We start from the raw sequence: 72,089 nt of genomic DNA, 5'->3' as shown, positions 1-72,089 counted from the left end.
TTGTTTCAATCATGCATTCTGATATCGTAATTGTTTTGATAGATGGCAACCCTGGGCTTTCAACCAAATGGTGACACTCCAACATATGTACAGAAAGATAGCATCAATAACTCATTAGAACTTGTGGAACATCCCTTACAAAAGGTAAATTATTTTTTCCTTCAATTGTTTTGACATTTTTATTATGTGTTTCTCTCATTTAGTTCTTGGTTATTTATTTTGTTTTTTGAATGACTCGTTTTGTATATTGGAATTGAATGCTTGCAATTCATTCAAACCCCGTGTGTTATATTGATTTATTTTTTTTAAATGAGACTACGAGGACTGTCCCAAATGAGTAATGTTATAACTCATACTGAAGTTTAATAGTGAACTTACATGTTCAGCTTTAGTAACATTTGTCTATTTCTCTATTTTATCAGCATTTGGATCAAGGCATTTTTTTCCCATTGCAACAGGAAGATTGTTCTTTTCCTTTTTTACTGGCAAGTGTCATTTAAGTGGTCCGAACAGATGAAAATGAAAGGGTGTAGATTGAGGCAATGATGAATTTAAAGCCAGTCTTCTGTGAGTGTTGTCATATAGGGTTTGGCATTGGCATATTGAAAATTGATGCCCCTACCTATATGCCCAGATCACTTACTCATGATGCAGTTTATGATCTTCAGTCAATTCTTTTGGGACCCATTGAGCTGACGCTTCTCTATAATTTGACTTCTGGGTGGGGTTCCTGACCTCCCAGAGTGGGCAGGGAGGCACTTACTGTGTCTTCTATCCCCCTATTTCTGTTTTCCAACATGCTTTCTGTCTTTGTCTTGGGATGAGATTACTTGGTTTTGTCCTGGCCTTGGTCGGATGCCCTGGGTGGGAGGGAAACAGTCAAATGTATAATTAGAGTTCTGGGAGATAATATTTTTTTCTTGTAAATCATCTCTCTGTTATACATTGTATTATTTATGTTAAAAATATATATGATTTGTAAACATTTGAGTGAGTTCCTCTTAGTGGGGACCTGTGCTTGTGTCAAGATGAGACATTTGGTGATTTCAAACTAAGTACACTGATGAAGGTATGCTCTTGGAATATACATCTGTTCCCTTTTTGAGCTAATTCCCCTTTGTCTTCCTTTTTCTTGGGCTTTAATTATAATTTTAGAACTTTTTTACTATCCCATTTTCTTCCTTTTTACTGGCGCTGATATGACCTAAATGTGTTGCAAGCACGTAAAACCCTCAAAAACAATGAAATCTGACTTGAAAGATTTTATCAACGGCTGATATGGAGACTCCTACTCTAATGCAAAGTTCACAAATTTCATATGCGACAAGAGAGACTTTTTCTTGTGAATGTGAAGAAGTTGACATCCTGCATGTTGCTTGTTAAGCACATTTGATCTCCATTGCTGAATCCAATACACCAGAAGATGATTTTCTTTGGGCTTAAAGCATCACCATATATGTTTACCAATTCTGCATATATTTCTGCTGAAAGCTTTCCTATGATATTGAAAAATTGTATTACCACCTTCTTTTTTTATTTGATCACCCAGAGATGAGGGTTAGCCATTTTTTGGTTTCCATGTGCTGAATGGCAGCGGTGATTAATGAATTCTTCGATAAATTTATTTTGCTCTAGGACTTTCTGAGAAGTTGTTTAGAGCGTGATCCAGGAGCTCGTCCAACTGCAAGAGAACTCTTATTTCACCAAGTCTTATTTGAGGTTCATCCACTTAAGTTGGTTGCTGCCCATCGTGTGGTGAAATCCAATGGTATGTTTTAAAAAAATCTTTTTAGAAAAACTCAAGAGGTATTGATTTAAATCTCAGATTAATTTGACTCTGCAAATAAATGCTTCTCTGACATATGTTTTATCTCATATTAATGATTATTGAGTCTATTAATGTTTTAATGATTATTCAAATTAAAGAACGATTCTTGATTTGGGTTAAAGTTGGCCAGAAATTTCATATTTTATAGCAAATTTGGTGTTCTGCTGGAATAAAAAATATTTTGTCAGAAAATGTGTCAACAAAATTTGGCCTCTTCTATGATATTATTGTTTAATTTTTGTATGCGCCTTACCTATTTCTCTGAGATGCCTTGTTTGAATGTGCTTATATGTTAATGTATCCATGAATATAAGAATATATTTTTAAAATCTCTAGCTTTGATTGGTGATGTTGAAACCCACACAACCAAAACACCTGATCCCAATCGAGTGATCGCAGTCATTCCCAGTATAAACGGTCAGATGGTAGAATGGAGGTAAGACAACATTTTATTTTATCTGGTGTATGATATATTTCCTCTAAATCAGTATCCTCCATCATTGTAGTGTACTAAATTTTGTAGTCGGTATGAAATTAATGCTTGGTTTAGATGGCTGAAATGAAGACATTGTTTAGGGTTAAATTTTTTTCTCTCTGTTTTCCATACATTTCATCCAAAATTAATTTGAAAGTCTTAATTATTTTATGTTTTGTTTAATATTGGTTATGTTTAATGATTAGCCGACCTCCCATTAAATTTTGTTTAAAAATAACATTTTATTATTTTGCTAAGGTTCATGAATTTTAGTTTCAACCATGAACTATACATCTTTATTTTTGCATTTTGTTTTAATGTTTAATGGAAACAATAAGATATGTGAATCTGAATAAATGTGCTATGAATAGATATCATTTGCCCCCTAGTCTCATCTCAGGGTCATTGGCCCTTATGGAAACTATTTTTCACCTCTTATGCCTATAATAGAGCTGAAGAAGGCAATCTGTTCTTGTTCCGTCCTAAGGTATTTGTGTCGCACATGCCATGCAATCCTTAAAAACACATGCTAAAACAATATTTTTGTTTTTGTATATTAATATCGTTGTCTGTATAAATACTGTTGTTAGTTAAAATTAGTGACCTCTTTATTAAAATAGTTTTTGGTAAAGGTTACTCATTTGATCCTCTTCATGATACTGACATGCTCATTGTATATTTTATTTGCCTTTTTCTCTTCCCAGAGTTTCCCAAACCCCGGTGCTAGAACTAGACAAACTTCTAGATGATGTAAAGTAAGTATAGGGATGATTCACTTTTGGTCATCGTTTTTAGGCAGTGACCATTGTATGAACAACATCATTTTGAGTAGGAATTGCATAGTTGTAGGACTGTCAAAGACAAACATTTTCATCAAATTGTAAATCAGTTTATGTACAAGACAACATGCATAGGGGTGAGTCACTGTGAATAACTTTGTGAAAAGTTTAAAAATATGTTTCTGTAAACTTTGAGAGAAAAAGGTTCTATATATACTGTCCATCAAGATTTGTCAAAGTTTAGGCCATTTTTTAATTACAACCATATATACATTATAATTTCCTATTTGGGGAAGGTGACATACAAACAATTAAATATTTCGTATAAACCTTCATTTCTGAAAAATACATAGCCCTATTACTTGAAAGGGTAGATGCTTTTTTTCTTTTTAAATTTTTTTTTATTGGTCAGCAATGTTGTGTCAGTATTCATTATTCTCTATATCCTTTTTATTCCCAGAAATGGCATTTATCCCCTTACAGCATTTGCAATGAGTACCCCTCAGTCCTCGAGACCAAGAGCTATAAGTCCAGAGGTTGCGGAATCAGTGAAATCTGAAACACCGGAACCTTACGATGTTGAAAGTAGAATGATTATCTCTATGACTTGTAGTGTAAGTGTTTCTAATGACTTTTTACATCATATTGTTTAGTTTCACAGACTTTTTAAAAATAGTAATGTTTAATGATTTGTTTGAATTTTACAAGTCAAGAGAGATCTTTCAACTTGGCAAGAACACAAGAACAAGTATACTACAATCATATGACACAGTTTTTTGGTCCATTTTATGAAACACACCCATCTTGTCGGGGCTGCAATTCTTTCACAATTGAAGCTTTTCGTCTTTCATGGATGGCTGAATCAATGTCAACAGAAGCAATCTTGCTGTGGAAATTGTACAGTTTGAGACCTTTTTAAAATTTATTTTTAAAAAATGTTTAAGTTTTTAAATTTATTTTTGCTTTACCTTGGTCAACCATCCTGTGAAATAAAAATTTCTAAAACAAAAAGTAAGGAGAATGATAATGGTTAGCATGTGAATAATGACGCCATATGAGGATGATGAAGATGATACCAAAATAGAGAATAGAACAAATGAGGTGCAGAACAGAGGATATATATAGAGAGAGAGAGGGAGGGAGGATTAGTAGGAGAGAGAAAAGAGAGAGAGAGAGAGAAGGGGGGGGGGGGGGGGTGAGAGACAATAGTCTTTGTATGCCCAAAGACATCATCTATATCAAGTTGATTGATAATGCAAGGCTGTCTGCCAATGACTGGACTGGATTTAGAAATAAGTTAACTACCTGACCTTAACTGGATGTGACAAAGTGTTTTAAATTGGATTAAACTTCAGTCATTTGTTGTTTACATTGAACTAGAATAGGCAGACAGATGGTGTCGGTCAGTGTGATGTTTGGATTAAAGAGTCAAAAATCCTTTATATTGTAATGGCTTGTTTCCAAAATAAGTGTTTGAATCCAGAAACACGAATTTCCATATTTCGGTGTGCAACTAAATAAGAGAAAATCCGCCCCTAGGCGACTTGTTGGGATAATGAAGACATCCAGATTGTGGAATTCTGGGTTAGAGAAACCCAACCATACCATGAAATACTAAGCATCTGAGATGGGAAATACTAAGCTCTAAAGTGAGTTAACCATGCTGATTATTGAAAGCATCTCAACTTATGTTTGAATTTTTATTTTTTTTATTTTTAAATTTGACCTTGATTCCTTTTGAAAAAACTTTTGACATAATGTATACTTATTAACTTACTGTCATGGAAAGTGACCCTTTTTCCATTCTTGCCACATGACCCAGACAATGCCATATTCTTTTTATTTGGCTTTCAATGCTAGTGCAGTCAGCTTTCTTTAATAGATCCATTTAAAAAAAATAAAATTTGTAGGCCAAATATGTTAAAATTCTTTTTAGACACTTATTCTGAAAGGTTTCTAGTTTCTGTGTTATGGAGGATGTCATTTTCCAGTTTTCACTTCCATAAAGCAGTACACTTAAAACATTCCTTTTGTTTATTTTCAGCTTAGTCTTTCTCATAATTTGCTTTGATTTCCAAAAGTTTTTCAGCATGACATGATGTATAATGAAAATATTAAGAAATTAAATGAAAGTGTTGACAAAGTTGCAATAACTAACATTGAGGTAGTAGGTAGGCAGCACCACATGATAGTTTATACGGCTTCTTTCATTGACTTTTCTGCAGCTGTTTGGCAATGGATAATGATCTGTTCTTTCTGTCCAGACCTCAACATCTGGTTGACCATGTCACATTATCTAAGGACCCATTATAATACAGAATGTACTATTTTATTCATACAGATAACACGCATTGAAGACAGTCCCAATCCTCAGTTAAGTCTTGTGGTCCGGTTTGATGATCAAATCAATCGCCAGCTCCAGTGTGAGATATCACAGGATTCTGGAGAGTCTTTAGCTGATGATCTGGTCTACCATGGATTTATCAATGAGGTTTGTTTTGATTTTTATGAAGAGCACATTTTTATCCATCTCAAAGTGAAACATTGAAACTGTGATAATAAAAAAAACAAACAATTGGCAAATAAATTTCTTGTTTGGGAGGTAGTATTAAAAGAGTTGCTGATTTTTATAGACTTGACATAGATATGGGATGCCCAGTTTGAGAGGGTTGATATAATATCCATCATTCAGCCATGAGTAGTCTCATTCCATTTTGTTTGAATATTAATAGGCATCAGGAATTGGGGTATACATTGGTAACAATGATCACATGCTTGTCAACCAGTATCAAATTGAATATTTGGACAGCACTTTGTCGAAAATACAAAAAATATATTTGAAAATGTAGAATATCGTAAAAATTCAAATTTTACAACCAAAAAAAAAATGGTATTAGCTGTTGGTTTGTTTGGTAATGTTATAGTTTTAATTGTTGAAGGGATTAGCAATGATGTCTTTTGGGTAGCAGGTCATCTTTGAAATGAAATTCATGCTATCCCTCCTTCTTCTAACCTGTCACGTGCCCTAATTCGTGTCATATATTGGTAAAATAGCAATTTCTGCTTGTAATTAATTATGATTTGTATTTTCAAACGCAGTAAATAATGTGCTCCTTCCTTGGGTAAATTATGGGTCTGTTGATGATTTTTAGTTGGTAGGTGTGTGTGCACAACGACTGTCATTTTGTTGGTTAAATTGTTGATCTATAATCTTTTTTGCCACCCTGTATGATGGCTGAAATGGTCTTTTTAAGAGTTTTGCATAGGTCCCAAAACTCCTAAAAGTAAAGAAACAATTAGGTACTCAGGCTTGACTTAGCAACATTCCAGTCCAATTGGAATTTGTTGTAATAATATCTTATTTTTTGGAAATTATGTTTATTTTAAATTACCTGAATACTTGAAAATTAGTAATAGAAACATTAAAACACACACATTCAAGTCTTTATGTTTGTTATTCTCTATTTACCATTCCAGAAAGACAGAGATAAAGTGGCTACCTTGATAGGAAGCACCCTTCCCTCCTCCTCCAACATGACCTTGACCCCTGACAGATTGCAACATTCGCCCTTTGCCATTGATGTTTCATAGTGATGGCTTTTCCCTTCTTGCATATATCTGAACCTCTCTATCTTATGTACAAAGCCTGTCTTGTTAAAGCAATTAGCAAATCATTTTGCAGCCTCTCACATACAGTGTCAGTCACTACATATATTTTGATATTACAGCAAAGTTTACGAAGCTCACAATTGATATATCATAAAGTAATAAAACTTGCTGTGACCGATGATGGATTAAGCCACAAGTAATGATGTTCTTGCTATAAGTGCAAAGATATTTAAGGGGGGAGGGAGGTTGTTGGTGTGTTGGGTTTTTTATAACAGTTTCTAATGTTTTCAACCAAATTTATAATTATTGATAAAAGGCTAATTTAGAATGACCAGGACCTTTAAATTTTGAGCTCTTCAGATTGGCTTGGTCATTTTGAAAGAATAAAAGATAAGACAAAAAAGTGTTTGAACCAAAACAATTGTCAAATGCACAGATGGTTTATCTTCAGATGTGGAGTTAATAGTTTTAATAAGTTATCAAGGGAAAAATGACATAATACAAAGAAAACAGGTGCTTGAGTTATTTGAAGAAGATCTTGATTTGTATTATAAATGTGCAACAAGGACTGACTCAACTTGACTCCATTTCATTGCACCGTATTTGAATCAATGTGCTTTGCTATTGTTGATGCTGCAGTTCTGATATAGCTTTTTCTTATGACTATGACTCAGTGATTTTAATCATCGGGCACATCATCTTTCCACATTGTTGTGAGCTAAAAAGTATCTCATTATGTAAAAGGATAGATAATATAATGTGATGGAAACCGGTACATTAATTTATTCTAGTGGTTAATGTATAAAAATGACTTTGTCCCGGAATCAATCAAGCGGCTTGGTGCTGGAATGGAATGTTTTCTTCACCTTCAACTGATTGCTTTGTGATCAATTTGATTCTCATCACTGATCAATGGGATCTGTCTATCGTTTAGCATTGTCAATTTTCAATGATCATAAGCTTTAAAATTCATGAGGCTATTGTATAAAACACAATATATATATATATATATATATATATATATATATATATATATATATATATATATATATATTGCAAATGTTTGTTACATTAACTATAATCCACACTGGAATAACATGCTCATTATTTTGCATTCGATTGTGACATTTATCATTATTTCCCTGACCTTTGACTTCTGACCTGATTCTAACCATTCACCTTGCCATAGTTACTTATTGGTCAAATTCAATTAAAAATAAATATACTGACTTTTTAATTAATATTACAGACATTAATCTCATTTTTGTTTTTTCATCACTTAAATTTTTATAAATGATGCGTTTTAAACATTATGATATTCTATCTATAAATCCATGCTCAGTATTGTTAAGGCAGAGTAGTTATTTGAATTTCTCATACTCACCTTTTCTTAGTGCTTATTATAATTTAATATGTTCAAGAATACAGGTATTGCGTAGCATGTGAGTGAGATGTAATATTTATAACTATTTTTACATTTTGATCCACTTGAACTTGAATAGATTGTCAAAATATACCTCAAGACTTGCTTCTTTGGTTTTCATTCTGATTAATTGTTTTGTTTTATTCTTATCTCCTGCCTTATTTTAAAAAAAGTATAAGTATTTATCATCATCCCCCCCCCACCCCCCCCCCCCCCCCCCCCCCCCCCCCCCAATATTTTTGGAGGCAAAACAGTTCCATTTTAAATTGTTTTTAAAAAGATTTGTTTCACCAGTAGGAAAGTATAGACGGAAAGTGATGCTTATGGCATCACAAAGGTAAAACTTTACTTCAGTGTCCAGGGGTTTCTATGTTCATTTTGTTCATTCCCTGAGCTCCTGTCTGAATTTCTGCCTTTTTATTTTATAAAGTGGATGTAAAAAACTTTACTTTTCATTTAATTTTGTTTGAAGGCGGTTGAATTTTCAAATTGTCAAATTTTTATTTTGTCATGTCTGTTTTTGATTGGTAGGCCTTTTTATATTTGTATGCTTAGGTGACCGTCATCCACTAGAGATTTTTTCATATTTTTCTTCAACAGTTTACCCACTTATTGAATAGCATGGTTCATAATCTATAGCTTTTGATTCTCTGAATAAACTCTTATTTCTTGTCCACACAAGGGATGGTAGATAAATACTATTTAATAATGGCTGGTGCCGTTGCTGTAAAACGTCAAACCAACAAACTTAGAAGAGATTTGTCATTCAAACTTATTTAGTTTCATATTATAAAAATAGACCCTCAAATATCTTTTTAAATTTATTGTGCTCTCATAAAAGGCATTTCTGTTGTTTTCTAGTCTCTCAATCAGTACCCCATACATTGCGTCATCAAGGTTATCTCAAGTGACTAGATATAGTATATAGTATTTGAATTTCGTTTCATCGTGATAACAGCTTGATTTTCATCACATGTACTTATGAATTATTTTCATAACGGATTACTTAATAAAGCATTTCATTTGTCATATTTCACATTCCTTGAAAAGACAAAACAAAAGACCAAACCAATTCATCATAATTAATGAATGTGCTCATTTTGAAGATGTTATTTTCACCAGGAATTCTGAAAGTACATATTTTGTTTTATTAAGGCAAAGAGGGATCCTTAGTCCTTTTCCTCCCTTCTTCTTTTATGCAAATATGACTCAATGGTGACATTTTGAGCATGTATATTTTCTGTAAATGCCTTGCCATTTAATTAAAATATCTGAGAGGAGTCTTTTGGCCTCCCATGGTGTGCAGGTCACTTGCTGTGTCTTCTATCTCCCTATATCTGTTTCCTGAGTTCTGGGATTACTTGGCTTATCTTGGCCTTTCGTGAGTCCTTCCATGGCTGAGAGAGAAACAAATGCATAGTGTTAGTTTTGGGAGGTGATATTTTTTTCCCTTGTAAATCATCTCTCTGTCATGTGCTGATCGTTATGTTTTTGTTTTGAATATATCTTTTAAACATTTGAATATTTCCTCTTAGTGGGATCTAATGCTAGTGCTAGTGCCTGGATGAGACTTTTCAGGTGATCTCTAAGTACATTGATAGTATGCTCTTGGATTCTATATCTGTTCTCTATTTAAACCAATTCCCCTTTGTACTTGGGTGCTTTAATTTTATTTCTAGAATTTTTGACTATCTCATTTTCTTCCTATTTACTGGCGCTGATATGTCCTTAATGTGTTGCAAGCGCTGTAAAAATCTTATAAAGAAAAATTTTTAAATGGCAATTGAAAATGAGAGCAATATTTTTTTTTTTCATAACTGTATCTGATATTACTATTTTTGCAATTTTCATATATAACTCATCTTCTACGCCCATATAAAACTTTTTTGTAATCCAGTTTGAATGTATTGATAACTGTCAATCTACAAACCCATCATCTGTACCTCTTTATCGAATACAGAAGATAAGTTTCAAGTAATTACTTATAACTACTTCTTCTTGTCCATTACCCCTTAATACAAATTTTACCTCACATTGAGGTCACCTTTGTCCTTACATCGATGCTTCAAGTCTGTTTGATTTAAATTGGGCATTCATTATTCATTGTCATTTATTTGGTAGCCTGATATTGGCCCTTGCGATGAATGGAGATCCACAGGGAACGGGAAAAACTTTAATCCATGGGCTGCGAGTTCAAAATCTGTCCAAACTTGCTGTTTCTTCAAAGATCTGTATTTATTGTCCTGCCCTTTTTGCCAGTTATCAGAATGGGACAACTCGGCCTTGTCTGGGTCCTGTCATACGTTGTTATAAATTGGCTAAGATGGATATTTCTAATCTTTTTGGGCATGTCTGTTACTCCATTGGAAGTCATCTCCCTGTATTGTTACTATTTGATATGCATATTTAAACATCTGAGTATATCCCATTGCGGGCAGGGAGGTACATACTGTGTCTTCTATCTCCTTATATCTGTTTTCCAACATGCTTTCTGTCTTTGTCTTGGAATGAGGTTACTTGGTTTTGTCCTGGCCCTTTCCGGAGTCCTGGCTGGGAGGGAAACAGTCAAATGCATAGTTATTGTTTTGGGAGATGATATTTTTTTCCTTGTAAATCATCTCTCTGTTATGCATTGTATTATGTTTAGTTTGCATATTATATTATATGATTGGTAAACATTTGAGTGTATTCCTCTTAGTTGGGACCTGTGCTTGTGTCTGGATGAGACTTTTAGGTGATCTCAAATTAAGTACATTGATGGTATGCTCTTGGAATCTACATCTGATCCCTATTTGTTCTCAGTTCCCCTTTGTCTTACTTTCTCTTGGGTGCTTTAATTGTAATTCTAGAACTTTTTACTATCCCATTTTCTTCCTTTTTACTGGCGCTGATATAACCTTAACGTGTTGCAAGCGCCGTAAAACCCTTAAAAACAAAAACAAACATATCCCATTTGACAGGATTCTTGAAGGTTTGAGTTGATTTTAAGTGGTCTCAGAGTAGTCTGCTTCTTCATGATTAGAAACTGTTTTCCCTCTCTAACTCTTTGTTCATTAATTGTGTCTTTATCCAACGATCTTCTATTGCTTTTATTTTGAGGCACTAATTTGATCTATGGTCTTCAAAACTGCTGTTTTAAACTTGACAGGAACTAATGGTACGGTCTTCTTTCCCCCTTCATTTGTTTCCCTCTATTTTTGACATTCTGCCTTTTTCCTGAAATAAGATAGCATGTGACTCGATTTTGCCCTTTCACCGACTGGGGATCTTTTTGTAATGAGGCACAGATATTTGGGCATTTGAAATTTTCTTTCTTTTTTTTTTTTTTTTTTGTTAGTTCTTTATGTTTTGATGTTTTAAAAAATGAGAGATATTTGTGTAATTCCTGCAAGTCCCCTGTTTGTATGTTAAAGTTGTTAGCATTAGAAACCATCAGTGTTTCCATTTTGGAAGGGCCCTTTCTCGGTGTCAGCGGGTGGTTGGATGGGAGCATCACCCTTGAATCATATACCTATGATGTTCGCATGGGTGTACGATCCGATAGTGATGTCGTTTCTTCTTCTCTTTACTAGCCTATCCTGCTTCTTTGGTTTGTGATTGTATTTTTGACAGGGGATATTTTTTTCCTGTAAATCTTCTGCCTGTTTGTTCTTGGTTATTTATAATTTAGCTTATGATATCTTTAGGTTATGATTTTGATTTACATTTGTACTATTTTTGTTAGATTGCTTGTTTTTTTGTTTCAGCGGTCTCTCATATAACCTCAATTGTGTTGGAAGAGACCTAAAGCAACAAACAACAACATCCTCGGTGTCAATGTGAGACTTGGAATGGGCTTGGGCCGTGCAATGGGTATTTTGCAGGGTTTTTAAAATTATTTTTTTTACATTTCAGGACTATTGCTTTGGTGTCTATGATCCATGAGTTTTGCAGGCATTGAACTAAATGGCCTTTTATGTTGTGCATTATCTTTTTTTACTTAGGTGCAGAAATAACCTATAATTGTCACAAGCAGTTGTAAATTTTAAAGTAAATAAATAAAAGCATACAAATCGGGGGCTCCTGGATCAATCTCTAACAATTTTATTACCTTTATAATAGGGTATAGGTTACTTTACATATTTTTTTAGCGTTACTCTTTTGACCGCATGTAAGGTGAAGTTATTTACTTTGAACACAGGGCTGTACACCAATAAATTGTTTGAACAAACTTTTATGGGTTTGTTTGTTGATCTACACAGATTTACAGCGGTAATACATATTTGAATGGAGTGATGAGTGTATTCCATATGGTTTGAATTTTTGTGTGGTCTCTGTGATTAGATACACAGATAGATCCTGGGTGGGGTTCCTTACCTCCCATAGTGGGCAGGGAGGTACTGGCTGTGTCTTCTACCTACCTATATCTGTTTTTCAACATGCTTTCTATCTTTGTCTTGGAATGAGATTACTTGGTTTTGTCCAGGCCCTGGCTGGGAGGGTAACGGTCAAATGTTTAGTTAGAGTTTTGGGAGATGATACTTTTTTCCTTGTAAATCATCTCTCTGTTATGCACTGCATTATATTTCTTTATATTATGTATGGTTTGTAAAATATTTGAGTGTATTCCTCTTAGCGGAGATCTGTGCTTGTGTCTGGACGAGACTTTTAGTGATCTCAAACTAAGTACTTTTTTAGTGTGCTCTTGGAATCTACACCCGTTTCTTATTTGAGAACCAATTCCCTTTTGTCTTCCCTTTTCTTGGATGCTTTATTGTAATTCTAGAACTTTTTACTATCCCATTTTCTTCCATTTTACTGACGCTGATATGACCTTAATGTGTTGCAAGCGCCGTAAAACCCTTAAAAACATAAAACAGATAGATCACCCCTGGATCTAATCTGTTTTTCCCTTTTGGATTGCTCTTAAGTGCAGCCAAGTTTTAATCTAGACTGTATTACAACAGAGAGCGGATTTATGTACAACAATTGTATCGGCAACACGCTTATAGAGACATGACATCAAAGTGTTATATACCATTAGCATTAGTGAAATAAAGATCTCTCACATTGACATAGATTTACCTGAGGACAGTCATATCGACATAGTGATCTGTTGATGTTGACAATAATCAGTCTAAAGAAAAACGAGTACAATTTATAATTGGCTATCATTATCCTGCTGTTCGGTAAAATACAACACCCAAATGACATTGTAGTTATCTCACTGAGAGATAAAATATCAGCCAATGAAAAAGAGAGATTATTGTCCAGTGTCAATGACATCCTGTGAATAAGACCAGTTTATGCGAACTGCTTTCATCACGCTGGTTTCCACAAGACTGAAGAAACAACCCTGTCTCTTTTACTTTGCAGTGCAAACCACAATGTCAAGAGCTAGGAAAACTTTTTGAACAGCTCAATACAATGTAGAAAGTCAGATTCAACGAGGTCTTTAGGACTGGGCCACTTCTTGCCTTACACTAGTGATAAATTTATACATTGTAGAGTAGCATCCTGCGTTGTTTTTTGTGCACATAAGGCAAAATTAATCACTTTGAGTAAGGAGAGCAAGCAAAACAAATGGAATGAGAGAAAGAGCTTTTGTATCACTGCGGGCCAACTTGGTGGGGTTTCCTGACCTTCAATAGTGGACAGGGAGGCACTTACTGTGTCTTCTATCCCCTTATAGTATAGCTGTTTTCCAAAATGCTTTCTTTGTCTTGGAATGAGACTACTTGGTTTTGTCCTGGCCCTGGCTGGGAGGGTCCAAAGTATAGGTAGAGTTTGGGAGATATCTTTAGTCTTGTAAATCATCTCTCTGCTGTATTGTCAGTTGTTTTACATATATAATATATATGATTTGTAAACAGTTGAATGTATTCTTGGCAGTCTTAATCTTAATGGGGACCTGTACTTGTGTCACGATGAGACATTTAGGGTGATCTCAAACTAAGTTACTGGGTGGGGATCCTGACCTCCTATAGTGGGCAGGGAGGTACATGCTGTGTCTTCTACTTCTATCCCCCCATACCCATTTCCCAATTGTTTCCTGTCATTGTCTTGGAATGAGATTACTTAGTTTTGTCCTGATCCTTGCCGGAGCTCCTTGGCTGGGAGGGAAACAGTCGAATAGTTTTGGGAGATGATATTTTTTTCCTTGTAAATCATCTCTCTGTTATGCATCGTATTATGTTGAGTTTACATATTATATTAAATGATTGGTAAACATTTGAGTGTATTCCTCTTAGATGGGACCTGTGCTTGTGTCTGGATGAGACTTTTAGGTGATCTCAAACTAAGTGCATTGGTGGTCTGCTCTTGGAATCTACATCTGATCCCTATTTGTTCCCAGTTCCCCTATGTCTTACTTTTTCTTGGGTGCTTTTATTGTAATTCTATAACTTTTTACTATCCCATTTTCTTCCTTTTTACTGGCGCTGATATAACCTAAATGTGTTGCAAGCGCCGTAAAACCCTTAAAAACTAAAAACAAACAAAGTTAACAGTGTGCTCTTGGAATCTACATCTGTTCCCTATTTGAACCAATTAATTCCCCTTTGTTTTACTTTTTCTTAGGTGCTTTAATTGTAATTTTTGAACTTTTTACTTATCCATTTTCTTCTTTTTTTTTTTATGGCGCTGATATGACCTAAATGTGTTGCAATGCAAGCACCATAAAACTAAAACCCTTAAAAACAAAAAAACATTCTCTGGCCAAAATGATATTGAATACGACTTTACAAGCTAAGATGTTAGTTGAATACGTTTTCATTAAGAATCCCTTGTTGAATGTGACCTCGTTAGTCCGATGCCAACTGGACCATCATGCAACTTGACACAGTCCCAGTGCCTGAGGACCACATTCTCATTGATCTACATGTGACAAGAAATTATATCTTTGATGCCATTATGATGAGAACGTCTGATGCAATCAGGAGGAACGTCTTCAGCCAATCCACTCGAGCATCCAAGACCCTATATGCTTTGCAAAACAAGAGGTCGCCTCCTATTTGACATCATTATCAGTCTGTCTATTCCAATTACTACTGGCCTTCAGAAACAGACCACAATTATGGATTTTTAAAAGTCAAAATAAGTATAGGGTCCTACATTTTAAGATTGGTAAGACATATTTCAACTAAGCATCTAAGCACAAGTATTAAATGGGAGAAAACATTTTTTTCACAGATATGCATTAAATTGATTAATATATAGGGTGTCTTGAGCTCGAAAATGCTTTTATTTTACGACTGGTGTAATATTAATAATTTTATTGGGCTTTGAATTTTTCTTAGTGAATCAGTGATTAAAAAAAGATCAAAGGCATGCTGCCGACCCTTCGAGCTCAGCAAGCGTATTTCACGAGTCTAGACCAACCTCGAGCGGTCATGACTGGATTCCCATCCACACATACAATTCAACCAACATGGGTGCTGGTTCAGACCTATTGGCCTGGAAACCTCACTTTTGTGCAGGGGCTTTTACAGATCAGTTACTATCTCTGGTCTGCACAATCATTCTATTCATCATCCATCGAACACATCTAATACTTTATATTGGTAGCCTTATTAAAGCCAGCCATTTAGAAGGATTGGAAAAAATGAAGGTTGAGGATTCGAACAATATTCCTGAGGTGACTGTTGTCCACGTCCAGGATGCACAGGTTGGACATAAGATTTTAGCTGTCTCAATAATTTGTGGCTCTATTCATCAGTGGCATTTAAAAATTGTAATAAATGATACAAAAATTTTAACAAACACGCCATTTTATTATTTGATTCAAAAATATTTTTTTTCTTTCAAATCATTATAGTTATAGCAGTACTTTATGGGATGCCTTTCACTCCTCCAAAATTAAGGAAAAGGAATCCATCCAACAGAGCTATACCTGTCCCTCCAGGAAATCGGGGCGCTTGTGGCCGCGATTATTCGCCTTTACCGCAACGGGACCGCAATTTTGACAATTGCTGCAATTTTTCATGTTCTGGAGTCACATATAATCATATAATGCTAAACATAGGAAAATACTACTGCCACCGTCACACAAAACTATTAAAGATTTTCTACCACATAACTGTTAGGAATCCATGCATTTGCGTAAAAGTGTTGTTGGTTTTTTTTTCAAAATCTCCTGGTGGCATTCCCTGTGTATGCAATGTCAATATCAATGTAATTTATGGACACAATACTGTATACTACATACCAACTAAAATTGGTGGACTGTACTTGTCATAGAATTAAAGCAAGAATAAATTATTGTGCGCTGTTTTTTTTTAAAACAATGTCCTAAATTTGCAATCTTTCCTTGCAATTTTTGCATTTTTTGCATGCAAATTTTTGGGTTTTCATTTGCAATTTTCCACGGGGACAGCTATACAATATGTTCAACAAAATCCTAGAAACAAATCAAGGCCTTGAATGACATCCGAATTGGGACTATTCAAGGAAAGGGGAGAGAAGAATAAACTAAATGTATTTACAAAGGCCAAAAAAAAACCAGGTCAGGTTTCCATGATAGGGCCTCCAACCAAATAAGAGGAGACTTGGCAAATCTATGTTGCCGCAATCTAGAGTGGACTGCCACCCTCACTTGTTTCTGCCCTCAACTACAAGACTGTGGAACAACTTGGATAGCTTCTGGTAAAACAATTGTGAAAGCTGAGCTGATGAGTCTTCCACGAGGAAGTTTCAACTTGAAGAGGAAGGAGAAGAAGCATTTGACCTTTGTCGTTTGGAATCATTTTTGTGTTTAATAAATGCAATTTTACAAAAGGTGCATTTGACATGTTGTTCAGCATATTAATTTACCATATACATCACCTTCATAATGTAATATTAATATATTTCATATTTTCAGCTAAATGAGATAATTTAAATACAGTCAAAGCCAATAATTGGAACACTCTTTTATTGGAATGATCTGTCTGTAACAATTTTTTTTACTGGTTAGATGGAATGATTGCCGATTATTTTGAACTGATTTCAAAGTTTCATCAACTGTATTTGAACTTGTCTTGCCAATAGATCAGAAAACAAATATTGTTCCTGTTCATATGAAAAAGAACAGAATTATTCTTTGACTATAAATGAACAAATGGGTTCATTTTTTGTTTTGATTTAAAGGGTTTTATAGTGCTCGCAACACTTTTAGATCATTTCATAACTAGTACAAAAGAACAAAAATGGGAAAGCCAAAAGTTATAGATTTACAGCTGAAAAGCAGCCATGGAAAAGTAAGAAAAAGGGGGACCAGTTAAAATAGGGATCAGAATTAAATTCCAAGAGCAATCTGTCAACGTGATTAGCTTGACCTAAAAGTCACATCCAGATAAAGCAAAGGTTCCCACTAAGAGAAATATGTTTAAATACTTACAAAAAAAAATAACATGGTGTATGACGGAGAGATGCTTTAAAGGGGGGGGGGGGGGGGGGGGGGAATCTCCCGCCAATAATACCATACATTTAACTGTTTCCCTTTCATCTTAGGAATCTTGCCAGGGCGAGGGAAAAAAACTAGTGATCTCAATCTTAGTCAAGGACAGAAAACAGCCCCAAGAAGGAAAACATACAAGAGGTTAGAGGATAGATAAATACCCAAATATTGCATACATACATATAAAAAAAAAAAGATGAACAAAATACATATAATCTGTACAAGTTTAATCATTTCATATATTAAACAATCACGATCAAAACGAGGGAAAATATACAAAATATTAAGACAATCTTATTCCTTGTCCAGCTTTCGATGCTGCTGCTGATTCCTTGGCCATTTTTTGCTTCTCCATAGAAAATACAATTCTGTTAGCTTTCTTCTCCTGCCTCCTTTCCTGAAAAAATGCAATCTCATTAATTACCAATGACTATGAAAAATCTTGTTTTCTATTTTTGTAGGAAATACTACTCTTAACTCAAAGCCCTATCTACACTGAGTTAAAATCTTTTTGAATTTTGAAAATCCATTAATATATTATAACAAAGTTATGCAGTTTCAAAGATGTCATTTATTTGGATGACTCACAAAGAGAAAAAAATACGGAAAATATGGGACGCTTTTTCTGCGTTTTATTCTGGTTTGTGCCTGTATCTCGCTTAATATGTGGAATTAGATATTAAAACTTGGCAATTTTATGGCAAAATTATCAGAAAATATGATGAAGACATCAGAAGAGTTCTAACTTGTATAGTTTTAGAGCTGTATGGCTAGGGTCAACTATAAATTTGTTTTAAAATATACATAATATTGATCATTTGGAACTTTTCCGAAGTGCAATCTTGTGTCTACAACCCATACAAATGACACGGAAAATGCCTGCTGAATTATTATCAATCAGTCCCGTCAGACCATGGCTTATGTTAGTTCTAATATTTATTTGAGAGAGAGAGAGAGAGAGAGAGAGAGAGAGAGAGAGAGAGAGAGAGAGAGAGAGAGAAAAAAAGAGAGAGAGAGAAGGGAACTTGTCAAAAAGGAGGAAAATTTCTCGGTCTATCGATCAAACACAAGCAAAGAAACCTAGTAGTTATTCAGCTTATAAATACAACCCAAGAATCTCTCAAATTTAAAGCCATAGCCCAAAGGTAAAAAGAAAAAAGATTAAACTAAGCCAATCACCATTGCTTTGTTCTAATATATCATCTCTATATACCAGATGATTTAATGGATAGTTGCGAAAGAAAGAGAGAGAGATAGGGGTGGGGAGGAGAGACTTCTTTACCAGAATAACTTATGTATTGACATTTTGAATTCTATATCAAAAAAAAAAAAAATAAAGAAGAAAAGAGAAATAGAAAGAAAGGCAAAGGGAAAAAAAAAAAAAAGAGAGAGAGAGAGAGAGAGTGTGTGTGTGTTAATCTACTATCCCTATGACATAACAATGAAACAATACCTTAACCCATTACTTGATAAGGTCACTGGGGTCAAGATACCCCATTTTACTAAGCAAAGGGAAATAACTCTTCCGTAAACATGACTTGTCTCAGTTTAAAAATTCACTGAACCCAAAATAAATAATGGAACTTACTAAAAAGCACACAATTCTTAAGTTGATAAAATTTCCTTTCATTTGATATCATATATGTATTGATTTTAATTGAATTTCATGAGGAAAAAAAATAATGAAGTCAAAATTTACCAAAAAACATACAATCCAATGAATAGACCTGTAAATGAGCTCTATAAAAATTGACTGAAACTCTTCGACAAACTGAAGATTCAATTATTTTTTAAAAAATAAGGGCATCATTGGAGAGGAGAGTGATAAATACAATACATTAAAATAGAGGGTGTTATTTCTTACTGGAAGTATGACTGCCATAATTTGATGTAGAAGGAATGCTAAATAAGCATGTCATTCATATAGGTAAAGATGACTTCATTAAAGTCATATTCCTGCCTCTGGAATTTTTTTTGACATAGTCAGAAAAATAATCACCATTATCATCTTTAACTTCTAGCCATGACCAATTGAATTTATTCCTCACACTCACATCTTTAACTTTATCGATGCTCGACAAGTCTGAATTGCGATCCACGAACAGCTCAGCCATTGTGAGAACAGAATAATGTAGCAATGATCAAACTTGATTTTCAATCAGTAAATGACAGAGAAACAAAAACTTAAATAAATATGACTTCTGGCAAATACACTGAATTATTAAGTAGAAGTGAATTATCAAGAAGAAACTTCGGCAGGCGTAGCGGAAAAATTCAAAGAATCGAAATGAAGGCTAGGTAAATCGCCACAAAACAGCAAGCTCGCTTGGGCTTGAGCAAAACAATGGCAGAAAACATCCTGATTTGCACGGGAATTAATTAGGCTACTTACCATTGTTCCTTATAATCAGGTACTCAATCAGTGAAGAAACGGTCAACCAGTTTGTTTACAACGTGAGGCAATCGGAATGTGCTTGTGGCAATCTATCCTAATCTAACTTTCGATTTAAAGGTGTCTCCATCATCTACTAGAGATGTTACTTCCGGCATTCGCATTTTATTTTTTTTTTATAATTTTAAACCCCAGCTTGTAATTGTGGTCAATTTTGGCTTAGACGAAACAGTGAAATTTATCGCTCGGCGGCTCAGTTAAAATTGGCTACCGTTGGGATCACGACAGGTTGGAAAGTGAAAAAATAATTTAACGAAGGCTGTGTGAAATTTCACTGGAATGTGTTCAGTCACGCCAATTCTAAAAAGCGCCGCTTAGCCTTGGCAATAAATCCATCGTTAATATTAACGGCTCCCATGAGCTATGCGTAGCGTTATGGAACACTCCTAATTACTATACGGTCATTCGACGACGATTTGTGAATTCTTTCTTTCTTCACTTCTTTCTTTCCTTTTTTTTAATATTTGAATTTGACAAATTGACTGATTTCAGTTAATTGACTGAGAATTTACAGGTCTAAATGAAGTGTTCTTTAGAGCAGTAAAGTTAGGTGCCCCAAACGTAAACAAAGGTCGAGAAGCACGTGGCAAACCACATGTTCCTGTCTTGACAGCTCACGTTCCAATGTAAATAATAGAAAAAAATAACCTTTAAAATTTGGCTGTTAGGTGGCAAAAGAAACACATATTCATAAATACTCGATCATGCATCAAATAATGTCTAGATATGGATATTTTATGGAACAAAAGGTAAAATTTTCTAAAATTTATCAAAAGTTACAGTCTATCTATTTTTAGACCAGAGCAAATTATTGCGCTGGTGTGAACAAAACGAGAATTATTCGGAGCCTGGTTTTCATAATAATTTAGCCTTATATTATTATTTCTGCAACTGTTAGATTTTATGTAAACATATTTTCAATACTGAAAGTGTATTGCCTACAACTCAAACTACAAAATTGGGAGACCTATATTGTGCGTAAATTATTCCGGTCCCTAACGGAAATCACTAGCAACTTGTTATTGTTTACGTTTGGGGCACCTAACTTTACTGCTCTTTACTGAAGTCACATCAGCTGGTTCATCGTCTATATTATCAATATCGATGCCTGATTCATTGGAGATACTACTAACGTCATCTTCATCGTTATTTAGACCCTCATCCCAGAGGGAGTTGAGAAAGTCAAATGCCATAGGATCAAAATTCCAACAAAAACAAAGCTTTACTTTAAAAAATCGTAACTAGTGTGGATATTACTCAAATTGGATTCTGAAAAAAGCTACTTTCATTTTAAATTTCGGCCGTTCACGGGAATCACCGTAATTCATCATAGTAATGTGATTTCCCTTTGTAAATGAGTTCCATGGCAACCCAGTCACTTCCTGAATGCTCTGGGCGCAAACGGGCGCATTATCAAGACAAGACAAGGGAAATATCAGTCGCAAACAGGCGCATTACCAAGTAATGGGTTAATTTTTAAAAAGCGTGCGAGGATTTGTGTCATCCGTCGTCGCGAACAAGGTTGTCAAATATATAATTTTGTTTCTTTTTTTACATTTTATTCATCTATGTTTGTCTCAGTGACATTTATCCTAGTCTATTCAATTTTCTATTTGTTAAAATTTAGTTCATTTTAAGTGGGCCAGTCTTAATATTGAAAGCCATATGATTTTCTATTTAGCCACTTTTGAAGTCGAATTTGGTCAGGTTAAAGTCTGGCCATCTGGCAGTCTTGCCTCGCTCACGTCATTTTCGTGTCGCGCGATGGTGGAGCAAAATGGCCATCTCCATATTTTCACTCATTGAAATGCAAATTGGGTTGATGTTTTGTGAGAATACGGGAAAAGTACTTATCATAATCGAATGAAATTTGAAATATAAATAGAAGAAATGTGAATATATAACCTAATGAGCGACAAAATCTCTCCTCTTTGTAGATTTAGAAATATTGTACTCCAAAGAGTAAAAATCTATTTTTAATGGTCTTCTGGTAATCGTACGAGTTTTGTCGCTTGACATAATCTAAAATGACCTCTTTTCTAACTGTGTGCCAACTTTCAGTCATATTCAATTATAAACAGCGTCGTAATTAATTTTTTTAAATAGCATGTACGAAACGGCTTCGTCCCATATTTTGTCGCGAATTTGGGCACTTCGTGAGCGAAAAAGAGGCCCAAAGATTTGTGCAGGATAGTCATTGCTACATTAATATGTATTAAAATTAGCCAATATTTTCCTGTAATGCATGAAACTTGAAACCATGTCTAAACTCTCCTTATCATTATCTTTACAGTACAAAATGAGAGCGCAGGGTTGATATCTGTACATAAGACAGTGGCAAAAGGTCATTTTAAAAACATTTAACTCAAAAACACAAAGCTAATTTGCAGAACTATGGAAACGATTTAGTATGCAGAAAGTTGTGACTGACAATTTCATGAATGTTCCAGAAAGTACATGTCTATTTTGTGTTTCACTAAATCGAATATATTTTAATAAGTACATTACAACAACAACTACAAAAACAATAATAATAATAAATGATAATAATAATAAAATAATTTTTGTTTGTTTGTTGCTTTAGGTCTCTTCCAACACAATAGAGGTTATATGAGAGACCGCTGAAACAAAAAAACAAGCAATCCAACAAAAATAGTACAAATGTAAATCAAAATCATAACCTAAATATCCATAAGCTAAATATAAATAACCAAGAACAAACAGGCAGAAGATTTACAGAAAAAAATATCCCTGTCAAAAATACAATCACAAACCAAAGAAGCAGGATAGGCTAGTAAAGAGAAGAAGAAACGACATCACTATCGATCGTACACCCATGCGAACATCATAGGTATATGATTCAAGGGTGATGCTCCCATCCAACCACCCGCTAATAAAATAATAATAATAATAATAATAATAATAATAATAATAATATTAAAATTAAAAGTTTAACAATAGTGAAGGCTAATATGTGTAAATGTAATCATGATGTGTTTTTGTCTTACTTTTTGACATTCAATGTCTCAAAACCAGTATTCGCAGTAATAATATCCCAATATTATGTGACTATAATTTCATCACTGCCATTCATTACAAATAATGTCCTGATTGTGAAATTGAATACCCAAATATTTCACTTGGGAAGACTATATTTTTAGAGAAACAGTCTGGATCGGAAAAGGTCTGTATCCCAGTAAGAATTTTCAATGTATCTTAGACAGGGAAATTAGGGAAATATGTACACAGCAGAACAAGGTAAGATATGGCCAAAAAATTAGGAATAACAATGAGAGGATGACTCTAACCAACAGAAAGTACAGAGAACAGAAAAGGTCGCAGAGAAATCTGCCATTAAATTGTAGGTTTATCTGATCATAGTTGTTATACATATAGAGGAAGAAAAAAAACACATAAAATGCAAATATAAAAGAAGAAGAAAAAAAATAAATCCAGTGATGAACAAAAAAATATGCACTGACCTTTCTTTCTTCTTTCACAGCCTTTTTTCGACTTCTCCTTTCTTCAGGAGTTTCATCCTTGGGTTTGAATGTGCTAGCCTTGTCGGCTCTTCTGCTCAATCTCATCTCATCTTCAACCTCTTTTCTACTCAAACCCCTGTCCGAAGGCTCTGTTTCACTGATTGAAGACATTTTTGACCGCTTTTTCTGAAGTGGTCAATGATAAAAAAATAATCATGCATGAATTTGAAAGCAGCTCTGCAGACTGCAATGTCTTGTAAGATTTTATATACAGGGATGCCAAATGATTTGTTTGTTTTTGTTTTTAAGGGTTTTATGGTGCTTGCAACACATTTAGGTCACATCACCCCCAGTAAGACATTGAGTATGGTTCGGTATTTCGGGTGAATTTTTAATTCATACCGGAGCATACTCAATGTCTCAATCGTTTCTGTTACATGTTTGTGTTGAGAATATTGGCTATTAAGCTTAAATGCTGGCCAACTAACTTCATAGCATTTGTGTGTGTTGAACTCGTGAACTCAAGAAGTTGGGGAGATTAGGCTCTCGTTAGACTAAGGCTTGAAGCGACTCTTTTTGGGGTCGTGGATACCTCATACGGTAGAGTAACAATCTCCCTGGCCAGGCGGAGTTGTCGTACCAGTAAGGTCGCGGGTTCGAAACCCATCGCCACAGCAAAGTTTTTATTTCTTGTTAACATACGTTTTGCATAGAAAATATATAGAAAGATTCCAACTGCCTTAACTTAGATAAGGACCAATACATAAGCACAGTTGTAAATGAAATGAAATGCATTACTACCAACCTGGTACATCATTTGAAAGGGGGTTCTGGGATAAAAATTAGGGAGATTGGCTAAAAAGTAGGTGATTGCATATTTATTTTCTTTGAAGCAAAATTATGGTCTTTCAGTCGTAATAGTCTTTGTAGTAAATTGAACCTCTATATATTGGAGAATTCCTACATAAGTACTTTGACAAGATAAACACACCTAAAAATGGAGTATACTTATTTTTCCTGAACATAGACTATTATAAAAGTTTGCTTGAAAAGAAAGGGATCGAGTTTATATTTTATAAATTAATAAAGGGAAATAATCATTGAAATTTTTATAAGCAATTAACTTTCTGATCGAATACCCTCCAATCACAGATGTTGATTTAACTAACACAATATTTGTAAGAAATAGAGTATGAATACTATCTGAGAACACGAAAAGTATATTCAATACTAACATGCATATTTTTACGCAAATCTTCAATACATTATGAAAGGTTTTAGTAAAAAACAGGCATCATAATATAATCGACTAAAATTTTTCAGTTGAAAATCATTTATGAAAGAGGTATAATTAAAATTAAAGAGTACAGAAAAATATGCTGTATTTGTTCACCCCCTGCTCATACTCTCTGACCTCACTGGAATAATAATAATATTAATAATAATGATAACAATAACAATAATAATAGTAGTAGTTGTAATTATAATAGTTCATTAGGTTCACATGTCTTGATTATCACAAATCAGCCAAAAATTACAAAATAATAATTTTGAACTGAAAATACTGACTTCCGGACTCAGGAAGCAAAATAGGGAACAAATTCGTTTTTTATGGAATGGTTGACAGCTATGTAATATTACAATTGTGACTTACCTCAGAGCTAGGTGGGATTATATCTGTTGGAAGGTTTCTTGTATTTGAATTCAAACCTGAATAAACAAAAAAGCATAATCGTTAACTTATGATATAAAGTAATCTATTCATAAATATTTACAACTGCTTCTGTTACTAAGAGATATGTTTATTTCCCACTTCATTACAATAAGACAAAATTGAAAATTCAAAAAATCATTTTTGAAGCTTTGGAAAACAAAAAAAATGTACTTGATTTATTCTCCTTGTGTTTTGTTTGGGTGAAGCCGTACCGGACTCACAACACAACCTACATAAGTCCTACGGATTCAAGCTGACAAGACACTTCAATGGTATGACCTTAGGAAAGGCAGTTTGCATCAGATTATATTATAGTAGACCTACCAACCTTTTAAACTTGAAATCAGGGACATCCCAACATCCACAAAAAAAAACCCCTCAATGATGACTAAATAACAGTAGAACTACCAGTACCAGTAGATCACAGGTAAAAGTGCTTAAAGCAGGTTATAAAATGAAAAATATAAATCATAACTTTATTTTAATGGCAAATTAAAAAAGATAAAGGGAGGTTTGAAACCCATGAGTAAGAATGGCTAAATGAAGTAATAAAAACAAAAAACAAAAAGATTAGTAAAGTGTCAGTTTTCCGAAATTAAACAATAAAAAATCCGACCATATCCCTAAAATTCCGACCACCCTATGAAAGTTTGATAATGAAAATAGAAACATTTATTTATGTCAAGTTGTCAGTTATTTGTTTCAGTTCGGTGATCCGATCAGTAGCTTTATCATGACCCATAAAAAAATAATCCGAATACTTTTGCCGTCACCGATCCATCTCTAAGAACAAAATGAACATGAACACCAAGCTGCTTCTTTTTACAAAACAAAATTCTAATTCTCATCAAACATCAGCACAAACTGATTAGGCTTGGCCCAGGCACTTATTATAGATGATTTGATTGCAGGAGCAAAGTAGGAAAAATATTGCAAATTTGCTCAGTGCAAATTTGTTCACTGAATTAAACTTTTTAAAAATCTTAAATTATGCAAGCCAAAAATTAAAATGATGCAACTATAGGTATGTTCCCCGTGTGGTGTCTGGAGTCCCTCAATAAAAAGGATACAAGAATAGCCCAATGCCAAGTCAGTGTGTCGCAAAAGGCGACTAATGGTGTGTGTCTCCCCCTTTGTGAGTCACCTGGTCCTCCAGGTTGGGTGTCGTTGAAGGGTTGATACCCCTTCCGTAACACTTAAATTATTATAGAAACACAGGAGGACAAATCAAATCCATTTTTTTTAGCTAAGGCGACCGAAGAGTTTCTACAATGACAGAATTTATGAAGGACAACAGACAAAGTCGAAATGACTCTGCTGACTCGATGATGTCTTTGCCAAACAAGCAGCTTTGAATTGCATGGTGGAAAACTCGCACCATGTATGAAGCAGGAAAAAAGCTCTCTGATTGTGATAGAATGAGAAGATACATGCTGTATATACTTGGAGTAAGTGAGACCCACTGGATACAATTAGAACAGAAACACCTCAAGTTGGGAAATTTAATATGCACAGAGAGGGGACAGGATAATTCTAAGCAAGTTGGCCCAGAAGTCAAGGTTTATTTTTATTTTTAAGGGTTTTACGGCGCTTGCAACACACTAAGGTTATATCAGCGCCAGTAAAAAGGAAGAAAATGGGATAGTTAAAAGGTCTAGAATTACAATTAAAATATTCAAGAATAAGGCCGACGAAGGGGAATTGGTTCAAATAGGGAACAGATGTAGCAACTTGGGTCTCACCAGATGGTGTGACAGAGAATCAGATCGATCATTTCTGTAACTCTCGAAGATTCAGACGTTTATTAGAGGATGTGACCCCCACCTGCTACTAGTAAAGCTTAAGATCCAACTCAGAAAGCATGGGACCAGATCACACCAGAAAATTCTGCACTGCAAGATTTGTCTTCAATTACTAGCCCCCAAAGCAGCCAAACAGAAATGATCACAGATTGGATGGACTCCAATATGTGGTAGTTACAAGACAGATGGAAAGAACAACTAACTCTCATGTTCAAAAGTACAAACAAAATGACAGCCATCTCACTAGGTACCACAAGAGACTATATGTGAATCTTTAAAATTGATTTTTCTTACAATATTCATAAAACCCATACATAAATAAGAAAACGAGAGCAAATTCATTTTTCAAGAACTTATAATTTTTTTACTTAAGTATTGATGTAAGAAAATGTTCCAACTTTGACATCATGTAACTAAAAACTAAAAAGATTTATCATACTTGTGAAACACATTTTTAAAGCACAGTGACTTGATAAATAAAAGACAACAAGATTTGAACCAGACACAAATTGCTTCCTAAATCTCCAGTTTGCTGGTGTAATTACCAACATCATCATCATTTGTATGAAATTTATAAAGAGATCTAATTAAGAAATACAATTTATTCCATTTCTTTTTACCCCACTATATTGCCAGATCTGCTACGATATAAGATTTTCTATTTTAAAGCATGATCAGCTATTCTACCATCAAGGGATCGAACTAAATAAGATGACTTCTATTTTCTTAATTTTTTTAAATGAAATGATGATTTGTAGTAAACTAAAGCCATACCAAGCTAAATCAATAAGAACACAAGGGAGCTTTCAGCATAAAGCGACTAAATCATGATAAAAATGACTCCCTTTCATTTTTTAAATACAGGTGGTGGGATCTATCTAATTGGAAAATGTCCATCATTCTAAATTTGTCCCAATTTGCCGGGGTAAAGATCTCAGTTGTCAGAAAAGCCTTGGAATACCAAAGTCTTGCTACCACCCTCAGACAATTCCTCTTCATGTGTATTTTTTTCCCTTTGGAGTTGGAGAACGGTGTGTGGTAGATGTTTTTTAAAAAAAGTTTGTTCTTTAAGAGCAAAAACAAGACATCCCTTTTCAGTTTTAAAATATCATTGCGCTTGACAACTTTGTAATCAAATTCTTAATATCATGCATCATATTCAATAGGCTATTAATTGAATTTCAGTTTTTGTTGTATGACATCAGCAAACTTTCATTTTATCAAGTCAACTGTCCATTTAAAACAACAGTGATGACATATATGTGTTTTTGTAGACACTTTAATTTAATAAATTAGAAGATAACTCCAGAGATCTAAAGGGATGCCAACTGGACAGACATAGTTATCAACACTTTCAACAAACAATTTATCATCGATTGTTCACACAAAACATTGGCAGAGCCCCTCCCTTTTACTAAAGAAGCTGTTAACAGACAGGCAACACGAAGATAGTGATGCATATTCAGATTTGGTTAAAATCACCTCACAACTTTCTGATTTGTGTATGAGACGAAAGGCAGTGACAGAACGTGAAATAATTCACCCTTAGTACACGTGTTGTTTTTACTCCATACAAACACTCCATTAAAAAAGAAACTGCTTAACTGACACTGCAATATTCATGAAAAATGCCTTATATTATAAGAGCGATCTAAAGTGCAAGAAACATGAAAATCTTTCAAAATGTATTTTAGCGAGAGAATAAATTTCTCTGATAGAATAAAGGTCAGGAATCTGGTCTTGAAAACATGTAAAGCATGAAATGCCATTTTGATGACATAATTTCAACAAAATTAACTACCAAAAGGTTCAATTGTAATGGAAGGAATATCACCATATCAAAGACCAGGCATAAGAAACGATAAAATAAATGAACAACAAACAAAAAAACTTTTCAGTCTAAAAGAAATGCGAAAACTTTTGATACAACAGTCACACCTTCAAATTATGTTTTGTTATCTTGAAGTAGCCAGTCCATTTCAAAATGAAGTATGTTTTGGCAATAGCTTATAATCACAATTAACAAACAGCTCCCACGGTGAGTCTTAAATTCACCAAATCCAGATGCTTTCATACTGAAAACAAAACATTGTGAGTTTTTCACTATTATTGTTATAATTATCCTTATTATTAATATCATCATCATCACCACCTTCTACATTATTACAACTATTTTTACTGTTGTTACTATCACCAACTGTATAATAATTATAATTATTATTAATACTATTATTCTTCTTTTACCATTATCATTTTAATGTTTATGAAAATAAAAAAAATTTGTTCAATATATGAGCAAACATTACAATAAGATATCTCTCAAACACTTACTGAGAATGCTAACACAATCAAATTTTGGTTTACTGGGAGGAACGTCCTTCCATTCGAACTCCTCCTCCTCATCACTGTTCTCATATTTTGAGTAGTTGAAATCAGGTCTGTCTTCATGGTTATCTAAAAACTCTCCTGCTGTCCTGAAAAGAATTAGTTCACAAAATGGAAAGTGAGAATAACACTCTCTCAAGGGAGACATTAAAAACAAATGTATTTTGGGCACACAGCCCAACTTGCATTGAATTGCTGATATATCTATGAGGCAAGAAAAAGACTAAAATTAAGCTCTTCGGCAGAAAGTTCTTGAGGTGATCATCCTCTAGCTCTAAAATAATTGTTTGACATCAGAGGTAACACTGAAAAATATTGTAAAATAAAATAGCCTTTCATTCCATGTCAACCAGTATATTGATAGTGCGATCCTTTCTCTCAATAAGTATTATTCCTGTCAAATGCTATAATGTTTTAGTCACACTGTCATAATTAAGCCCATTCAATAGTTAATGAATGTAAAAGGAAAGACATAAAAATTTTTAACTGCATATTATTATTTTTCACCTTTAGACAACTTGATAAACATTGAATATAGAAAAATATTACAATATTTACACAATTTTCTCTTGCTTCCGTCTTTCCTGTTCGACGATTTCCCTAATATATTCATAATCTTCTGCTGTGGCTTTTCCATCAATGTCTTCAATATCTTGTGCAACATGGCTGAACCCAAGGCCCTCTTGAAAATTTTTAAGAATCTGTTGAGAAAATGAGAAATTAAGGAATGTGTACAGCTAATGGCTTTGTAAATCAGTGCTGATGGTGGAAAAAAAAAGTGAAAAAGAAGGAAAAATTTTGAATGATGACCTTTAAGTCTGGTGGTGCGTCGGCGCTAACATTACCGTATCGAGAATCCTGCTATTACGGTGGCAATGCCTTGGAATTAGCGCACACGAAGTTACTAACAGCTTCTGCGACAGTACCGATATCTAGCGCCGTGACATTGCCTTGACACCACCTTGACATAAATGGAATTTTCCATTATCCTAATAAGGAAATGTAGTAAAAGAGTCATAGATTTTGATTGGTAGAAAGTTTTGACTTCTTCCATCATGCGATGGGGGATTTACAAGGTTATTGTGACCTTTACAATTGTGCTGTGTGAACGGAAGCGTCGCGTGAGTAAATATAAACAAACTCTCTGGTTTCAGCGTCATTCCATCACTCGATCCTCTTTACTGTGCGGACGTGTTTACATTATTATTTCTATACCTATTTTAATTATTATTTTCAACTTTCAATCGAAGATGGAATCAAGCCGTATTCTTGATTTGAGTGACCCTCAAATGTTACTTGACTTGACTGATAACACTCATTTTATCAGCGAGGTCTTAGCTAACTTTGACTCGGAGCTTGACTCTGAGACTGATTCAGATAAGACTGACACTGATGATGACGATGAAAGTGATGATTTTGATGTGAGAACGGCAGAGTGGAGGTTTGGATGTACTGAACCTTCATCTCTACCGTTCACCTGTACCTGCGGTCTTCTTGTGGACATGGATGGGAGTACTCCATTGGAATTCTTTCATCTCATGTTTACGAATGAGATGTGTAACCACATCGCAACTGAGACGAACAGGTGAGTAACAGCATTCATTCTATTTTTTTAATTTCTATTCATGTCCTTCATTCAATCACATTGTGCCATATTCATGATATTACTTATACAATTCTTCATTTTGGTCTGCATCACCACCATAAATTCTTACCACCACCGAAGCTAAAATAACTCCCCATTCTCATTCACACAAGACACAACGTACCACTACCACCGACATATTGATAAAGTCTGTCACATCTTCACCTAACACTAACACCACCATTCCATTACTATTTATCAAAATTTCATTACCATCCACCAATACTACTATTGTCACTGTGAACCTGTTCATGTACCACCACCACTACAATTGTCATCCTCCTCATCTACAACAACCAGCACATTGGGACCATTGTCATCCCCTTCATCTACCACCACCATTATCATTGTCATCCTCAACATCTACCACCACTATTACCATGATTCTCATTATTTACCATCACCATTACTTTCACAATATTCATCATTTATCATCACTGTTTTTACTTAATTATTTTTTTATTATGTGTACATAGAATTAGAATGTCTTGACCTCAATTACCACCACCATAAATATCACCCTCATTGCCAGGACCATAATTTTTACCACCTTCATACTTTTCATTACTTATCAGATTTGACACTCTTGTTTTTCTTCTCAGATATGCCAATGATATGTTGCGTGGGAGGGCACTTGTGCCACGGTCGAGGTTCCGCAAATGGGTGGCTGTCACTTTGGGAGAGATGTGGGCCTTCTTCGGGATCATTATCGCCATGGGCCTGATACCGCTGGAAGATCTTGATGAGTACTGGAGCACACATTTTGTGTTCGAACACAAGATGTTTTCAGTGGTAATGAAGCGGGATCGATTTGTGCTTATCTTGTCATTCCTCCACATCTGCAACAACACCAATCAGCTTCCCCATGACCATGAAGAATATGATCCCCTATTCAAGATTCAGCCCTTCATCTCTGCCCTGAGAGAGAATGTCATGTCGACGTTTGCTCCAGGCCTCAACGTTGCAATCGACGAGGCGATGATTGCATGGCGGGGTGCCCTGTCCTTCAAGGTTTACAATCCTGATAAACCTGACAAGTTTGGGATTAAGGTTTTCGAACTTTGTGACAGTGCCACCGGTTACTGTCACAATTTTGAAATCTATTCAAGAAAGAAGGACAGCACCTCACACAGAGCAACGTTCGACGTGGTGGACAAATTCATCTCCCCGTACACTGGATGTGGGAGGAGACTGTACACTGACAACTATTACACTAGCCCTGATCTCTTCTCCCATCTCAAGGAGCTGGACATTCTGGCCTGTGGAACCATGCGTATCAATAGGAAGTATGGCCCGCCCACGAGCATGATTCCCAAGCTCACCAAAAAGAACCCCGAGACGAAGGTGTTGACAAATGGTTCGCTTCATCTTCTTCATTTTCATGACAAGAGGGAGGTGAATGTTTTGACAACTATCCACAATGGCTCTCGGATTCTGACAGGAAAGGTCAACTGCGTGACGATGTGACGAAGGAGCGAATTGTCAAGCTGAAGGCCGTCCATGAGTATAACAAGTTCATGGGCGCTGTAGACAGGAGCGATCAGACGATGAACAGTGCCTTCAAGAGACGGACCGTCAAGTGGTGGAAAAAAGTATTTTTCCGCATGTTCATGAATGCTTGGCGTTCTAAATTCCTACCTGATTCAGAAAGCTACGTCTACTGGAAAGAAGCTTTGTCACCGTATCTTCAGACAGGAATTAGTCGTGCAGCTGGTGGAGTAGACCCCCATCCCTAGATGCCTCAGTGCCACCCGGATTGATGTCGGTGACTCAGCTATCTTTCGCCTCACAGCTTGTCACTTTGCTTCTTCGATCGTCCCTAAGCCCGGCCAGAAAAATAAATTTCCCCAGAGGGATTGCGTTGTGTGCACAGACCCAGGAAGAGACTTTTGTCGCGATATGAATGTCGGTTCTGCTATGTGGGACTTCATGTTGACCCCTGCTTTGAGATCTACCACAACGTGAAGGACTACAAGTGCGGCTTCAAGCGACTGAAAGAGGGGCACCATCATGAGAATGGAGATCAGGGCTAGTGTATTAGCCCTTGTCAGGGCTACCAATCAGTCCTTTTGAGGACTAACCATCAGTCCTTTTCAGGGCTCCCATCAGTCCTTTTCAGGACTAACCATCAGTCCTTTTCAGGACTAACCATCAGTCCTTTTCAGGACTAACCATCAGTCCTTTTCAGGACTAACCATCAGTCCTTTTCAGGGCCCCCATCAGTCCTTTTCAGGGCTCCCATCAGTCCTTTTGGGGACTAAAACCTTGCAATGGGCCACTGGCAGTCTCAAGCCTGCAACCTGTTTTCATAACAGGGACTCAGAGAGGAAGGTCTATTTTTATAAAAGTGTATTTTCAGAATTGGATTATTTGTGATATGTGATTCAGATTTGGATCATTTTATGGGGTAAGTAGGACCCTATGTACTTTACTCTGTTTATTACACACTTTATTACTATAAGAATGTACATCTACCAATGAGAAATCCACATATATTGCCTTTTATTTGTCTTATGTAAAGCGCTTTCAGCACGATTAATGAATATTGTGCTATTGTTTTTGTTTTGTTTTTAAGGGTTTTACGGCGCTTGCAACACATTTAGGTTATATCAGCGCCAGTAAAAAGGAAGAAAATGGGATAGTAAAAAGTTCTAGAATTACAATTAAAGCACCCAAGAAAAAGTAAGACAAAGGGGAATTGGGAACAAATAGGGATCAGATGTAGATTCCAAGAGCATACCATCAATGTACTTAGCTTGAGATCACCTATAAGTCTCATCCGGACACAAGCACAAAATCCAACAAGGAGGAACACACTCAGATGCTTACATCATACATTAAAAATAAATATAATAATACATAACAGAGAGATGATTTACAAGGAAAAAAATATCATCTCTCGAAACAATAACTATGCATTTGACTGTTTCCCTCCCAGCCAGGACTCGGGCCAGGGCCAGGACAAAACCAAGTAATCTCATTCCAAGACAAAGACAGAAAGCATGTTGGAAAACAGATATAAGGGGATAGAAGACACAGTATGTACCCCCCTGCCCGCTATGGGAGGTCAGGATCCCCACCCAGAATATTGTGCTATATAACAGCTCAAGTTTTTTGGGGGCTTTTTAAAAATCCAGGGCCAGGGTATTATGCAAAAACTATTAATGTAAAAAAAATACTTAAAAATATAAATTTGAAATGTCCTTATTTATATTTATTTTATCAAATAGACAAAACATTCAGCTTTCAGAAAATGTATAGTTTGTAAAGCAAATTATTCCAATAAAATCAGTTAACAGCTATTTGTGTCATACATGCAATATTGCCACAAATCAGCTGCGCAAGGTACCCTGTGTTTACATACGTAACCTTGTAGCAACAGACACTTATCTATGCACTTCTGGTATTGACCTGACCGCATCATGGGGGTTAAGCCCCATTTTTATGAGACTAGGCCCCATTTTTAGAGCAAATGAGATGATAAAACTATCATTGATACCCTGGATAATGGAGAGTGGGAAACTGCACCTTTGTTCCATGACACATCAGGCAAATCTCTGGCTGCCAGTACATTTTACTAGGGGACATGTAATTTCTTAAAAGGAGGAAACTCCTCCTCTGACCCCAAAATCTGAGAAAAACTGTCAACGTTTATGGATAATCAACTGCTCACACATATTACCTTATAACAATAAAAATACTGTCACCAATTTTCCTTTATACTTTTGGTTTTATGAGAATTGAAGATTAAAGAGAAAGAAAAAAAATGAATTTAGCAAAATTTGGGCCCCTAAAAATCTCAATATAAGTTGCAAGATTGAAACCAGTTAAAAGACTGATAAAGTAAAACAAGTGAGGTGGGTAACAATAGCTTACCAAGGCAGTCTGTGCTTCAACAATATCATCCTGAACAGTCCCCCTTCCACCGATTTGAAGCTGTTCTGATCCGTCATCAAAATCATTGTCTTCTACATCAAAATCATATTCATCAAATTCCGATCCCAAATCCTGTTCATCATCAATGGCAAAGCCCCTATCTCTGTTTAAAAACAAGTAAATCGAAAACACACATCAATTCCAGTGCACATCATCATCAACCTCGATATAATATAACCATTATCTCTTCAATCTCTAGAGGTGCCTAAATGAGTAAAATGCATAGTAAAATAAAGGAAGTTAAAACGATACAAAACAAAGTAAATGACATTTAGGCCTTTGGCCTTCTTCAGGTAAACAAAAAGAAGAAATATGTTATATTACATTTGCATTATTTCCTTTCCTTGCTTACTTTTGTGTTGCATCTTTTATAAAAGTCACTTTTACTTCCTTATTTTATACATTTTATCTCTTCATGTGTGTTTTATCATGTTTAGAAATGACTGAATTATTAACAACAGTAACCACAACAAAATAATAATAACAGTAACAACAACAATAATGAAGTAATAACAATAATAATAATAATAATAATAATATAATAATAATAATAATATAATAATAATAATAATAATAATAATAATAATAATAATAATAATAATAATAATAATAAAAATAATAATAATAATAATAATAATAATAATAATAGAAATAATAACAAAACAGTTGAACCTGCTTCATTGAAACTTAACACAGCAATTGTTCAAATTAGCAGATTCCGGGGATAGACAAATAGATGGAACAACATACTATGCACCCAGTTCTAGTAATTGCAGTTGTACTTGTAATGTTGGACAATAGAGAATAAAATTTTTTTTCGCGGCGGTGGTGGGGTTTGAACCTGCGACCTTATTGGTACGACAACTCCGCCTGGCAGGTGAGAGCGTGGCTCTACCGTGTGAGCTATCCACGAACACAAAATATTCGTTTCAAACCCAAAGTCATTTCTAGATCCCTCTCTCACCCACTTCTTGAGATCGCCGATTCGTTCACCACCATCGCGAAGTAATTTTGACCAGCAGTTAAGCTTAATAGCCAATATTCTCATCACAAACATATAACATAGAAACGATTGAGACATTGAGTATGCTCCGGTGTATTTTATTCTCTATTGTCTTCTGGCACTTTCTACTCACTTCATATCTTGTTGTTACCAACATTAGTGCCTGCTCCACTCATTTTTCTGAATTAAAAATTCACCCCATACACCGGAGCATACTCAATGTCTCAATCGTTTCTATGTTATATGTTTGTGATGAGAATATTGGCTATTAAGCTTAACTGCTGGTCAAAATTACTTCGCGATGGTGGTGAACGAATCGGCGATCTCAAGAAGTGGGTGAGAGAGGGATCTAGAAATGACTTTGGGTTTGAAACGAATATTTTGTGTTCGTGGATAGCTCACACGGTAGAGCCACGCTCTCACCTGCCAGGCGGAGTTGTCGTACCAATAAGGTCGCAGGTTCAAACCCCACCACCGCCGCGAAAAAAAATTTTATTCTCTATTGTCTTCTGGCACTTTTCTACTCACTTCATATCTTGTTGTTACTTGTAATGTTGTAGTAATTGTAGTAAGTGATAGAGAGCTTCCATTCATTTGCTTGACTAAAAATTTGACTGCCTTTTTTACATAACATTCAACATTGGATGCTGTTGCCATCATGACAAAGGTAAATGGAATGAGTGACCATTTAAAAAGCACACATTTATATGGAACTGGCATTATACTTGTGACCTATATTCACCTCATATAAATCAAAGACACAAGACACAGTTTGCGCAATTGGCACAATTTGATCCCATTGGCATGGTCGTGAAAAAGGAAACAACCATTTGCATCATTAACTGTGCTCTTTATAATTATTTGTGTGTTCCTAAAGATGCACACTTGTGAAGACTAGTAAATTACATAATTATTGATAGTGAGTGACAAAATGACAATGTTGAATATGAATGTACAGAAATACCATTGTTACTGTATTTTAAAAAGGGAAAAAAAAAAAAGTTTGATAAAGCTCTGAAATTGTTCCAATTAACTACAGACTAACATTCCAAATAAGCAGTGTTCGAATTAATGATAATAATAATAACAATGAGTTGAAGGCGGTAACTAGGATGCCACTTAATTGGAATAGTGACTAAATCTTTGCTACATAATTTCTACTGGCATCCTGGTTAATTGGAACAATTCAAAACCCTCAAAACATTGTAAGAATTTTGTGTTCTTTTGATGAAATCAAAAATATAAATATCTTAATTGAGATTAGCAGTATGTAACGGATTAACCCTGTGTCTTCAAATTTATGAATAGTACCCTTAAATAAAAATTACATCAGGCCTATGACCATCTTTAAAATGGAAACAAGTTATACTTTACCCCCAATGATCATCTCGGAGAACAACAATAATGAGAGCTCAGATAATGATGCAAAGGTTTATTTGCTTCTAAGGCTATGCTGATTAAAATTAAACAGTGCAATTCATGGTGAAACAGGATTCATGTGTATTTGATTTATTTGGCTTGTTTGGGGGTAAAGGAGTGTTGACAGTTCATTATACAAGTGTTCTATTATACATGATCACTCATTCTCTTCGTATCATCATGCCATCACAGAAATGATACTAAATATGATCAAAAACAGGATAACATCTTAGACAAACAACCAAAAGGATGCTCTGTATTGCTATTGTTATAATTACCACAATAGACACGTATGTGTCTTGGTGGGTTGTTCCCATTATAAAAGTCACTTGTGAAATTGGTTAATTGGAATGCTGCTTAATCAGAATTATATCTGTGTAACAGTGGTGTTCCAATTAAGCAGATTGCAATGTAATAATAATAATAATAATAATAATAATAATAATAATAATAATAATAATAATAATAATAATAATAATAATAATATCAATTAAAAAAAATAATAGTAACAATAACTGAGTTTCCTGTAACCCAAGTTGTGGTTTTACTTAACTTTTCAATCAGCATATCACACTTGGCGAGTAAGAAACCTCAAAGGTAATTACAAAGTTACAAATATAACTATTTAACAGAAACTATAACACTGATAAGCTGACCTCTTAATTTGCAGTCAAACAAATCTTGGTGTGGACTTGATCACCTGCCAATCAACACAACTCTGGGTCTGTTGTTCAAATCCCATTAAAATTATATCACAATCTATGTCAACCACATCAACTCAACGTTTCTTGAAAAGACATGCTTGTTCGGATTGTAGAGAAATGAAAATCATATTCAGTGTCATCCCCCCCCCCCACTCCCATCCCCTGCCCCTCCCAGTGGCTGAGTGGTGGTAACAAAGCAGTTGGGAACTGTACTGACAAATATTGGGATTTTGCTTACATAACAAAGTGATCATCATCATAATCCTCCCTTTCTGGTTTTGGTTTAATACCTCCCGCTTGGTTGATGAAGTCATCGTCTAATAAGTTGTCATCATCAGTATTACAAGCTATTTCAGCTTCATCAGAAACTTTCACTCTGGTTGCTTCGTCAAAAGATTGCAGGATATCTGGATCAATACGCTCTATGAACAAATGAAGAACAAGTTTAAGATCTCAATTCATCTTTAACAGCATATAAATTTCAAAGAAATAAAAACGATACTGGTTTGTTTTTGTAAAAATTGTGTTAATAATTGTGTCAAAATAAGATTTGTTCCACTTGGAAGAGTCAAGGATGACGACAGAGATAAACAACTATATATTTATAGGAAATTTGAAAAAACTAAGAAGTCCTCAGTGTTAAAGGTAATCAATTATCCTTTGAATAAAAATCAGTATTTAATTTGGCACAAATAAACAATTAGTGATTTATATCTAAAACAGACAAATGTGTTATATATTTATTTCTCTATTTATTTATTATTTATCTGTCATTATTATCATCTTTACATTCTTCTTCTCATTTTTGTTGTTGTTGTCTCCTAGTTTAAGCTAGTTTTATATATATATATATATATATATATATATATATATATATATATATATATATATATATATATATATATATATATATATATATATATATATATATATATATATATATATATATATATATATATATATATATATATATATATATATATTTTTTTTTTTATTTTTTTTATTTTTTTAAAAATCAATTTGGTCTTTTCTGGGCGGTTTGGTACTGCTTTTCTAGCTCAACAGGGTTTTGGGTTATGAAAACTATATTGCCATTTGAAAATTTATCGTAAAAAGGTAGCGAAAGAATAGATTTTGAACACTATCATGATGATAAAAGGATCAGATTGAGTAAAAAAAAAAAAGATTCGCTGATAAAATGTATAAATGAAAATTGATTTTGTAACTTCTTCATTTGTATACAGCATTTTTTTCTTCCTCCTCCTACTACAACAACAACTACTACATACTACTACCACCACCATTACTACTACTAGCACTACAGTATTACCAATACTGTCCTTTTGTTGCTGACTATGACTGTTGCTAAAAAGTGCGAGTGCAGGAGAATGTTTGAATCCCCTCCCCAGCCCAATCCCTTTCTTCCTCCTTGCTCCTCCCCTATCCATCGAATTCATTTCGTCAAAAAAATAAGGAATTAGCTACCGATAATCACCAATAATCATGCTACAGCTACTTAGAAAAAAACAAAACAAACAAACAAACAAAACATCTGCCCCACTCAGCCTCTCTAGGCTGATGTCATACAAAATGGAAATGACCCCAAAATTTGAGCAACTGAGCACAGGTGTCAAAATACGAGGTGTGTTTCAGAATTAAGTTTCCCTTTTCTATAACGTCGCTAATAAGCAACCTAGTACTATGATAATTTGAGACAATATGACGTTATATCCAAGAAACCTCGATGCCAAATTTCAAGTATATTGGTTGTCGTGTCATACATCTGTGATTTGGCAAGTTTGTTGTACTTTTCCCAAAGGAAAATGGCAGATTGATGCAATCTTCTCATGCTACGTGTTTGGGGAAGTTGAAGATGGGAGATCTGCTGTTGTGGCGATACTAATGTGAGAACAAGGGCAGTTGTGGAAGAAGAGTCAAGAAGAACTTGTAGGGAGATAAATGAACTGGTTGGTGTGTCCATTACAACCATTTACAGAATATTGACCAACGAATTTGGCAAGAAAAAGGGAGAGCCTCATTTGTCGACAGAAGAGCAAAAACAAGTCTAGAATTGTGAAGGAGCTTCTCGGGGGTTACTCATAGGAATTGTTGTGCTGGAATACCTGCCCCATTCACCTGATCTTGCCCCATGCGACTTCCATCTCTTCACATAAGGTGAAAGAAATGCAGCGAGGTCAAAGATTTGAAGACGAGGACCATATCCAAATGTCAATGAGGCAATCATGGCCTTGGACAAACAGCAACTGGTCACCATCTTTGACTGTTGGGTACACAGAATGCAGAACTGTGAGGAACTTTTTTTTTTCTTTTTTTTTTTTACCTCTCTGCTAGATAATACAATTTCATATGATTTATGATGACATTCATCTAAAAGCAAGATTCTTTTCTATTGTTTTAATTATTACCAAAATATAATACAATTTGTAATTTTGATGATCTTACCCTCACAAAAAAAAAATTGTTACCTCCCTTGAATATTAATATGCAAATGTCAAATTCATGAAAAATATCTGATTACAATGATATACACTTAAAATTATTCTTACTTACTTCCCCGATTCTATAAGTATAAGATGAAAACTTAATCCAAATATATGATTCAAACTCACTATGGCTATAAAGTTTATTATAAATAATACTGTATGCAAATATCAAAGATTGTTTGAAAACATAGATAATCATACTCCAAATATGTGGAAGCAAATGCAAACATAAGGACTGCTTCACATGAAATGTTGGTTGTATTATTAGCATTGGTGAAAGTTAACGGGGATCAATTTGCCTGAAAAAGATGTTAATTTAATATTTTGCGATCTGCAACTCGCCATTTGAGCCCCCCTCGTGGATCTTTACCTTGCAGTTGGTGAGGGGGCTTGAGGCACACGGGAGGGCAAAGGTGTAAATCCCGGTCGACCGTCACGAGACCATCCCGAGTATCGAGCCAACGAGCCACATGAGCTGCTCGCCCCGGTGTGTGACTAAATTTGATCCAAACCCGGTGCCCGAATAGCAGCCCTATCCCGGGCGCCACACTATTGTCCTTATGTCGAGTCCCAACCAGTCCCGTCAATGGCGAAGCGGTCTGCCGCCTAGCCAAATAATACCGCGTTCGTGTCGCCCGGGTCGTCGGCACGTCCGAGAAAAAAGCAAACATCCCATGCATCAATCGATTCGCGGCCTGCCGATTGGAAAATGCGACGGCGGGGATGGCGAACTGACGCATATATTGTCCCTGAACGTCGAGAGCCAGAGTATGGCAAAAAATGAGCTTTTATCAAAGCTACTGGCCGTTCATTGCGTTGATATCCTCCTTTTACAGGAGACCCACCTTTATTCAGGCGCGCAATCTTCCCGATTCCAGATCCCAGGCTATACGGTGGTCCAACGCGGACACTTCGAGGCTCAAAGGAGGGGTTAGCGTTTACGCTAAAGAGCCATCGAAGGTAAGGGTCATTGAGAGCGTAACGGACAGCAATGGGGTGAACCGAATTTCCGTGGAAGTAGGTGGACTGTGTTTGCATAATATATACAAACCACCTAGAGCGACTTGGACTACACCACCGGTACCGGTGGTCAGCCATCCTTCCATCTGTCTGGGAGACTTTAATAGCCACCATCACGAATGGGGCTACCGAGACTGCAATGAGGCAGGAAGACAACTCCGCTCATGGATGGACTGTAATGATCTACACCTAGTGTACGATCCTACAGCCAAGGGTACCTTCCGGGGTACCCGCCATAAGAAGGAGTATACTCCAGACCTCACCCTCGTAACGAAAGGCGCGAACGGTGAACCGTTGCAGGTGAAGCGGACAGTCCTCGGGGACTTTCCGCATAGCCAGCACAGGCCGGTTCTTGTCACAGCTGGGGTGACAATACCGAGGGTGCAGTCTCTCCCACTTTGCAGATGGAATTTCAGGAAGGCTGACTGGAGGAATTCAGTTCCTATATCGAGCAGGTCTGCCCTGCCATTCCTCCCAAGTCCAAGAATATAACCAGATTTAGTAGGCTACTGGTTAAGAGCGCTCAACGCTCTATTCCACGGGGCAAACGGAAATTCTACACACCTTGCTGGACAGCAGAGTCGGAAGAGCTGTACCGAGAGTACCAGCAGACCCAGTCCCAGGACCAGCCGATAGACTACTCCAGTCTCTGGCAGAGGGAAGGAAGCAACGGTGGCAGGAGACCGTGGAAAGTCTCGACTTTACACACTCCAGCCGCCACGCTTGGCGTTTGATAAAGAAATTGGACCCAGATCGGAATTTCGCGAAGGCTGCACCGGAATGCGAGGCAGACACAATTGCCAAGAACATTAAGAACCGTAGCAAGCGGGTCCCTAATCAGGCTTTTGAGCGCGGTGTCCGCAAGGCGTACCGTACGATTTTGGACTCGCTACCTGCGGAGGAGTCGGACTGGACAGCCCCGTTCAGTCCCCGAGAAGTGGGTGCAGCCATTAGCGAAGTGAAGAACGGCAAAGCAGCTGGGATAGATGGTGTATATCCCGATATGGTGACGCATCTGGGCCCCAGGGCACGGGCCTGGCTAGCAGAGGCAATGTCTGACATCCTTGCAAACGGAAAGCTTCCACAAGTGTGGAAGCATGCGAAGATAGTTGCCATCCTGAAGCCAGGGAAGCCGGCGAAGGAGGCAGACAGTTACAGACCCATATCGCTGCTGAGCTGTCTTTACAAACTGTTGGAGCGTGTTCTATTAAACCGATGGGGGCCGGTCCTAGACGCTGCCCTGCCACCTGAGCAGGCAGGCTTCAGGGAAGGGAGGTGCACCACGGAGCAGGTCATTGCCCTTACAGAGCATATTGAGCACGGGTTCGAGAGAAAACAGCAAACAGGTGCTGTGTTTATAGACCTATCAGCGGCGTACGATACGGTCTGGTGCGATGGGTTAATGCTCAAACTTGCAAAAATCATAAGGTGCAAAAAGACCTTGAAGTTGTTCTCTTCGATCTTAGGGGAAAGGCAATTCCACGTCGCGCTGGGAGACGCCACGAGCAAAGTTAGGAAATTGAAGAATGGGGTCCCTCAGGGGTCGGTACTTGCGCCAATGTTGTTTAACGTTTACATTAGCGATATGCCGAACACTTCCTCCCTGAGGCTGGGATACGCAGACGACTGGGCACTCGTTACTCAGAGTAAAGTGTGGACCCGTCTCGAGAGCGTACTCAGCGAGGACGTCACCAGACTCAAATCCTACTTTGACAAGTGGTACCTGAAGATGAACACTTCAAAAACCGTGGCCACTGCATTTCACTTATGCAGTGGTTGGCACACCCGTAAACTGAATGTCCTAGTCGGGGACCAGCCACTCCCATATGAGCCGCGTCCAAAATACCTAGGGGTGACGCTGGATCGCAGCCTTACCTATCGGGTTCATCTCGAAGGGGTTGCCCGGAAGATAGAGAAGCGGAATAGTCTTCTGAGGAAGCTGGCGGGATCGACTTGGGGCACTAGCCAAGCGCTCCTGAGAACATCCGCCCTGGCACTATGCTATTCCACCGCGGAGTATTGCGCTCCAGTGTGGGGTAGAAGCAGAAACGTTGAGAAGGTGGATGTAAAACTTCGCAAGTCGATGCACATAGTGTCGGGAACGCTAGCAACAACCCCTAGAGAATGGGGCCCGGTGATGGCAGCGATCCAGCCCCCCGATGTCCGGAGGGAGACCATTACGGGAAACTGGCTGAGTAAGATCAAAGAGAGAGGGAATGGGGATACCCCTCTCATGCGCATAATGAACGGTGCCCCCGTTTCGAGCCGAAATAAGTCCCGGCAACCCTTGTACGCAGAATCCCTGACTACGGACAGAGCTGCACATACGAGATGGAAGTCGGTTTGGACGAATTCAATCCCTCGTGGGGGCGGGGACCTACACTCCTCTAAGCTTGGTGAGAAGTTGCCAGGCTTTGATACCAGTAAGAGGAGACACTGAGTAGCTGCGAATCGGCTTCGGTCGAGGAGCTGCCTAACGGCCGGTGCGTTACATCAGTGGGGTCTAACTTCCTGTCCTTTATGTCCACGCTGTGGGCAAGAACCCGAAACGGCAGAGCATCTAGTCGAAAGGTGTGTTGTGACGATGCTACCAGGCGGGTTCGCGACGGTGCACGAATGCGGACCGGACTTTGCTGATTGGGTCGATCGTCATAACATAATAGTGTGAACCATAAGAAGCTGCTGCTGCCATTTGAGCCCCCTCGTGGATCTTTACCTTGCAGTTGGTGAGGGGGCTTGAGCCACACGGGAGGCAAAGGTGTAAATCCCGGTCGACCGTCACGAGACCATCCCGGGTATCGAGCCCACGAGCCACATGAGCTGCTCTCCCCGGTGTGTGACTAAATTTGATCCAACCCAGTGCCCGAATAGCAGCCCTATCCCAGGCGCCACACTATTATCTTCATGTTGAGTCCCAATCAGTTCCGTCAATGGCGAAGCGGTCTGCCGCCTAGCCAAATAATACCGTGTTCGTGTCACCAGGGTCGTCGGCGCGTTCGAGAAAAAAGCAAGCGTCCCACTCATCAATTGATTCGTGGCCTACCAATCGGAAAATGCGGCAGCAGGGATGGCGAACTGACGCACATATTGTCCCTGAACGTCGAGAGCCAGAGTATGGCAAAAAATGAGCTTTTATCAAAGCTATTGGCCGCCCATAGCGTAGACATCCTCCTGTTACAGGAGACCCATCTTTACTCAGGCGCGCAATCTTCCCGATTCCAGATCCCAGGCTATACGGTGGTCCAATGCGAGGACACTTCGAGGCTCAAAGGAGGGGTTAGCGTTTACGCTAAAGAGCCATCGAAGGTAAGGGTCATTGAGAGCGTAACGGACAGTAATGGGGTGAACCGAATTTCCGTGGAAGTAGGTGGACTGTGTTTGTATAATATCTACAAACCACCTAGAGCGACTTGGACTACACCACCGGTACCGGTGGTCAGCCATCCTTCCATCTGTCTGGGAGACTTTAATAGCCATCATCACGAATGGGGCTACCGAGACTGCAACGAGGCAGGAAGACAACTCCGCTCATGGATGGACTGTAATGATCTACACCTAGTGTACGATCCTACAGCCAAGGGTACCTTCCGGGGTACCCGCCATAAGAAGGAGTATACTCCAGACCTCACCCTCGTTACGAAAGGCGCGAACGGTGAACCGCTGCAGGTGAAGCGAACAGTCCTCGGGGACTTTCCGCATAGCCAGCACAGGCCGGTTCTTGTCACAGCTGGGGTGACAATACCGAGGGTGCAGTCTCTCCCACTTTGCAGATGGAACTTCAGGAAGGCTTACTGGGAGGAATTCAGTTCCTATATCAAGCAGGTCTGCCCTGCCATTCCTCCCAAGTCCAAGAATATAACCAGATTTAGCAGGCTATTGGTTAAGAGCGCTCAACGGTCTATTCCACGGGGCAAACGGAAATTCTACACCCCTTGATGGACAGCAGAGTCGGAAGAGCTGTACCGAGAGTACCAGCCGACCCAGTCCCAGGACGCAGCCGATAGACTACTTCAGTCTCTGGCAGAGGGAAGGAAGCAACGATGGCAGGAGAACATGGAAAGTCTCGACTTTACACACTCCAGTCACCACGCTTGGCGTTTGATAAAGAAATTGGACCCAGATTGGAATTACGCGATGGCTGCACCAGAGTGTGAGGCAGACACAATTGCCAAGAACATTAAGAGCCGTAGCAAACGGGTCCCTAATCAGGCTTTTGAGCGCGGTGTCCGCGGAGGAGTCGGACTGGACGGCCCTGTGCAGTCCCCGAGAAGTGGGTGCAGCCATTAGAGAAGTGAAGAACGGCAAAGCAGCAGGGATAGATGGTGTATATCCTGATATGGTGACGCATCTGGGCCCCAGGGCACGGGCCTGGCTAGCAGAGGCAATGTCCGACGTCCTTGCAAAAGGAAAGCTTCCACAAGCGTGGAAGCATGTGAAGATAGTTGCCATCCTGAAGCCAGGGAAACCGGCGAAGGAGGCAGACAGTTACAGACCCATATCGCTGCTGAGCTGTCTTTACAAATTGTTGGAGCGTGTTCTATTAAACCGATGGGGGCCGGTCCTAGACGCTGCCCTGCCACCCGAGCAGGCAGGCTTCAGGGAAGGGAGGTGCACCACGGAGCAGGTCATTGCCCTTACAGAGCATATTGAGCACAGGTTCGAGAGAAAACAGAAAACAGGTGCTGTCTTTATAGACCTATCAGCGGTGTACGATACGGTCTGGTGCGAAGGGTTGATGCTCAAACTTGCAAAAATCATAAGGTGCAAAAAGACCTTGAAGTTGTTCTCTTCGATCTTTGGGGAAAGGCAATTCCACGTCGTGCTGGGAGACGCCACGAGCAAAGTAAGGAAACTGAAGAATGGGGTCCCTCAGGGGTCAGTACTTGCGCCAATGTTGTTTAACGTTTACATTAGCGATATGCCGAACACTTCCTCCCTGAGGCTGGGATACGCGGACGACTGGGCACACGTTACTCAGAGTACAGTGTGGACCCGTCTTGAGAGCGTACTCAGCGAGGACGTCACCAGACTCAAATCCTACTTTGACAAGTGGTACCTGAAGATGAACACTTCAAAAACCGTGGCCACTGCATTTCACTTATGCAGTGGTTGGCACACCCGCAAACCGAATGTCCTAGTCGGGGACCAGCCACTCCCATATGAGCCGCATCCAAAATATTTAGGGGTGACGTTGGATCGCAGCCTTACCTATCGGGTGCATCTCGAAGGGGTTGCCCGGAAGATAGAGAAGCGGAATAGTCTTCTGAGGAAGCTGGCGGGATCGACTTGGGGCGCTAGCCAAGCGCTCCTGAGAACGTCTGCCTTGGCACTATGCTATTCCACCGCAGAGTATTGCGCTCCAGTGTGGGGTAGAAGCAGAAGCGTTGAGAAGGTGGATGTAAAACTTCGCAAGTCGATGCACATAGTGTCAGGAACGCTAGCAACAACCCCTAGAGAATGGGGCCCGATAATGGCAGCGATCCAGCCCCCCGATGTCCGGGAAACTGGCTGAGTAAGATCAAAGAGAGAGGGAATGGGGATACCCCTCTCATGCGCATAATGAACGGTGCCCCCGTTTCGAGCCGAAATAAGTCCGGGCAACCCTTGTACGCAGAATCCCTGACTACGGACAGAGCTGCACATACGAGATGGAAGTCGGTTTGGAAGAATTCAATCCCTCGTGGGGGCGGGGACCTACACTCCTCTAAGCTTGGTGAGAAGTTGCCAGGCTTTGATACCAGTAAGAGGAGACACTGGGTAGCTGCGAATCGGCTTCGGTCGAGGAGCTGCCTAACGGCAAGTGCGTTACATCGGTGGGGTCTAACTTTCTGTCCAATATGTCCACGCTGTGGGCAAGAACCCGAGACGGCAGAGCATCTAGTCGAAAGGTGTGTTGTGATGATGCTACCAGGCGGGTTCGCGACGGTGCACGAATGCAGACCGGACTTTGCTGATTGGGTCGATCGTCATAACATAATAGTGTGAACCATAAGAGGCTGCTGCCATTTGAGGTATCCAATGTGGGATAGAACCCGAAACCGCAGAGCATCTAGTTGAACGGTGTGTTGTGATGAAGCTTCCGGGCGGGTTTGCAACGGTGCACGAATGCGGTGAAGAATTTGCTGATTGGGTCGATTGTCACAGAGTGTGAGCACCATTAGAAGCTGCTACCATTTGAGTGCCAACCTTCCAAGAGTGACATGTGTATTTAAATCTATGATCCTAAAAGTGTTTGTTTTTTTATTTGAATAGTACACCACTGAATAAAATAAAAGGCAGAGTCCTTCCCTTGGAAGGTTAAGTTTTGAAGAGAGCGATATGGTTCAATATACAGGTTTTTTCCGGTTAAACGAGCCTCTTCTCACTTAACTTTGTTTCGAAGCTGGTGTGTGAGGGTGAGTGGACGAATCCATCCAGATGTTCAAGTTCCATTGTCCAGATATGCCGGACTAGCGTGTTTGTCATGGGTGGATTACGATTTTTTTTTTTTAATTATTTTTTTTGCAAATAGGTGTGAAATGTCATACTTGAGAGGGGGAATAATTCGTTGTCCACAAATTTAAACAGATGGCAGCTCTCGTCGTAAGATAAAGAAAATACCTGTTGAATTTCCATCGTCACAAATGCCCTGCACCGTTCAGCGGTAAATGTTTAACTAACGTTGGAGACGAGTCCCGCATGCATAAGCACTTATAAAACGAAAATTATTTTTGCGATATGTGACCCCGCATACATACGGCCATACATTTATGGGATGCGTCCCAAGAGTGCTAATGTTGAATTGGCAATTAAATAAAGTTTTATTTTGATACCAAATACAAGGTTATTCATAATATTATGTGAGTACAGCGTGACAAGGAAACTAAATTCTGAAACATACTTCGTATAACACAAGACACGATGGTGATTATTCTACCTAACCACGACTTAATGGGCTAAGCATTTATCAGAGGAAAGTGCTCGAGTCAGCAAAATCAGCAGAAAATTTCTGAGAAAAAAACAAAAAACCAGGAATTCAGGGGATGATTATAATCACTGATATAAAAAGTTGAGCAAATGCAATATATGTCTTCTCAAATAGTCCAGAGTTAAAAGAAATACAAACTTCATTCCAAGTAATTGTAAAATTATAGTGTACAATATATATACTTGATTTAATGGTTAAATAAACTATATCGTTACTAACCCTTGGGTTTATCTCGTGAGGAAAACATTTTGAAATTAATTGATGAACCAGATGGACCAAAGGATGAACCAGGTGGGCCAAAAGATGAACCGTGTGGACCAATAGATGAGCCTCGTGGGCCAATAGATGAGCGAGGACCGATAGATGAACCAGGTGGCCCAATGGATGATCCTCCAAAGCTAGACATCATCTGTATGAACATTTAAAAAAACAGATTGACTAAGTGAGCAATATATCAGCCAAATAAAACCAAAAAAAAAAACAAAGAAAAGAAAAATTGTCAAAATGATCATCCGACATTTAAGGCTTAAAAAAAAGATTCTTTTGTGTCAAAAATATTTAGTTTGTGTTTCATAGCACAAAATATATGTCTATTTCATAAACAGAAGCCTTTGGATTAGAAGCAACAATACAAAATATGCTTTACCTCATCCTCCATTTGTTCCAAATCAGAAACTTTAACCATCATTGCCACTTCCTTTATTGAGCGCAAATGCTTCATGTAGTTATAGTTATCATCAAAGAATACACCATGTTCTCGCTGCTCTGCTTTTCTTTTTTCAATCTGAAAAAGCACAAAGACAAATAAAACAAAAAACAAAACAAAAAAAAACCCAAATATATGTCACTTTCAATATTATTATTATAATTCTTAATATTCGACAAGTATCACTATCAAATTTAATTTTGTTCAGCCTGCATCTAACATTCCAATTATTGTGCATAATTAATTAATTATTCTGCGTTCAACAATTCTTTCTACTATAGTGTTGGAATGTAATGGCACCCAAAGGATCTCATATGCCCTTAAAATCAATAGTAATTCAATCATTAAACTAAAATGTTTGTCTATGATTGTCATACAATAAAAACATACTGATGAGAAATAGTTTATCACTTAAAAGGCTGGTCCTGCTCAAATCATGGGTGAAAGTTAATGGGGATTAATTTGCCTGAAAGACAGACCGGTGAAGCCAGTTGGCCTGAAAAAGATGGTAATTTAATTTTTTGCGATCTGCAACTCGCCGGTTGAGTGTCAAGCTTCCCAGAGTGAAAAGTGCATTTGATTCTATGATCCTAAATGTTTTTTGTTTTTTTTAGCAAAAAAAAAAGGGAAAAAAGTATTTAGTCTGCACAATTGAAAACAAAATTTATATAAAAGCTAACACCAAAACCAAAGCAAAATGAATGATCTTTGTCATTTAACCACTCATTCAGAGCAATTTCTAGTGATTACAGAATTACCTGGTTTATGGAGACACTAAGATGTGTCATCACATTAAATTTGTTTAGTAAAAGGTTCAGAAGTTGCAATACCAAGGGCTATTACGATTCAAAACACCCCAAAGAAGTGATCAACAGACCCCACCCAACCATAATAGGTACTTGTTTTGATGTTAGTGTTGATGTAGGTGGTTGTAGTGATGATGCTCTTATGGTCGTGGTGATAATGATGAGGTGCTAGTGGTTGTGGCAGTGTCAATGCTGTGATGGTGGTTGTAGCAGTGGTGAATAAAACTACTACTACTGCTACAACTACTACTTTTGGTTCAAATATGGGAAATACCCACCTATGTAATATACAAGATGAATACCCCAAAAATAGTCTCAGTGCATTTTTTTAAAAACTAACTGCATTCTCGCAGCTCCCCATTTAATAATAATTATTTAAAAATTAGACTCATACAAAATATTAAAGGAAAAAATATTATAAATATAAACAATCAAAATAAACTATTTTCAGTTGTATTATAAAGGGAAATAACCCATTTATGTTCATGTTTATTGGCAATACAGTCCCTGATTGAAGGTTTCATTGTCAAAGATGTTGGTTTTATTTCATTTTCACTTGACAAGTTCTATTTAACAAGAAGTAGAAGCTTAAATGAGATCTGAGACCATTTGAAGTATAAAATAAGCTTATATGCATAATTCAATGCAAATCTTCATAAATGGTGTGAAAGGTTTTAGTGAAAACCAGCGTTTAATAACCAACTGAAAAGATAAATATAGGTAGTACAAAATGTGACGCATAAGCTGATTTGTCCGTTGTAAACAGATCAAATGTATGACAGAAAAGTGACACACGTGTTTAATCGTCACCTTGGAAAGATAGTCTACACAGTGCATCTAGTATTAAAAGTTACCTTTCCGGCGGTGCAATATGGTGCAATAATGATAAAGCCGGCAGAAGAGTCAAAATAATACTAATTTACTGATGGTATTCTTACTCGAAAAGAAAGATATGACACAAGCGAATTAAAGACCAAAATGAGAAGAATATTCTTTTATGTGATATTCAACACAACTAGTTATAAAATTATGGGGCCTGAAAGAAAAGCAACTTGAATCAGTGCTTTATTTATCAATTTTGAGAAGAAATGAAATGTTGTTTGTTTGTTGCTTTAGGTCTCTTCCAACACAATTGAGGTTATATGAGAGACCGCTGAAACAAAAAAACAAGCAATCTAACAAAAATAGTACAAATGTAAATCAAAATCATAACCTAAAGATATCATAAGCTAAATTATAAATAACCAAGAACAAACAGGCAGAAGATTTACAGAAAAAAAAATATCCCCTGTCAAAAATACAATCACAAACCAAAGAAGCAGGATAAGCTAGTAAAGAGAAGAAGAAACGACATCACTATCGGATCGTACACCCATGCGAACATCATAGGTATATGATTCAAGGGTGATGCTCCCATCCAACCACCCGCGTAGAAATGCCAACTTCACAAATTCAGAACATATCGACCGTTGCCACAATTAGTAAATGGTAAACTAAGAGCCAAAGTGTGACTCTTCTGGTTATGGAAAAAATGAAGCCTCAATGATAAATAATGGCAAAATGACCTGAATCAGTATTCAGAAAAGTGAGTGGAGCAAGAACTTATGTTGGTAACAAGAGATGAAGTGAGTAGGAAAGTGGCAGAAGACAATAGAGAATAAAAATTTTTCGCGGCAGTGATGGGGGTTTAAACCCGCGACCTTACTGTACGACAATCCGCCTGGCAGTGAGAGCGTGACTCTACCGCATGAGCTATCCACGATCCAATAGATCGTCTTAACTCAGGTCATTATAGAGCTCTCTCTCTCTCACTGACACTTGAGATCGCGGGTCCAACCCACACAACCTCCATGAAGTTAGTTGGCCAGCAATTAAGCTTAATAGCCAATATTCTCAACACAAACATATAACATAGAAACAATTGAAACATTGAGTATCCTCCGGTATTTGGGGTGAATTTTAAATTCAGAAAAGTGAGTGGAGCAGGCACGGATGTTGGTAACAACAAGAGATGAAGTGAGTAGGAAAGTGCCAGAAGACAATAGAGAATAAACCTTTTTCCCGCTGGTGATGGGGGTTTAAACCTGCGACCTTCCTGGTACGACAACTCCGCCTGGCCGGTGAGGGCGTGACTCTACCGTATGAGCTATCCACGATCCCAAAAAAAATTGTCTCTAACTCAGGTCATTGGGAATTCTTACTCAAAATGTTAAATGGTGAATGATAATGTTATTTAACAGTTAGGAACTCCTTACTGTTATATGTATTTTTAAAACAAACAATATCACCTTACCTCTTCCTCTGTTTCATTTGGTTTTTCTTCATATGGATCATCTGGTACATATCCAGGAACCAGACGATAGGTAGTAGCATGATTGGGGTCAATGAAAGGTTCTTTCTTTTTTTTAGGCTGAAACGATCCAAAAAAAAAAAAAAAAACAAGTTTGGATCAATAATGAAATATGTTGACCCGTGATGATAATGGCAATTTGTTAAATAGGAGGAATATATGTGTTAGTCCATCGGTCAAACTCAAACAAAATCATTACATAGAATATCATAGTTTCGTAAATTATACTACTTCTAGTGTACATCTATTCTTAATAGTAGAGATATAACTTACTTTATGTAAATTTTTAATGAATTGTTCTTTCCTAAAAATGATTTATTTAAATACCATCGATTCAAGAGATTAAAAATTTCTTTTTGGTTAAAAGGCCTGAAAGAATTTTTTTTCTTTATAACCGTAGCCCAGGAGTTATGGATCTTACAAATAAGACTCCGGTATCTTTTATAAATTAAAATTGTAAAACATTGTAAAAACAAGGGTAAAAAGAGTAAACTAAGTTCAGCACCCTAATAATTGAAACAGATTAATATCATCTCTCTATAACCTTTATAAAGTTAACATGAAGGTTGATATAAAATAATTGAGAGAGATATATGGATAAGGAAAAGATAGAGAGAAACAGGAAGAGAGAGAAGGACAAAGAAAGAGTGAAAGAGAAGGAGAATGAAAAAGAAAAGGAAAAGAGAGAGAGAGAGAGAGAGAGAGAGAGAGAGAGAGAGAGAGAGAGAGAGAGAGAGAGAGAGAGTAGTTTAATTGATGGGGCTTTTTTCTAATTAGAAGGGGTTATAATAATTATCTTTTTAATTATCCTTTTATAACTGCACTACCACTCTCGACATACTTACAAATAAAATCTCTACCACTCTCCGACATACAAATAAAATCTAGACTCATTTACCCCCCTCCCCCGCCCCCTTCCTTTTCGACCATTGATTGCCTTGTCTCACTTTTGACACATGGCACCAGTTTGTCTAGACTGACGCCATAAAAATGGGAGTGTCACCAAAATTCATACAACTGAGCACAGGTGTCAAAATATGACATAAAACATGCTGGTGATTCTTTCATGGTTCCAACACTTGACCTGAGCTTTCATCTGAGAAAATCCCAAAATCCTGGAATTCTCCAGAAGATTATCTCACTGGTTGACTTTGTCTTTTTAGGCATTTTAATGGTAATTAAAATTGTGGAAGTGTAAGAGTTGGCTTTAAAATTTTCCTCTTAAAAAACACAATCATAAACACCTTCCATTGATGTTTGTTTTGTATTTTTTCATTTGTTCAATAAGATGCTCTTCCTTGCCACTTCTACTTCTATGCCACTCTGTTCTGTTTTTATCTAAACTTGATCTTGATAAAATTGTTTTAATAGATCTTCAACCAGTTACTCTCTTTGCTAGATTATTCTTTGAAGTTACACTCAATCCAGATCTAGAACACAATAAATATTCAATTTTCAATTATCAGGGGTGAGAATGACTGGTCACAAAAAAGGAGGAAATTTTTCATCGTGAAGATCATGACCCATTCATGCGACCATAACCTATAAATTTGAATTTCACTAAAATTTACTGAGATGCGATCCAAAATTTGTCTTGCAGCAATTTCTGACACAACTCGGTGGAATTTCAAAAGTTGAAAGTGTAATTACAACATTTGGTGGTTGTAGTAGGGATGATGATAAGGTGGTGGTTGTAGTAATAACAGTGGTAGGGATGATGAGGTAGTGATTGTAGTAGTAGTATGGATGATTGTGTGGTGGTGGTTTTAGTAGCTGTGGTAGGAATGATGATGTGGTGGTAGTTGTAGTAGTAGTGGTGGTAGGGATGATGTGGTGGTTGTAGTAGTAGTGGTGGTAGGGATGATGGTTTGGTGGTGGTTGTAGTAGTGGTGGTGGTAGGGATGATGTGGTGGTTGTAGTAGTGGTGGTGGTAGGGAAGACGGTTGTAGTTGTAGTAGTGGTAGGGATGATGATGAGGTGGTGGTTGTAGTAGTGGTAGTAGGGTTGATGGTGTGGTGGTGGTTGTAGTAATAGTGGTGGTAGGGATGATGGTGTGGTGGTGGTTGTAGTAATAGTGGTGGTAGGGATGATGTTAAATTTAAAATTTAAATTGAGCTTTTATATAGTGCAATATCCACTTAACATGCTCAAAGCGCTTTACAAGGGGTCCCTGGTCAACAGCAACATTTAACATGTAGGACGAGACATGACGCCTGTTAGGCAATATTACCATTTTTCGGACAAAGACAACGCTGTTAACGGTCAGGTACTCATTTTACACCTGAATACGGTGAGAGAATGTGAGTAAAGAGTCTTTTCCAAGGACTCAACTATGCGCCGAGCAAGGCTTGAACCCAGGACCTTCCGATCCGAAAGCGAGTGTCATACCACAAGACCACATAGCCGCTGTGGTGGTTGTAGTAGTAGTGGTGGTAGGGATGATGGTTTGGTGGTGGTGGTAGGGATGATGTGGTGGTTGTAGTAGTGGTGGTGGTAGGGAAGACGGTTGTAGTTGTAGTAGTGGTAGGGATGATGATGAGGTGGTGGTTGTAGTAGTGGTAGTAGGGTTGATGGTGTGGTGGTGGTTGTAGTAGTAGTTGTTGAGTGTAAACTCATCCTCTATCTTGATTTTATTATTATTATCCTTGATATTATAATTATGTGAATAAATCCTTCAACGATGTTTTTTCCGTTATCCAAAAATAAACAAGGGTTTGTTCACTTCCTGTTTCACCCTTACAGGCAAACTCAACAATGTCTTGATTTAACAATAATTTTCAATCTTCCTTCATCCTCATAACTCATTACCACAACTTACAGGTTATGGGCCCAGTCATGCACTGATGTATTAGGTAAATAAATTACCGTGAGTAAACAAACTCTACGAAGTCTGAGGTTAAGTAAACAATCCTTAAAATGTCAACCTACAGAATACCCTCCTTCAACGGGGAAGAAAGAAATTACGAGTTATGGGAAACAAAATTCCTTGGGCTAATGCGGCTCAAGAAGATACATGTCTTCAATGACAAAGAAATACAAGTAGATGAAGAAGAAAATGCAATCGCCTACGCCGAACTGATCCAGTGTCTAGACGACTTCTCTCTGTCTTTAGTGATGCGTGATGCCAAAAACAAAGGTAAAGAAGCTCTCGCTATTCTTAGAACACATTACCAACCAAAAGGCAAAGCCCGTATTATCACCCTGTATAATGTGCTGACATCGCTTGAAAAATCGAACACAGAATCTGTCACAGATTACATTCTACGTGCAGAGACAGCTGCTGCCTCGTTGAAAACTGCAGGCGAGCAGATTAGTGACAGTTTGCTGGTAGCCATGGTATTAAAAGGCCTACCAAACTCATTTAAATCCTTCATAACTGTCGTAACTCAGAGAGAAACCCCACAGACATTCGGCGAATTCAAAGAAAGTCTGCGAAATGAAGAACAAAATATCAAAACAGAAAACTCTACAGTAATGGCAACGACCACACAGGGTTACAGACCCAAAACAAGTACTAGTACCTTCCAGCAAAAATGGTGCAGAAACTGTAAAATGAAAAACCACAACACCGAGGAATGCCGAAAGAAACAAAACCGGTGGTGTGAAGTCTGCAAGAGTACTACCCACGATACTAGATTCTGCAGAAAGCAAAAACATTCCGCAAAATCCGTGGATGACAACGGTCAGCCCCATTCATTCACCTTCCATATCTGGACACACAAGTTCAACGAAAATGAACCAATCAACCAACACGACCACTCTGTCAAAAGAATTCTTGTAGATAGCGGTGCATCAACACATATCATCACAGACAAAAGTCTGTTCACCCACCTCGAGTCTGACTTTCAAGCTACAAATCATGCCATTGAACTGGCCAACGGTCAAAAGTCGTTCGGTATTGTCAAAGGCCGAGGGGATGCAAAAATCAACGTTTTCAACTCGTTCGGAGAACCACAGCAAATCGTTCTCAAAAACGCATTGTTTGTACCTGAATTCGACCAAAACATCTTATCCGTGTCTGCTGCAACGAGTGATGGAGCTTCGGTTATTTTCAAAGAAAATTCTGCTTCAATGGAATTTAATGGAAGTGTGATCGATGTGTCAAAATGTAAAAATTTATATTTCATAAATACAGTGAAGAAATCCACTATGAAAGAAAAATCTCTTCAATCCTGGCACGAAATTCTAGGGCACTGCAACTGTGAGGACATTCGAAAACTAGGTTCTCTTGGACACATTAAAATTACAAATCCAAATGACAATTTTGAATGTTCAACCTGTGTGCTCGGGAAAATGACAAACGCGAGAAGTCGAGTACCTGACTCAAGAGCAACAAAGCCGCTGGAGAAGATTCACCTCGATTTGGCAGGGCCGATAGATCCTGCTGCAAAAGATGGTTTTCGATACGCTCTCGTTTGTGTGGATGACTACTCTGGTGTGTGTGCTACATATCTGCTAAAGAACAAAAGTGACACAGTGAAAGGTTTTCAGAAATATCTAGCAGATTCCTCTCCTTTCGGACAGGTAAAATGTGTACGGTCAGACAACGGTGGTGAATTTACCTCTACTGAATTTAAGAACGTTTTGATTTCAAACAAAATTAAACATGAAAAGTCTTCACCATATTCACCCCACCAGAATGGCACCAGTGAAAGACAATGGAGAACGCTATTCGAGATTGCCAGATGTCTACTGTTAGAAGCAAATTTACCCAAATATTTATGGTCCTATGCACTTATGGCTTCTGTTTACATTAGAAATAGATGTATAAATAACAGATTGACACAAACTCCCTTTGAGGCTCTAACAGGCAAGAAACCTGATTATGATAAAATGCACAAATTTGGACAAACGTGCTATGCACTAACCCAAAACCCAAAAAAGTTGGATGCAAGAGCCTCAAGAGGAATTTTTGTCGGTTATGATAAAGAAAGCCTGGCTTATCTCATATATTTTCCAGAAACTGAAAATGTACAAAGAGCAAGATGTGTTAAATTTGAAAACACAATTTCCAACAAAAACAATGATGAAATTTCTAATGATAATGATCAAGAATCAATTTTTGTTGAAGAACAAAAGAAACAAATTCCTTACTCAATTCCAACTCCACCAAATGAATATTTCTTAGAAGATGTCAATTTCCAGTCAAAACCAAATCATTCGGATAAGAATGCTAATGCAGAAACTCCCAATTCCAATGATGAAAATTATAACATTAGTCCTAATGTCAATCAAAATACCACTGAAAACAAAACAAATAGAACTAGAAAGAAACCTAGTTATCTAAATGACTATTATTTGAATGACAATGATGATGCAATTGATGAAAGTATGAATTTGATCAATAATTTGCATGAAAATTGTGATGAATGTATTACCCATTATTTTTACAATGCAATCCATAATATTCCCAAATCATACAATGATGCCATGTCTAGCCCTGTTGCAGAGAAATGGCAGGAGGCTATGGAAGAGGAAATGAGGACTCTGGTTGAAAATGATACATTTGAGCTAACATCCTTACCACCTGGCAGGGATGTAGTGGGGGGGAGATGGGTTTATACAATTAAAGAAAATCCATGTAAAGAAGACCAATACAAAGCAAGATTTGTGGCAAAAGGTTACTCCCAAATACCGAATATAGATTACAGGGAAACATTTTCACCCACAGCCCGCATGACTTCAATAAGAACTCTGATGCAAATTTCTGTAAATCACAAAATGACCATTCACCAAATGGATGTCAAGGCAGCTTTCTTGAATGCGCCAATTGATAGAGAAATATTTGTTGAACAGCCTCATGGTTTCAATATAAAAGGTAAAACCAATGAGAAACTTGTTTTGAGATTAAAGAAGTCACTGTATGGATTAAAGCAAAGCGGTAGACTTTGGAACTAAACCTTGCATGAACATTTGACAGAACAAGGATTTTCCCAATCTCTTTCAGACCCCTGTGTCTATGTAAAGAAACCAGATGGGCAGTGTGAAACAAATGACATAATTGTTTTGATAGCATGGGTTGATGATTTACTTATTGCTTCTCATAATCGAAATGCTTTACAAAAGGTCAAAGAAAATTTGAAAGCAAAATTTCAAATGAAAGATCTAGGAGTATTGAAATACTTTCTGGGTATTGAGTTTAACCAAACTAAAAATGAGGTTTCAATGTGCCAAAGCAAATACACTCAGAAACTGCTTGCAAAATTTAACATGTCAGAGTGCAAACCTAGGTATACACCATGTGAAAGGAACACAAATAAATGTAACAATGAAAATGAAAAATGTTCAGAAGAAGAAGCATCAAGGTACAGAGAGATAGTTGGAGGCTTGATCTATATAATGACTTGTACCAGACCTGACCTTGCTTATGTAGTTACTAAATTGTCACAATTTATGTCCAATCCTCTCTCATTTCATCTGATCATGGCAAAACATGTACTGAGATATCTAAAAGGTACAGCAAACAAAATGCTAACATTCAGAAAATCCACTGATAATGAATTTACACTGACAGGTCATTGTGATGCTGATTGGGCAAATTCTGAGGACAGAAAGAGTATTACTGGGTATGGGTTTAAGATATCCAATGAAGGTCCTTTGATTTCCTGGAAATCAAAGAAACAATCAACAGTTGCCCTCTCAACCTGCGAGGCAGAGTATATGTCGCTCGCTGCCGCCACACAAGAAGGCAAATTTCTATGTGCATTACTCTCAGATATGACAGGAAATAAAATTGATAACTTTTCCTTACTTTGTGATAATCAAGGTGCGATAGCTCTATCTAAGAACCCGGTTCAACACCAACGTTCCAAGCATATTGACATTAAATATCATTTTGTCAGGGATGAAATTACTAATGGAAAATTGAATCTGTTTTATGTCCCAACTGAAGACAACTTAGCAGATGTTTTCACAAAACCAGTGAGCAAAATCAGGAACAACAAGTTCATTTCAATTTTAATGGGAGAATAAAAATCATGTACTACCAGATGTTTGTTAAAAACAACTCAAATTTTTTTTTTTTATTTTTTTTTTTACATGAATATAATCATATATTTTATTTGCATTGAATATAAACTGCACTTTTTCTTTTTTCAAGAATATCATTCTAATGCATATTGAGATTACATGTGAAAGTCCCACATCTTCTTTTCATTTTATTTTGATTCAATCTATTACCTACTCAATTTTTGTGTTTGATAGAGCATAACTCAATAACCAAGGGAGATAAGACTTATAAAATTTCTACCTAAAGGGAATTTACACAGTTGCTTTCCATTAATCACTTTTCTTCTAAGATTTTGAATACTGAACAAGTTAATGCTACCAATCTAATAGCATCTCATCTAAATCTAAATAAATCATTATCAAAGTGATGCTGATGCTATTTCAACATCTTTCATGACTTAATTCATATCCTACCATTACTTCATGTTTTATATTGTAACTTGTAACATGATGGTTCTATACGATGTAAACCCTTTTTTTTAAAAGTCATGAGGGATGAGTTTATGGGGGGATGTTGAGTGTAAACTCATCCTCTATCTTGATTTTATTATTATTATCCTAGATATTATAATTATGTGAATAAATCCTTCAACGATGTTTTTTCCGTTATCCAAAAATAAACAAGGGTTTGTTCACTTCCTGTTTCACCCTCACAGGCAAACTCAACAATGTCTTGATTTAATAATTTTCAATCTTCCTTCATCCTCATAACTCATTACCACAACTTACAGTAGTGGTGGTAGGGATGATGGTGTAGGGATGATGTGGTGCTATTTGTAGTAGTAGTGGTAGTAGGGATAATGATGTGGTGGTGATTGTAATAGTAGCGGTGGTAGGATGTTGATGCAGTGGTTTTGGTGAGTGTTTTTTTTATTCAGTGGTGATAATAGCAATTTGTCAAAAAGGAGGAAAATTTCTCGGTCTATCGATCAAACACAAGCAAAGAAACCTAGTAGTTATTCAGCTTATAAATACAACCCAAGAATCTCTCAAATTTAAAGCCATAGCCCAAAGGTAAAAAGAAAAAAGATTAAACTAAGCCAATCACCATTGCTTTGTTCTAATATATCATCTCTATATACCAGATGATTTAATGGATAGTTGCGAAAGAAAGAGAGAGAGATAGGGGTGGGGAGGAGAGACTTCTTTACCAGAATAACTTATGTATTGACATATTGAATTCTATATCAAAAAAAAAAAAAAATAAAGAAGAAAAGAGAAATAGAAAGAAAGGCAAAGGGGAAAAAGAGAGAGAGAGAGAGAGAGAGAGAGAGAGAGAGAGAGAGAGAGAGAGAGAGAGAGAGAGAGAGAGAGAGAGAGAAAGAGAGAGAGAGAGAGAGAGATTAAAAAGGCAATAGGTACCTACAACAGGAGGAAAAAGTCCAACCTCTTCCACCATCAACTAACTAATAAAAGAACAATACTGGTCTTCTGTGTCAATTGTGACATCTGGTGCCATACTGTCTGGCCCAACGTCATAAAAACGGGACCGTCACCAAATTTCACGAGACTGAGCACAGGTGTCAAAATATGACAAAAGACATAATGGTGATTTTGTGGTTTTGAGGAAAATGTTTGACACGGCAAATTTGAAAAAGGAGGAAATGTGATGGGATGGGCGGAGATAAACTACCATTTAGGCGGAAGATTCTCAGCCCTGAATTATTTTTTATTTTTTAAACAACAACAATTTATGAGTAGTAGAAATAGTGGCAGAGAAAATTCTTTTAAAAGCAGTGATATGTTCAGGTTATTGACATACCTACCTGTCATTACTTGTTTACAAGGTAAACATATCTCCATGTAATCACCTCACTGGCCAATCAATCAAGACAGATTATTACTGGGTTAATAAGGATAATGTAATTGAAACTAGACTTTATCAACTCTGATCTGATGTACCGACGGAATTCACAGTAAGGTATTGCTGATCAGCAGATTCAAATAAACCAGAAATTCAAAATCAGAACGGTAGGTAGCCAAGTACAGCGTTGTAATTACGACTCTCAGTCATCAATGAGCTTTTTCTACCTTGCACAATAGTTTTCAAATTATTCATAACCAGAGAATTCTTTATTTTGATTGAGAAATACCCATAGAGACTGTCCTTTTTGTATAATCTCAATTCACAATTGAGTACAAGCCATTTCCCTAAAATGTTTGTATTTTATCAAAATTAAAATACAACAGAACAAGTGATTTGATTACAGTGGAAAGTTTTTTTAAAAGACACAAAAATACCATACAAAATCTAAATTTTAAATCATATTGCCAATTTACAAACTTTCTTGATTGCCTAAAAAATATTGGCATTGGATACAAATAAGGGAATATACAATTGTGACATTTCTCTATATTAAACTTAAATTGTTGATCCTTATTGCCGGTTTCATCTATTTTTCAAACTAAAGTATTCATCATGACAATTTTGAGTTTGAGTGGTAATACTGGTTACAACAATAATTCAAAACACTTTTAAATACAGCCTCACCACAGATATCATCACTGACTGACCGGCCTTGTGAGAAAAATCCTTCTAGAAATACTAGAAAGACAAATTTACCCTGGGGTCAAGTGCATGTAATAATAATTCAATTGAAAAAAAATGTCAATTTTGAGTAGATATATATTTATGAAAGAAAATGTTCTTTGCAAAGATCACAGTTAAAATAATCTAACACACGTGGACTGGGAAAATTGGGTCACCACTTTTATAAGGGTATGTGTTTTTGATGCTCAACTCTCTTTCATTAACCCACTCAGCCCTAGCCCTTTACCTTGTGCTACCCCTTTCCTTAGAAGCTTTGGTACATTTCAAACATGAAAAAGAAATAAACTCAGTGTAGCTTAATCCAAAAGAAAATTTATATGTATGTACATACAGTGCAACCTCTGGATAGCAAAATTGACATCTGGTCCCGATTTTTGCTGTTGCTATATTAGTAATAAAAAAAACAAAACGAAATAGCAACACACATTTTAGTTAAACCCCTGTTTAATGCCTTTTTCTTTTAATAACAATTTTTTTCTCCTAGTCAAGTCAAATTTCTGTTTATCAAAATTGATGAATTTTCAAGTAAGGGTCCAGATGTTTGTAGTGTTTGGCCAAATGAGGTTCTATTAGACAAATGTTAATGTCAAAATTGACCACAAGGACCTCTGGTAGCAGCAGCTTCTAACAGTCTCACATACAATAATATCAGGATACCAATATTGACGAGTTGCCGCATTTGTGTTCAGTCGAAAACTAGGTAACCTCATCAAACTACACGCTCGACCAATGCTCTGTGGTTTCAGGTTTTTTGCCACAGCACATGGCAATTTCAAAAGTGCCATTACCGATTGCTGACAACCTCGCTGACGAAGCAAGAGGGATTCAAGAATCAAAAAGTGTTCTCTTGTATTATTAAAAGCCATTTAATGAAACAACTTCACTCATGCTGTTTCCAAGCCCATATAAACAACAGAGGGGAAATGGAGCACTGTTTACAGTCAAAACAATGACAAAACACATCAGAGAGTGAAAGCTTAATGGCAAACCCTTTGTCAACAGGAAAAACACAAATCCTAGCATTATTGGGACAGATCATATTACAGACACTGGTCCGTGCATATAATTATTATTATCATAATATCACAGGCCTCTCCGCACCCACTTTTTTCAACATCTTGAAAACAACGGAATAACGACATCCCTGAGTAACAACATAATTTTCTGGTCCCAGGCGATGTCGTTATCAAGGAGTTGCTTTGTAGTTTAATTCAACTACCACTACCATGAAAAGATTAAAACCAGTAGCTTTAATAATACCTATTTAATTAGTCTCAGAACGAGTAAATAATAAAGTGGTAAAAGTAATCACAGCCAAACATCTGTTTTGGAGTTGAGTGAGTTAATAATGGAGAAAAGCAGAAGTAGAACTTCTAAGAAAACTTTTTTAACAAATAAAATGTCAAAATAGAACTTTTGAATGACTTTATCACTTCATATTTGACCCCAGAACAGAACAGATTTTCAAATTTTCAACAACAACAAAAAAAAAAAAAGAAAAAAGGCCGGCTCTATTTATCCAAATGATCACGGGCAAAAAAATTGAACTCTATTTCTCAGAGAGTTTGGGAATATAAACTTGAATTCTATTTCTCTGAACACTTGGGAAATAAACTTGACCTCTATTTCTCCAAACACTCAGGAAATAAACTTGATCTCTATTATTATTTCTGCGAACACTCTAATTCAAATTCTCGAAAGCTCGGCAAAATAATGCTGAAATCTATTTTCCTGACTACTCTATAAAATAAGGTTATGGTTATACAGTCTCAAATCCAAATAGGGTTTATGTTGAGAGGTTGAGTTTTTTTCTTCATCTATCTCTTTTGTTTGTTTATTTGTTTTTGTTTTTGTTTTTTTGTTATTGTTGTTAAGAAAAGACAGAAGATAGAGAGATTGCAAGTTGTCAGCCGTCCAATACAAAAATTATTTTTATTTTATTATTTTGTTTCAGTTTTCATTTTAGTTTAAATTTCCGTTCAACTTTCTTTTTGTTTAAAATATTCAATGTTTTGTATATTCATCTTAACAATGCCACTACAACAGTATCTCATTCATTTATCTGTAGTGTTTCATTCATCCTGTTTGTTGATAAAGAGAAAACTCGAAAAAACGTCCGTTTTCTCTGTTTTCGTAATTAAATTGAAGCTTACATTCAATTTCACATTGTTATTTAGGTCTTTCATATGACATTGGTTTCAAGCGTGTGAATTACATTTAGAATTTTTGTTAAACTCCCTAGTCTACAATTTAGAGAAGTTAAATTTTTCTATAATTATAATGGAACTATGTTTTCAGTCCACCAGTGGACCTAAAACACAGCTGTGTATTCAGTCCACCGGAAATAAAAATATTTTAAAAGGACCAATTATCGTCTATACTTACCTTAATCGATAGTGACGACTTTGATACTGAACCTATTATAGGCATCATCAGAAATGGACAGGCATAAAATTTATGGCAATTCAACGGCTGAATAATATCAATTCAGTGTTTTATTTACTCTCGGAAAATCTTGATTGAGTGTTGTTCGCAATTTTTCCTAGTCCTTTAGAATTTTTTGTGATTATCAAAACCGATGAATTTTCCAAGGAGATCAGAGTTTTAGTATTGCTTGCCATAGTAAGGTTCTATTTTGTCAGGTTTCACACCGATCACTGGCCTCGAGTACGGCTGTGCTTCGAGGTCTCCCCCTCCCCCCTCTGCCCCAGGCAGTCTTGACTTTGTCTTCTTCCAATATCCTTTTCTTTCAAAATCATTCCTTGTCCTTTGAATTGTGAGGCTGGTCTATTGTTCATCGTCTATCACGTCTTGTAAAACTATAATTTTTTTTACTGGTATCCCATTTTTTCCCTTTCTACTAGCCCTAAAATGACCTCAATGTTTTATAAGCGCCATCAAACCTTTAAAAACAAAAGAGTCCTTAAAAGAATGTAGAGTCATCTACGTTGCTGCTCACGCCGATATTGTCTCACCAAAAGTGCTCCAAGCTGTAACCTTGTAAATATGGACAGGAACCAAAATAAAAAAAATAAAAATCGAGTACAAGTAGCTACAAGCAGGGCTGGCGGAGTCGGTTATTTTAAAACCGACTCTGACTCCGACTCCAGCCTTGAAACCGACTCCGACTCCTCAAGCATAGTATTAATAGGTAATAATATGCAACCAACACTCGCAGCTACTTTTAGCTTTTCCCCAGTATATGTATTAGTATTATAACAATACAAGCCGCTTCATATTTGATATTGCATCATTAAAAGTACAAGCTCTTCATCATTTTTTGGCTACAGACTGATTAGCTCATTTCGAATAAACACATTAATATTGATTAATGATCATCAAATTTAAAAGATAAAACACATCCCCTTTTCCCATGAAAACAAACACACAAAAAAGATTACTATTTGTGAATTTTAGTGAAATTAAGACAATATTGAAACTGAAACCATTTATACTAAAATAAAGTCACTTCTTATGGTCTTATGGTTATCCCACTTTCTAATAATCTAACTTTAACATTGAATAGTCAGCATCCCCACCCCTCCCTCTAGTCAGGTACGGGGTGATTGGCATTGATGCCAACTTAAATGTACAGCACGAGAGCATGAAGGTTGGGTAGGAAAGGGGGTTTTGGAAGCATAGTTCACCTTTAGCTAATACCAATGTAATTTTTTTCAAATTCTATAGGCCTGTATACTATCTATATCTAGTATCTAAAATATTACACATTGAATGATATAAAAATGCAATGTCTGAAAGTGGTAGTGGTAAGGAGTCGGAGTCGGGACTTCTAAAACCGACTCCGACTCCACCCTCAAACAACCGACTCCTACCGACTCCGACTCGCCAGCCCTGGCTAAAAGGCAGTACTTAACCTCTCTCTCTATCTCTACCTCTCTCTAATCTCTCCCACCCCCACCCACCCGCTTCTCTCTCTGATGCTCCCTTAAACACATTAGAGACCCTATAACTATAAAGTTGTTCTATCTTTTTCTTTTTTTTCTTTTTTTTTCTTATGGTTGGTTTTGTTTTGTTTGTTCGTTTTTCTCCGGATTCATATTGCTACGTACAAGAAATACACAAGGAAATACATTTTGACATCTCACTGTGTTCTAAATTAAAATAATAATCTTAAAAGTGAGTAAAAGTAAAAGTAAATAAATTTTTAAAAAATAAAGGTCGATCAAACTTCTCGAGTAATGGCGTCAACGTGTTGAACTAGAAAAATTAGAATTTTTTGCCAAGGGAGTACACAGGCGTGCTTGAGGCCAGTGATCGATGTGAAAAGTGACCAAATAGAACCTTACTTGGGCAAACAATACTAAAACTCTGATCTCCTTGGAAAACTCATCGGTTTTGATAATCATAAAAATTCTAACGGACTAGGAAACATTGAAAATACATATAAATGTTAATTTTAAATTAATTATAGAAACATTATTCTCTGTACGGCCAATTTTGGCCAATGGCTATCTGCAACCATGGTAAGAATTTGTCTATTTCATTCAGGCTCCCGATTTCGAACTCTCAATCAAGACTTTTTGAGAGTAAATAAAACGCTGAAAATGATATTATTAAGCCGTCAAAGTCAAATTGTCATAGATGTTATATCTGTCCACTTCTGATGATGCCTAACCTAGAATAGGCTCAGTCAATGTCGTCATTATCGATTGGTAACAAGTACAGACGATAATTGGTCCTTCTTAAATATTTTTATTTCCGGTGGACTGAAAACAAAGTTCCAATTATAATTGTAGATTAGTAGAGAGGTGGGCCTTTGGCCGACCAACCTCCGCTGCACGTCCAACTCGCCTTGAGCATGCATTCACGTAAAATATAAAGATTTTTTTTAAAAACCTACCTCTGTTTCAAAAACTAGCATCTTTCAACTTTCTAATAAACATTTTGATTTTTCAGAACTTTAGTTCGTTAAAAAAATACCGGCCAATCTGACCCGTTGAGTCGAATGAAAACGAAATTTTGTTGTTTACACGGTTCAAAGGAAATGTCGTAAATAAGCTTTCATGGACTTCCTGTGTTGTTTTTTACAGTGTCACGTGACCTTTTTGAGAAATTTGTCGTCTGCTACAAATAATTAGACCGGTAGGGGGTAGATATTTTCGTTGGCGAAGAGAAAAAGTGAGTATTATTTCTTGGACTTGTAGAGAGGCCTAGGGTCCACCAGCAGTCAAGTTGATTGAATAAAAGAAAAAAAGGCCTTTTTTATCCGCCGCCACCACCACCGTGAGAGTGGAGGGGGGGGGGGGGGGGGGGGGGGTGCATGCCGACGAGAGGGAGACGTGTCGATTGGGGACCTTGGTGACGTAGACATCTCAAGGATGCTGGCAGTTGCAGTTGCAGGTGTTCTTAACCCTTAACAGCGAAGCTAATTTTTTGCTTTTAGATAGTAGTTTGCTTTTATCTTTATTATTGTTAACGGGGAATACAGCGTTTCCACCAAGAGAGTAGTCGGACTATCGCAACTCGGACTTCAATTGTCTATAATAGTTTTGCCGTTACTTGTCTTTTGATGATAGAAGATTTGGTGTTAGGTCAAAGATCGAATTTCGCCGCTAAAAGGTTGCATTGCTACTGGGTTTGCTCTCTCCCCCTACCCACCTTTTTTTTTCTTCTTTTTTTTTCACCTTAGTATTGTTGATTGCTGCTATTTCCTTTTTTATGATTAGCAAGTGCCGTAGGAGTCTCACTGGATGCAGGAGTACTGCAATTAACCCTTTGCCAGTGACACTGATTTTTTTGTTTTTCAAATAATAGTCTTCATTTATATTATTTTTTAACGCAGAAAAAACAAACGTTTCCACCATAAGAGCAGTAAGAATATTGATAAAAAGCGCTTTGAGCACGTTGGGTGGATATTGCTCTATATAAAAGCTCAAGTTTTTAAATTGTAATTTGTTTTTTGTCTTTTGATGAAAACGGTAAGATTTTATTTTTGGTCCAAGTAAGATTGATATTCGCCTTTAAAAGGTTAAGTTGTTTTGTTTTTTCAGTTTTTTTTTTGTTTTGTTTTTCAAATGCGGATACGCTGCTTCTTCCTTTTTTTTTCCTCAACTGGCAAGCTATCGCCGTACTTACCCGCATGGCTTGCACACACAAAAGGATACATCTAAGTCACAAAACCTTACATCCAGGTCACAAAATCAGACAACTAGGCCACACATCAAGACATCTCTGTTTCGTTTGTTCCAAGATAGCAAAACAAACCAGACGTCTTGGAGTTCGAAAAAGCTTTCCATAAAATATTTGGTATTTGCAAGACCCCCAGAAACCAATTCCCTATACAGCTCTTGTGCACGGTTACTTATGACCTTGATTTCTTTCGTACCCACCCCCCAAAATCCCACTTATTGTGTGGTATAGGCAGAACATAGTAAATAGCTGGACTGCCACATGCGTGACTAAATTGGCCAAAGAGAGAATCTATACTTTGGCATTAGACACCCATCACCTGATGTCTTGGTTTTTAATCCTAGCCTAGTGAGAGAGAGAAAACAAAACAATCATACATGTATCTGCAAACAACAGAACGTTTTCATTTTACATTGAGATGGGAAGGGGAAGGGATAACATTATGACAAGAGAGAGAGAGAGAGAGAGAGAGAGAGAGAGAGAGAGAGAGAGAGAGAGAGGGGTGTGGAGAGAGAGAGAGAGAGAGAGAGAGAGAGAGAGAGAGAGAGAGAGAGATGGGCGGGGGGATGGGGGGATAGTAAGGGGGAATGGGTAAAGATGAAAGAAACAATGGGTTGCCTGATGACGTAGATCAAAGGATTGTTACAGCGGTGTTCACGGAGCGTACTTCGTGAAATTTTAACCTTTTACAGTGACACTGATTTTTTTCTCCAGATTGCTTATGCAGAATAAATCGTTTCCACCAAGAGAGCAGTAGTAAGAGTATATTTCGACTCGGGCTTCAATTAAACTATAAATCGCAAAGCTTGTCTTTTAATGATAACATTAAGACTAAGATCTGGAGTTTGGGGAGTGTAAGATGGAATCTCGCCATTAATGGTTAAAATTGTTTTGATTTTTAAAAAAACAACTCACACACACACACACACACACACGAGCGCGCGCGGTCACGACAGCGAGGACCATCACTGACAGAATGTTGCAACGGTAAACCGGTTTACGTGTACATAGATCCTGAGGCTAGATGCCCCGTTACCGTGTACGTAGGCACTCCCAAAAAAAAAAGGAAGAAAGAAAGAGACACACACACACACACAACTCACACACACACACACACACACACACCACAGTCTCGCATCCTCTACGAACTAATTTTGCGCACCAATTTTTACTGCACTTATGCACCAAATTGCATACCTATCTAGGGACACTTTTTTCCGTATCTTTTTCTCAATAAACTTTTTAAAAAACCTTTGTTTTGCGCGGCTATTGCGCGGCAGGCGGCTGGCACTAGGGGGCACCAACCTATGGGTCAGACGAGAAAAACACACGATTTAGCGAGGAATGAAACATGAAAATATTTAGGATATAATTTCAAACACAACTTTTGAAATTCATCAAGGATTGTCTAGTACCGAATGTTTTTTGATAGAAAACAAATGTATCTTCAAATCTAAACTGCTTTTGACGGTAAGCGGTAAGTTTTTATTTATTTTTCTGTCCAAACGAATTATTTGTCCTGGTTATAGAAGCTAAGTATTGGTAACACCGGCTCAGCTCTCTAGTACTATTTGGTATCTAATTATAAATGGCCATGGCAATGTGGGCAATGGAAAGATCGTAAACTGGGGTGTCTTGTCAGATAGGGGAAGCGTGCTTGACTTGAGGATGATGAAGGAAAAAAGACAATTTTTCAGTTTGTTTTGAAAACATCAAAACATCAAGAATCATAAACTAACGGCGTAATTAAATGTGCAAGAGTAAGAGTAAGAGCTTGATGACATCAACGTCAATCAACCCAACGCCAACGTGCTTCTAAATTTCTAAAGAAAAACAACGGGCACGGGTCATCGTTGCAGAGTCAACCATGACATTAAAAAAAAATTGTTGAGTTAAAATTTCCATCTTACTAAAAAAATTTTTACCATATTTATTGATGGGGTCTTGATATGGTGTTGACAAATGTGTGTGACTGGGATGTCAACATAAACAACAAAGCAAAACCACGATCGAATGTCCGATGATCAGGGTTGCCAGATTATTTTTCAACAAAATGCCAGGGGAAGACTCAAAAATGCCAAAACACTCAAAAAAATGCCAAAGTCTGTTGACTCCCACCCCCACTAAGAAAACTACTCACTTTTGATAGACAATTTACTATCATATCCTGGTGGCTTGCATGTTTTCTTTTCTTTTTTTTTCTTTTTTTTTTTGAATTATACTAGATTTCCTGTTGGGGTAATTTTTTACCTACTGACTACTAAGTGGAGTGCTAAACCACTACACCACGGTTGAGAAAAGGTGTCATTTGAAGTATAATATACAAGAAAAGAAAATGCCAAATGAAAATGCCAAATGCCAAATGATTTTTCTAATGCCAAACGGTTTTCAAAAATGCCAGATTTTTGGAATCTGGCATTTAAAATGCCAAACTGGCAACCCTGCCGATGATCATTGTGTGATCCGAATTTTTTATTTTCTGCATTTTCTTCTTCGTTTTCTATCTTTATCCATTCCTTGTTTTTATTTATGGAACTGTGTTTTCAGTCCACCAGTGGACTAAAAACACAGCTGTGTATTCAGTCCACCGGAAATAACAATATTTAAAACGGACCAATTATCGATAATGACGACATTGATACTGAGCCTATTGTAAGGTAGTCATCATCAAAAGTGGATAGGCATAACATTTATGGCAATTTGACGACTTAATAATATCATTTACAGCGTTTTATTTGCTCTCGGAAAGTCTTGAGTGAGAGTTGTTCGAAATCGGGAGCCTGAAATAGATCTCAAGTCTCGATACCATGGTTGCCAGATAGCCACTGGTCTGGCCAATTTGGCCAAAATTGACCACACAGAGAATAATGTTTCTATAAGTAATCTAAAATTGACATTTATATCTATTTTTAATGTTTCCTAGTCCGTTATAATTTTTATGATTACCAAAACCGATGAGTTTTCCAAGGAGATCAGAGTATTAGTATTGCTTGCCCAAGAAAGGTTCTATTTGGTCACTTTTCACGTCGATCACTGGCCTCGGGCACGACTGTGGACTCCCTTGGCAAAAAAATTTCTTAATTTTCAAGTTCAACACGTTGACGCCATTCCTGGTGACTCGAGAAGTTTGGTCGACTCTTAATTTTTTTTAAAAAGATGATTCACGTTTACTCACTTTTATGATTATTATTTTAATTTAGAACACAGTGAGGCGTCAAAATGTATTGCCTTGTGTATTTCTTGTATGTAACAATATCAATCCGGAGAATAACGAAACAAAAACGAACAAACAAAACAAAGACCAACCAAAAAAAAAAAAGATAAAAGAAAAATAGACAACATTTTTATAGTTATAGGGTCTTGAATGTGTTTAAGGGAGCGTCAGAGAGAAAATGGGGGTGGGGATGGGAGAGATTGGAGATAGAGTATAGTAGTGCCGCGCTGAAGACCGGTCCGGACCGCGGTCCGACGGTCTTTTAGCTGTGAACCGAAGACCGGTCCCAGAGGGGAAGATCGGCGGCGGTCCTCACTTCTTATCACCTTTCAACTAGTGCGGGGCGGTCCTTGCAAGGACCACGGTCCTACGGTCTCGCGCCATAGCCTACTACTTCCCCAGCGATTCGTTGCTTCGGTTGCCTATCTTCCACCAATCACCACCCATCCCACTTAATTAATCGCACCCACCCCCCTTTGCCATACACTAAACGACACAGACGACCATACAGGCAGACGACCACCAACCTCCACTTCCCAAACCGCCCTTTCGTGTGTGAGATGGGGGGAACAGGAGGCGCACGCCTTGGACGATTCCATTATACGGGGTAAATTTCAAAATTTACTACACCATAATGATCGCAATGACAATGATCTATGGTGAAGGCATGACCCCTCTTCTCTAATGGGTTATTGTTTGAAATGTATGTGACTACAAAAGATGTGTGTGTTTGTGTGTGTGT

The 72,089-nt window shown here is 37.1% G+C and overlaps 2 protein-coding genes across 2 annotated transcripts in view; one reads left to right on the top strand and one right to left on the bottom strand.

The window, feature by feature from the left end:
• The window catches only part of LOC144962380 (nuclear receptor-binding protein-like), a 23,072-nt gene extending 15,373 nt beyond the window's left edge, over positions 1-7,699 (top strand). Inside the window, exons 9-15 of the mRNA XM_078895269.1 lie at positions 43-144; positions 1,636-1,768; positions 2,165-2,264; positions 3,008-3,058; positions 3,543-3,696; positions 5,424-5,573; positions 6,560-7,699. Of these exons, the coding sequence (XP_078751395.1) occupies positions 43-144; positions 1,636-1,768; positions 2,165-2,264; positions 3,008-3,058; positions 3,543-3,696; positions 5,424-5,573; positions 6,560-6,673 (804 nt within the window). The 3' untranslated portion in view covers positions 6,674-7,699. The remainder of the gene's footprint in view (positions 1-42; positions 145-1,635; positions 1,769-2,164; positions 2,265-3,007; positions 3,059-3,542; positions 3,697-5,423; positions 5,574-6,559) is intronic.
• A 10,040-nt stretch (positions 7,700-17,739) lies between these two features.
• Positions 17,740-70,606, bottom strand: LOC144962381 (protein LTV1 homolog). The gene is made up of 12 exons (XM_078895270.1): positions 70,588-70,606; positions 70,059-70,160; positions 52,368-52,484; positions 49,209-49,346; positions 48,782-48,971; positions 38,310-38,493; positions 34,886-35,048; positions 29,923-30,065; positions 29,311-29,453; positions 25,118-25,173; positions 23,464-23,649; positions 17,740-17,926 (listed from the first exon to the last, which is right to left on the bottom strand). The coding sequence occupies exons 2-12, from the start codon at positions 70,059-70,061 to the stop codon at positions 17,813-17,815; spliced, it is 1,437 nt and encodes a 478-aa protein (XP_078751396.1). The 5' UTR covers positions 70,062-70,160; positions 70,588-70,606; the 3' UTR covers positions 17,740-17,812.
• Positions 70,607-72,089: the final 1,483 nt, after the last annotated feature.

Source organism: Berghia stephanieae, chromosome 1, assembly GCF_034508935.2.
Source record: "Berghia stephanieae isolate SIO BIC M18660-M18661 chromosome 1, UCSD_Bste_1.3, whole genome shotgun sequence".
Lineage (NCBI taxonomy): Eukaryota > Metazoa > Mollusca > Gastropoda > Nudibranchia > Aeolidiidae > Berghia > Berghia stephanieae.
This window is presented reverse-complemented; position numbering and strand designations above follow the sequence as displayed.

What these genes read in the sequence shown, in the direction of transcription:
- LOC144962381 (XM_078895270.1), bottom strand. An exon ending in CGGAAGCAAGAGAAAATTGT is followed by an intron (nt 29,454 to 29,922) that starts GTAAATATTGTA and finishes AATTCTTTTCAG; the next exon opens with GACAGCAGGAGAGTTTTTAG. An exon ending in TGATTGTGTTAGCATTCTCA is followed by an intron (nt 25,174 to 29,310) that starts GTAAGTGTTTGA and finishes TTGTTTATTCAG; the next exon opens with GTTTGAATTCAAATACAAGA.